Source organism: Orcinus orca, chromosome 12 (genome assembly GCF_937001465.1).
Source record: "Orcinus orca chromosome 12, mOrcOrc1.1, whole genome shotgun sequence".
NCBI classification, from domain to species: domain Eukaryota; kingdom Metazoa; phylum Chordata; class Mammalia; order Artiodactyla; family Delphinidae; genus Orcinus; species Orcinus orca.
Window position 1 is genome coordinate 67,565,411 of NC_064570.1, and position 72,089 is coordinate 67,637,499.

The following is a 72,089-nucleotide window of genomic DNA, read 5'->3' on the forward strand; positions in this document are numbered from 1 at the left end:
GAGTGAGAAAGCAGAACTCAAGATTTTCATACTAAGCCAGGACCTTACAAGAGGATTAAAGTAGATCTAGATCAGTAGCATCCCCTGGCTTCTAGTAAAGGCAAAAGCTAAAACAAATCTTCTGTGAAGGAAAGTATCTTCAGTTTAGGTCCTTAAAATTTCCTCAGATTAAGTTCTACAGAATATGAGCTCTCAATTAAAAATAAACAAACCATATGAAACAAAGTACAGTGAGTGAAAGTGAGCAGAAACAACATATAAAAGATAACCGGCCATCCAAGACTTCAGATATTAGAATTATTAGGCAACAGATGTAAAACAATTATGATTAATATGTTTAAGTAATGGAAGTGGAATAAAAAACGAGCAAAGAAAAAGGAACTGTCCAAAACACCAGGTATTACTTGGAGAACTAAATACAATGTCTAGATGAAAATTATAAATAAAAACAAATATAAATGAGCTACTTTTGATTAGACACGGCTCAAGAGAAAATGACTTAACATAAATATAGATCTGTGGCGATTACCCAGAATGCAGCACAGAGAAACAACATGCTGGAAAATATAAAAGGGAAGTTAAGAGATTTGGAGGATAGAATAAGAAGGTCTAACTTGCATCTATTTAGACTCCCAGACAGAGAGAACAGAGATCACAGAAGACAGGCAATATTTGAAGTGATAATGTTGGAGAAACTCCCAGATTTGAGGAAAGACATGAGCCCAGAAAAAGAGAAGGCATGATTGAAACAGAATAAATAAACAAACAAGTCCATACCTAGAAGCAATGTAGCGAAAGTGTAGAATAGTGTGATGGTTAATTTTATGGGTCAACTTGGCTGGGCTAAGAGATGCCCGGATAATTGGTAAAACACTACTTTTGAGGGTGTCTATGAGGATGTTTCCTGAAGAGACTAACATTTAAATTCATGAACTGAATGAAGCAGGTGGACCTCCACAATGTGGGCGGGCATTATCCAATCCACTGAGGACATTAATAGATCAAAAAGGTGGAGGAAGGGTGACTTACTCTCTCTGTTTCAGCTGGGATATGATTTTCTCCTGCCTTTGGACACTGATGCTTCTGGTTCTTGGGCCTTCAGATCTGGACCAGGATTTACATCATAGCCACCCTCACGTTCTGGTTCTCAGGCCTTTGGACTCGGACTGAATTAGACCACTGACTTTCCTAGCTCTCCAGTTTGCAGATGGCAGATCATAGGACTTCTTGGCTTCCATAATCACATGAGCCAATTCCTATAATTGTATTAGTTCTGTTATCTGGAGAACTCTGACTAATACAAATAGCAAAGAAAAATAGAAAATCTTAAAAGTCACCTTAAAAGTAATCATTTAAAAGAGAATGGCAACTAGACAAAGCATACTTCTCAACAGCAAATGGGAGCCAGTGTCAGTGTAATTTACCTTTAAAGTGAATTGTGTACTCAACTAGATTATCTTTGAAGAAAACTGTCATTCAAAAATGAAAGCAAAGTAAACATATTTCCAGACAAACAAAAACTGAGAAAGTTTTCACAAGCAGACTTTCAATAAAGGAACAGTTAACTTCTAAACTACACCTAACACTTATATAACACTTATTATGTGCCAAGTTCCTTTTATTTATTAACCAATTGATCCTCAAGATAATCCTGTGCAGTAGCCACTATCATTATCCACATTTTACAGAGATATTAAGGGCCAAGGTCATGCAGCAAGTAAATACCAATTCCAGGGCTTGAACTCAGGCATAGTACAAGTCTAAATGAAGGTGTATTTCAGGACAAAAGAAAATACTACATTATTAAAATAATAAGTAATGGACAAAGAAATCAGTAAATATATTAGTAAATATAAACTGATATTGTCCACATAAAATGATAATACCAATAATGATGCTGTCCAATCTGTGGGGTTAAAAGTCATATAAAAATTGATAAAAATTTCATGTAAAAAACTTCCAAACTCATTACGAGGCCACCATCACCCTGATACCAAACCCAGACAAAAATATCACACAAAAGAGAAAATTACTGGCCAATATCACTGGCGAAAATCCTCGACAAAATACTAGCAAACTGAATCCAATAGAACGTTAAAGGGATCATACACCATGATCAGGTGGGATTTATCTCAGGGATGCAAGGATTTTTCAGTATCTGCAAATCAATCAATGTGATAAACACAGTAACAAATTGAAGAATAAAAACCATATGATTATCTCAATAGATGCAGAAAAAGATTTTTGTAAAGTTCAACATCCATTTATAATAAAAACCTCCAGAAAGTGGGCATAGAGGGAACATATCTCAACATAATAAAGGCCATATATGACAAACCAACAGCCAACATCATACTTAACAGTCAAAAGCTGAAAGCATTTCCTCTAAGATCAGGAACAAGACAAGGATGCCCACTCTTGTCACTTTTATTCAACATAGGTTTGGAAGTCCTAGCCACAGCAATCAGAGAAAAAAAGAAATAAAAGGAATCCAATTTGGAAAGGAGAAGTAAAACTGTTTGCAGATGACATAATACTATACATAGAAAATCCTAAAGATGCCACCAGAAGATTATTAGAGCTCATCAACGAATCTGGTAAAGTTGCAGGATATAAAATTAATATACAGAAATCTGTTACATTTCTATATACTAACAACAAAATATCAGAAAGAGAAATTAAGGAAACAGTCCCATCTACCATCACATCAAAAAGCAACCTAAATGTCCATTGATAGATGAATAAAGAAAATGTGGTATATACATAAAATGCAACATTATTCAGCCTTAAAAAAGAAGGAAATCCTGCCATACGTGACAACAGATGAAACTTGAGGACATCGTGTAAGTGAAATAATCTAGCCATAGAAGGACAAATAGTGCATGATTCCACTTCGATAAAGTATCTAAAATAGTCAGACTCATGGTAGCAGAGAGTAGAATGGTAGGTGCCAAGGGCCGAGGGGAAGGGGAAATAAGGGATTGCTAATCAAGAGGTATACAGTTTCAGTTATGTAAGATGATTAAGTTCTAGAGATCTGTTGTACAACATTGTGCCTAAGTTACAATACTGTATTGTGCACTGAAAAATCTGTTAAGAGGGTAGACCTCACGTTAAGTGTTCTTAGCACAATACATTTTTTTTTTAATTGAGAAACCTTTAGGGAGAAACTGATATATCCATCATCACAGTGGAAAATTTCAACACACCTCTCTCAATTATTAACAAAACAAGCTGACAAAAAATTAGTAACGCTATGGAAAACTTGGACACCAAAATTAACAAGCTTGGTCTTTTGGACTTATATAGTACAATGTGCCCACTATTTACCACATTTACAAGTGTTGACCATGTTCTCAGCCATAGAACAAGTCTCAATAAATTTCCAAGAATTTGTGTCCTACAATCAGGTTCTCTGACCACAAACAATGCAATTAAGTTCGACATCCATAACAAAAAGATCAATTTTTAAAACTCTCCATTCTTGTATTTGGTAAGTAAACAATGTTCTAAAAATTCATAGTGCAAAAAATAAATAAAAATGTAAATTTATTTTAAAACACATAGAAATAATAGAAAATGAAAGCAACATATCAGTGCCCATGGGATACACTGAACATGTACTTTAAAGGAACTGTATAGGACTTCCCTGGTGGCGCAGTGGTTAAGAATCCACCTGCCAATGCAGGGGACACAGGTTCAAGCCCTGGTCGGGGAAGATCCCACATGCCGCGGAGCAACTAAGCCCGTGCACCACAACTACTGAGCTTGCACTCTAGAGGCCGTGAGCCACAACTACTGAGGCCATGTGCCACAACTACTGAGGCCATGTGCCACAACTACTGAAGCTCGCGTGCCTAGAGCCCGTGCTCCGCAACAAGAGAAGCTGCCGCAATGAGAGGCCAGCAAACTGCAACGAAGAGTAGCCTCTGCTTGCCACAACTAAAGAAAAACCCACGTGCAGCAATGAAGACCCAGTGCAGCCAAAAATAAATAAATAAATAATTTTTTTTTTTAAAAAAAGGAACTGTATAGCTTTAAAGTATTTATTAGAAAAAAAAAGACTGGAAAATTAAGAGATTAAGTATCCACTGTAAAGAAGTTGAAAAATGTAAATTCAAAGAAAGTAGATAGGAAGAGCTAATACAGATAAGAGCAGAAATTAATGAAATTATATAGGTAGACATAAAAATAAAGCTACGATTGCTAATAAGGAAAATCTCTACAATCTATTATTAAATAAAAAAGCATGGTGAAGAATCACATAAACAATAAGATCAAGGTGGTGTAGGAAGTAAGATTATACATTTATATGTATAAAATATCTTTAAAGATAGGAGACAACAAATGATCATTGTTTCTGGAGATTGGAACTAGGTTTGCGGCAAGGAGGAAGACTTCATTTCCATTCAACATTGAGTTGGAAATCCTAGATGGTATGGCAATAGGAGAAAGAAATAAAAGCAGAATGACTGGAAATGAAAAAAAACAAATTCACCCTTACTTGCCTATGATATGATTGTCTACATAGAAAATCCAAAAGAAGCTACAGACAAATTACTAGGCTAAATAAGAAGGTTTAGCCAAGTGACGGGATATGCAATCAATATATAAAATTCATTGCATTTCTATAAATACACAGAAAAAGTAATTTTTTGAAAAAAGAGACATTTATAGTAGCAATAAAATACCCAGGAAGAAATTTACCTAAACTAATCATTCTATGTAATTCCTTCAAGATCTCAACAAGGTACACAGAGAAAATTGACTAGCTAATTCTAAAATTTATATTGGAAAGCAAAGCATGAAGTATAGCCAAGACATTCCTGTAGAAGGATGAAATTAGAATTTCTATGTATTGAAAGACTGTAAAGAAAGTAAAAAGCCAAGCTACAAAATGGGAGAAGATAGTTGCAACACATGTAACACATACCACACGATTATCCAGAATCAATTTCTCTCTCACGCTCATTCTCTCTCTTCCACAAATCAATAAGAAAACAACAAACTACATCCTATATATACAATAAAAATAAGCAAAAGACATGGACAGGAATTTCACAAAAGGGGGAATAGATACGTGTATAAACATATGAAATATGTTCAACTTCAATGGTAATCAATAAAAGTCATATTAATATCAAAATGTATTGAAAAAGAATAGATACATGTAAAATGTATAACTGAATCACTCTGCTGTACACCTGAAACTAATACAACATTGTTAACCAACTATACTCCAATATAAAATAAAAACTTTTTAAAAAGTGCAACTACTAAATTAGAAAAAAATTTAAAATCTGACAACACCAAGTTTTGATGGTGATGTGAAGCAAGCAGAAGTATTCTACACTGAATATAGGAGAGTAAAGAGTACAGGCATTTGGGGAAAATAATTTGGTATTATAAACACAAGTCAAATATGTCCATACACTATACCCCAGCATTTCCATTCTTAGGTATATTTATCCATGAAAAACTCTTATATCTTACCTGGAGACGTGCACAAGAATGTTTATAGCAACAAGCATCCTTCAAAAGAAAACAGTTAAAATCACTGGGGTGTGTTCATACAAAGATATACTATTCAGAAGTAAAAATAAATACAACTATTAAAAAAACCAAGCTGGATAAATTTTGCCTACATAATACTGAGGGAAATATGCAATCTACAGTACCATATTTCTATAAATACTGAAAACAGTATTTTTGGTGATAAATATGTGATTTAAATTTATTTAAGAAGAAAACAAGCAAGGCATGATAATACGAATGTCAGGATGTCATTTACTCTGATGGGGGAGACGGCGTATGGGACGGGAAAGGAGTTACAAATAGACATTTTAAAAAGTAAATTGGCTCTTAAGTTGGGTAGTTATGTTCATGAGCATTTATTTTGTTAATGTTTCATCATTTACTTATGTCACATATATTCTCTTTCTGCTACCAGGAAGTGAGGCACCTGTATGAGGTCTGAACGAGAGGGGATTCTCTGAATGCGGTCCAGGAGAGAGGCGCCCTGGGCAGCTGACAGGGCTGTTTCACTCCATCAGTAGGTTCTTGTAATGGACGTGGCGGTTTCAGGCTCCCTTAGCTTCATGACAGCTGCTGGTAAGGTCACCAAACCTCCTTCCTAGGTTCTCATGCCTACCAGCTCCCTTCTGATAGTAATTTAACTTCCTGTGCTCTGAAAGAGACTGTGCTGATCAGGAGAATCACAAGTGTGCATTCTCATCATTCATTGTCATTTTAGCTTACATACATCAGTCTCTTGTGAGTTTGGCTACCATAAGGCAGCATGTCTTAGGGATCTAGATCAATTAAGGACCTAAGGACAAGCTGGTGTTCCTCATGCAGAGCTAAGGGTCAGACCACAGCCCACGGAGCCCGCATCGAGGTGCTGCCACCCTGACTATTCAGTCTCATTCCACACCATGGTTTTTTAACTCTCTCAGATGGAATCATAACATTTCCATACAATGTGAATTTTGTTCATGACTCCAAAAGAGTTTTGTCTTACATGAGATAAAAGAAATGTGTTTCATTAGGTTCCTATATAAGACATGCAATGTCTTATTTTGGGGGGAATGGGTGGATACATATTTTAATTCATTTACTTTTATTGAGCACCTGCCTAGCAAGCTCTATTGTAGGCTTTGAGGTCACAAGTTTCCTACTCACATATGACAGCTATGTTCTAGTGGAGTGTAACAAATAAAAAGGAATTGTCTCTGCACTAACAATGTGCTTTTGGGCTTCCCTGGTGGCGCAGTGGTTGAGAATCTGCCTGCCAATGCAGGGGACACGGGTTCGAGCCCTGGTCTGGGAATATCCCACATGCCGCGGAGGAACTAGGCCTGTGAGCCACAGCTACGGAGCCTGCGCATCTGGAGCCTCTGCTCCACAACAAGAGAGGCTGCAATAGTGAGAGGCCCACGCACCGCGATGAAGAGTGGCCCCTGCTCGCCGCAACTAGAGAAAGCCCTCGCACAGAAACGAAGACCCAACACAGCAAAAATAAATAAATAAATTTTTTTTTTTTTAAAAATGTGCTTTTAGGGAAATTAAAAGACAAACATGGATAAATATTTTTAGAAGTATCATTAGCATGAGATGAACTTTAAGCAGCCATAAAGGAGAAAAGTAACACAGTAAGGTTAGTAGCATTAGCATATATAATTACATGAATATCGAGGATGTATTTTTAGGTGATGTATTCCGTTTAAAGTGAAATCAGATTGTATGATATTAATCATACTTGTAAAATACACACAAATACTTATGTATAGGGTTCGAGTAACCAGTTTAGACAAATATGCTCCAAATATTAATGATCATTTCTGGGTAATCAGATTATGAATTACTTTAAATTTTATTATTCATACTTTACATTTTTTACAATAAGCATTTATTACTTTTATAATGAGAAAAAAATCTATAGCACTATTTCCAATTGAAAAGAATAACAATAGCAACAACAATTCTCTGCTCGCTTATGAAGATTTTACTACCCACCTACTTCTAGTAGTGGAGAGAATTTTCACTGATCTATGCAGCCTCTCGTCCCCTGGATGACCAGTGACACATGTTCTCTAGATACTGGGCAGGTCTCAGGGCAGTAAGCGAGCATCTTCATGTTATTACTCCTTTTCATATGCTCACGGTCACTAGGTTGGCCAGTTTGCTTTCTCCTAGAAACAGAGAGAAGCTCTTCTGCCCACAGATTGCACTGTCCCTCTGGAGAGGGCTGGGCAGAACTGTCTTGACTGGGCTGGTTCACAGGAGCTGCTGTGTAGGATTGGAGTAACTAACTTCCTGTGGGTTCAGGGGCCTGGAGGGTGAAGAAGGGATCCCAGAGCCTAAGCAAGCTCAGACGCCAAATGGGCCAGCAGGTCCCTCTTGAACCGGGGAATGTGAATGTTCCCCAGCACAGTGGGTTCCATCCCTGGCAGACACAATGCCTCTTTTTATGACAAATATTTTGTAGTATAACCTTAAGTAAAGTGAAATAGAATTTATAGATAGCATAATTTACTATACACATACTTTAAAAAAAAAAAGAACATCACACCCTAAACACAATATAAAAGGAACCAAAAGGCAAGTAATTTATAAAATAAACATATATATCATTATGTATAAACTTGGGTATAGTGGTAGCATAGTCAGATTACAAATAGAATCACTGTGAACGCACTAGTTATAAATAGAGACCAATAAAAATATGTTGGTTTAGGACTTAAAATGCCACAGTGACGCAACTTTCCAAAACGTTTAACTGTCTATTTACATCGTGGCTGTATTCCTGGAAAATTCAATGTATATTGAAAACACGACAAAGGAAAAAAAAAAAAAAACTGTGGATGAATTTATATGTACAATGTAGCCAGGCTCTGGGCCCAGGATAACAAAGATTCTTCATCGACATGAATGCCCACCAAAACATTTGTAGATTGTGTGGGACACAGGACAATTGTTCATTCGGTGAGACTGCCCTATGCACTGCAGCATGTCTAATGTCCCAGCCCCGTATTCTGCCCTCCCAATCATTGTGACAACAGAACACCCTTTCTCCTACAAATTTCCAAAGCCTCTGCAGGGCAGTACTCATCTACCATCTTTGAGCTGGCCCAAAGCTGTTGGAGAGATGGGGCCAGACTGAGTTCTCACTTCACTCTAGCTGTGCGTTTATATGGATTGATCACGTCCATATAAAAGGCTTAGGATACAGTTGACATTTTCTTTCAACATTTGAAATACACAAAACTTTCACTCCAAAATTCCATTCCTAGGACTTTGTCTTTTCATTCACTCAAGCAATTCTATATACAAACAATGGATAGAAGGATATATATCACCCTTAACAGCAAATGCCTTTGAGTGAAGAGTTGGGAGATTGGGGTATGAGGTGTGGACTTTGACTTTGTACTTTCTATCACATAATTTTTCATTTTAATGAGTATGTTTCACTTTTATGAAAACAGTAGTTTTTTGAATGCCATTTTTACTCAAAAATAATAATAAAGGCTGAGAATGAAATGATCAGCTTGAGTAGTGACCCAACCCATTGAGTACATTAGACCCAACGTATTACTGTAATGTCACTAAAAGGTGTCATCTTGACATTGTGTTGTCTTTGAATCATTTTCTTAATAAAATAAAATGAAATGTCCAACTTTACCTCAGTGTGCTCTCACTTTCAGGGTTATTGTTAGACCAGTTCGTTCCTGTGAGGTCTCTTAGAGCAGAAATGAATTAGTTAAGAGCTGCTTACACGGAATATGCCAGGAATTCTCCAAAGTCACCCTTGGGGCTGCCTGTGAAAGCTGAGGACTATTACCAGCTTCATATTAGGCAAAGTGTCAGATCACAAATTTCACAGACCATTGCAAATTTCTCATTTTCACTATTTAAGGGACTCTAAGAGATATTGATATTGTAGAGAAATCTTTCTTATTTTCTACTTTCCTCCTGTTTCTTTTTTCCTTGTTTCTTTTTCCTTTCTTATCTCTCCCACCTACCCACCCAACAGACTCCTTATTAACAAAAATGTCTATTAAAGGATTAGAGAACTAGAGAAAGGGGAAATGAAAGCCTTCCTCTAGAAGGTGACAGAGCAGTGGAGGCATGGCCTTGACATTGGGATTCTCCTCATAACAGATCATGATAGAAAACTTCAGAACTGAAGCTTTTTTAAAAATGCCATTTACTGATGGTTCATTTTACCCTTTTATATTCTTTAATAACTTTGACAGTATAAAATTGTCACATGATTTCTTTTTCTAGACTGTTGAGTTGATACATTGGATCATATCTGGCAAATTATTAACAGCTTTTAGATTAACTTCTCATATGAGATTTCTACCCTTCCAGTTGTTCTTCTGATGCCTGAAAACCACACACTACATGGAGATGAAGTTACTCTTATTTTACTCAATCCCTACTCTAGGGAGGATGTTAGTTATACTGCCTTAACACTCAGCAACCAATTTTGAGGAAAGTTATATGTGTGTATATATATATATATATATATATATATTTTTTTTTTTTTTTTTCGGTACGCGGGCCTCTCACTGTTGTGCTCTCCCGTTGCGGAGTACATGCTCCGGACGCGCAGGCTCAGCGGCCATGGCTCACGGGCCCAGCCGCTCCGCGGCATGTGGGATCTTCCCGGACTGGGGCACGAACCCGTGTCCCCTGCATCGGCAGGCGGACTCTCAACCACTGCGCCACGAGGGAAGCCCGGAAAGTTATATTTTTATAGGAGTAATAAATTGCACATTTTCCAGATTTTTAAGCATAAGGAAAGTATATCCCCTTGACTGGAAAAAGTGACCCCCAGTGGGCAACAATTTGCAGCAAGCAGTAGCGATAAGCACAGGTGGATCAGTCAATTCACCAGCATAGAGAGACATACCATCATGCCAGGGACTGAAATTCCTTTCAATGTACATAATTATCTATTACCTCTGTCCAGTATTCTTGCCTAAGAGTCTTCTACTTGGTTATTAGCACACTACATCCTCTTCTCTGGGGCTTAGATACAAAATCAATGCCTTCGCAGCTCTAAGATTCATTATTTATTATATTCTCTCGACATGAGCAGAATAATTAAAATATTCTATGTAATCTTATACAACTGAGAAATCAGTGAACCATTATATCAGATAAATTATCAATGGTAATAAAATCTTTCAGTGAATTTTTCTTAAAGCTTTTTCCAATGTGTTTCTACCTTTATTGTCTTGTTAGCCATTTTCAATGACAGTGTAAAAGAATTTAGGCAAATTAGTGGTACTCCCATCTCACAGAATAGAAAAGTGAGGTCCAGAAATGGTAAGCGATAGTCTGGGTCATTGGTGCCATACCTTTGGATTCAAATCTATATCCGCAAGATGTTCTGGTCTCAGATCTCACCTGAAATTAGAAGACAGTAGGATCCTTTCAATTCTTCAGTGCTGTTGAAACAATAAAGTCTGAGCTGTACCTGTTTGTTTAACGTGTTTTGGATTCAACGGACAAGACAACAAACCCACAGACTAATCATACACCCCATTGGCTTTTGCCAATTCTCATTTTTACTTGCAGCTGCATTTCAAGAAAAAGCTGGTGAACTGCAGGCAGTGGCTAATGGGGACCTCTCTGGGTATCGGTACATCCAGACCACCGCAGAAAGCAGATAACCGGCGGCGTCTGTTTAGAATGGGAGCAACAGCAAAGAAGTGTCAGCTGAGCCCCAAGAAACCCTCAAAAGGTGAACACTTTGTTTACGAATCAGCTGCCCGCCCTCTGGTTTGAGAATTAAAGAGCCTCCAGCCATACTCTGGTCCTCTCCAGATAGTGAATACAGATGCAGCTACAATATAACAATAGTAGTGAGAGCAAGAAAAACAGCTGTCGTTTATTGAGAGCCTAAATTCCAGGCACCAGCCTGGGAGTTTTATGTTTATTATTTCTTTTAATCCTCATAACCCAAGACAGATAGTCGTTTTTTCTTCTAAGTTCCCACCTGAAGTTGAAAGAACCATGAAGAACACTGAGAAGAGAGTTTACTCATAAGGCAGGTCAAGTGACTATTTAAGATGTACATATTTTTAGCACTATTTTTCTATTATTTGCCATATTTTGATACGATAATACTGCTGCTTGCCGTGTTTTTTTCACAAGGAAACAGACATATAATGTTTGCAGCCTTTTTAATCATAGAGTTTTTTGTTTTCTTTTTTAACATCTTTATTGGGGTATAATTGCTTTACAATGGTGTGTTCGTTTCTGCTTTACAACAAAGTGAATCAGTTATACATATACATATGTTCCCATATCTCTTCCCTCTTGCATCTCCCTCCCACCCTCCCTAATCATAGAGTTTTGATGACTATTTTGCAAGAGTTTAATCAGGGGGGAACAAAGGCTTTATGAACCTGTTTTCTCACTCCCCTTATTTGCACTATGTGCTTATTTATTATCCGTTAGAACGAACTCCTCATATGGTTTGAAATGAAAGGATGATCTATCTCCTCATTACCGATCCTCTGCTTGGTGATGAAAAACAAAACAAAACATACGGACAAAGGAAAAATGCCTTCCTGTCATTTCTCAGCCTTCCTTGCTGCTTCTCAGCTGGGACGTTCAAGAGTGGGGTTTAATGAAAGAAGGTGAGAAGGTGAAAAAAAAAAGCCCTAACGAGCATGTGTTTAGTTATATGGAAAGATCACTGAGACACGGCAGTGATTTTCTTTGTGCCTAACATAATGCAGTGTCCCCCAAGGTCAAAGAAGCCCATCATCCTTCCTTCCCCACCCCTTCATTTCCTACCCTGGCAACCAGCTCCTCCACCTACAGCATATATCATAAAGTTTAATTTCTGATGGTGGAGTGAAAAAGAATGTCATTCCCCATCACCAGCTTGTAGCTCTTGAGAAACACACAGAAGTGGCACAGGAGGGTCTTTCGGTTGCTTGCATCACTGGTTGAGCATCTCATGAGTGCACATTTCAGATCTCAAGCTTGGGATGACAGATACCCAGCCCAGTCTGCAGGCTCACTCACACTCACCCTTTACATTGGGAATGAAGAATAAATTCCCATCTCACAATGCAGAGCCACTGAAAAGCACACTGCTTTAATGCTTCAAAGGAGAGCCAATAATAACTGTCGAACTCTAAAGCAATGCGCCGAATGAGAATGAATCCTGTTGTCATAACATCATTCTGAAAATGTCTTTAATCACCGAGCGTTCCAATCCTGTGGTGTGAGCATCACACTGAAAATACAAAAACAAAACAAAAAAAAAAAAAACCCTAAAAACAAAGAAACCAACCACATGAAGCCCAAACTCAGACAGAACTCCCAAACTCTAAGAAAGAGTGATGTTTTTGCTTCCACTTCCCAAACCAGGAAACCATTACTCATCAATCCCAACAGATCACTCCTTTAGGGAGTGGGCGAGAGGTACGACAAACCAAAACAAGCAAAAAAAGAAACTGTGGAGTACGGCTCCTTTCGGATCAGCATCTATCTCAGGGAGGCAGAACATGCTTCTCTAATGTTCTATGTCCAGTATAACTATCAATACTTTGGCAGAAATTAATTGAGATCTCTTTTTCTTTGAAGTTGAAATATGCAGCCTGAACTGTGCTCTCATCCTCTACATTGCACTGAGTGAATAACCTAAATTACACAGAACGGCAGTAAATTGGCTCATCATAGCCCTGTTCTAATTTTAAAAGGATAAGAAACTAAAAAACCAGACAGCCTCACACGTAGCAATGCAGGGACTAGTGAAGCCCACTAAGGGGCTCTCAGTGTCTTTCCCCAGAAGGTCATGGGTTCAAATTCAACCTAGGTCTGTGATGACCAAGGACCATTCAATGTCTTAGGTTAAATATATGTGTGCCTTCAACATAATGTTCCCAAAAGGATGCTGACAGCTTGCATCTGTCATGCTTGCTGACTCTCTCATGAGGACAGTGGCTGGCCAACCACATGTGGAAACTAAGTCACTTCCTCCCATATAAACGTGATCCTTGCCAAATGTGAACTCCGAGGCACCAAGGAGCATCTTGCTTTCACGCTGTCTGCTGTCTGCCCATCTTCCAGCTCCAAGGGAAAAGTAGAGCCACTCTTTGACTGACAGTCTAACACCTTGATGAGCCCAGGACAGGCTTTAAATTTTAAAGACTTACAAGCATGTCCACAAGAAAGGTATTTTCTAAGCAACAGAATAACTGTCTCAGTTTCAACAAAGCATTCACTCACGGTGATAAAATGCCAGGTCACAAGTCAAATTCTGACTCCATTACTGAGCATTATCCTTGAGCTCCAAATGGAAAGTCAGTACAATTCACCAGCTGTCAGGCTCCAGCCTTCCCCTCGCCCTGAACAACAACAGACTAACAGGCTAAACAGTTATAGCTGCTGGAGTCACTACTTGATTAGATTCTTAATGAGTGTCTCTGTCCACAGGTCACTTCAGCCAGTCACTCAACAAATAGACTTCAAGTCATTTTGGATCCCAGGTTTCTGCTTGGAATTTCATAGAATTCAGAAGAGATCCCCCATCAATCAAAAGAGATTTAGGATGACTTAGAGATAATTAAGGTAATTAGATTGCTCCTCTTTAGGAGAAAGCAAAAGTCAGTGTGGGTGAGCTGAGATATGAGATTTCCATAGAATTCCTTCCATAGGTTGTAAATGGTTTCCACCCTTAGATTTTTGATGTTCAGCACCAAGGAGTAGATTGGTAAGTGGGAGAATGCCCTATAAGGGGCACCCCCAGGAGGTGTCAGTGTTGTGTATCCGAGGGATGCTAAAAACCTCGGCCAGCCCAAGAGCATAGATTGCCAGGCTACAGGGAAAGACGGCAGCACCCATGTGAAATCCTATTGCCTAAAAGCCCTCCAGGAGCCCAGCTCCCTAGCTTTTCCTGTCACCTGAAAGATGACCTCATCGTAGCCAGAAGAAGATCTGCCTAGATCCTCTCTTTTGAATACTAGTGATCATCTGAACCTATGCCACCAGGAAGTGGCAGACTTTGAAGTTATTTCTTGTCAAGTCACCGGGTCACCTGGGAAATTAGAGTCTGTAACGTCACAAGGGGGGCAAAACTTGGCGAATATTTCCTCCTGCCAAGGGTGTGAGGTGAAGGTAAAATTAACAACCATGACCCCTAAAAAGGAAAAAAAAAAAGGAACAGATGCTGAAGCGCCTCCCACCCCCCTTTTAAATCTCTAGATGGAGCTGTGTCCGCAGTGCCAGTGGGTTGAAGATGGCTTCTTCTGGCAGGAGCAGAGTCTGCCTGAGGCATCAGGTTTAATCCCACACCTACCCAACCTCCATCGACTGATGGGTCCATCAGATCTTTATTTATAACTTATTCCATCTACCTACCTAGTAGAAATTGATCATTTCAGCTGTGAACTCTATCGCAAATGGTCATTTTTCTGATGGAGAAATGAAAAATACTTTTTCTAACCTAAAGCAGTCTGGGGGGATTTTCAGAGACTTCACTGGCGCTCTGTGCCTTTCCAGGATTCGGCCTGATTTTCCCAAAAGGCGCTCAACAGCCTTCTCTCCTCCAGGACTCTGGACTCACCATCCTTGGGCTTCCTCCGCACCAATTTTCCTCCCTTCCTTGCGAGGCTGGCTTTTCCGGATTCTCACCACGTAGTCCAAATATGGGGCCCAGATATGTGTCGATTGCTGTTGGTCTCTGGGCTCGGGCAAGAGGAGAGTGAAGGTCGGTACCAGAGTGAGTGTGGGATGAAGACTGGGGCAGAATTTGCCAGATGCCCAGCGGGGTGTCATAAGATGAACCCCGAAGTGGCCACAGAGAGGAGAGTTTGGGAACTGAACCAAGGGTTTTCAGCGGGGCTCCTGGGGAAGGATTGACATGGCTCCATCCATCAGGTGGAAACCATGAAGTCCTCCCCCGACCCAACGCCAGAGAGATAAAGATGTCTAAATAACCAGGGTCGCTGCCACAGCAACACTGCCCGGGCCCCGGGGGGAGGGGGAGCGCCTTTTTTGCTGAAGCCACGGCTGGGGCTTGTTTGTAGGTTCGCAATTCACCATGATAAATGTAAAGACCAATTAAGGTTTGATCCGTGCACACAGGAGGCAGACGGCGGCTGATAGTGGAACCAATTAACGAGCATGTCCCCTAATTCCTGCCGCGGCCGCCGGGCGCACCGAGGATCCCCAGGCGCCTGAGGCGGCTGCCCCCGAGCTCCGCGCGCCCCCCGCCAGGCCCTGGAGGGGGGCGTCCTCCTCCAGCTAGAAGGTGCAAGGAGCGGGTCCCCCGGGCGGCTGGGGAGGGGGCGCGCCGGGCAGGGAGGCGCAGAGCCAGCCGCCTACGGAGCCCAACTGTTTGCAGCCGGGGCCGGGCGGGTGGGGCGCGCCCTAGTGGTCCACGCCGGGCGGGGATGGCGGGGGCTGGTGGCGGCGCCCGGCGCGAAGCCAGGTGGTGCCCGAGGGCGGAGGACAGGTGGCCGCGTGGCCGCCGCCAGGTAGCAAACGGCTCGGGGGCTGCGCGGTGCGGTCCCCAGCCTTTGCCTGCCCCCGGGCCCGGTTCGTGGCCGGCCGCCGCGGGGGGCGGCCTGGAACGGGGCGGGGGGGGGCTGGAGGCCGCACCCCCGGTCCTGGTGCGCCGGCGCCTCGGCCCCCCCTCCCCAGGTCCCCCCTTCCCTTCAGGCTCAGCCCGCTGGCCCAGACGTGACCCCCGCACAAGGTGCTGGCGCTGCCGGGGCGCGTGTGATTAATGGCCCGAGGTCGGGGACGGCACAGGCACGAGCCCCTTCTTGGCTCGGCCAGGGTGTGAGGGTATCCGGGAGGAGAGCCAGGTCATGGCGGTGGGGGCCCTGGGGACGGCGGCGGCGGCGGCGGCGGAGGAGGAGGAAGAGAAGTAGGTGACGCGGCCCGGAGAGGCTCGTCCCCTCTGGCCCCGGGGCCGGCGCCGCGGCGGATCCCCAGCGCCAGCAAAGTTTGGAGCCACGGGCGCCGCGCGCCCGTCCCTCCCCGCACAGTTCCCTCGGCGGTGTCTGTGCCGCCGCTGCTGCCAGGGCAGGACAAAGGCTCATTAACACGTGATGGGACCGCGCTTCATAAATGGGACCGGAGCGAGAGGGAGCCAGAGACAGAGCGCGAGCGGAGGGAGAGGCAGGGACCGCACGAACCGACCAGGCGACGGGCGCCCGGGCTGGCGGAAAACGGTGGGCCCGGCGGGGCGAGCGGGAGGAACCAGCGAAGAGCCCCGGGAAGGGGTGAGGCTCGCGGACGGAGGGGGCGCCAATCCCGATCTCTGTCGCGGGCGGGCGCTCGAGGCAGGGGACGCCGGCGCGCGGGCTGCGCGGACCGACCGACTTACTGACCGACCGACGGAGGCACACCCCGCTCCACCCACCCGGCCTCGCCCGCATCCCCGCGCCGGCGCCGCCTCCCTCTCGCGACTCCCTCGGCCACCCCTTCCTGCTCCACTTCTTTTCCGCCTCCGCCTCTGCTCGGCTCCCGCGGCGCCAGTGCCTTCCCCTGGCCCGGGCGGGGTGCCTCTGCTCCCGGCAGAGCTCTCCGTAGAGTCGGGGCGGGGGTCGGGGACGTTTCGTTCTAGCAGAGAAGCAGCCCTGCGCTGGGCAAGAGGTGCCGAGGGAGCTTCTCCCGCGAGGACCGGGGGATGCGAAGGGTAAGACCTGGCAGAGTTGCGTTTGTAAATACTTCTTCCGCCTCCCGCCCCCTCGGGTGCTGACCAGTGTGGTCCCCAAGTGTCCTTCGTGGAGTTCTTATTCCGTGTGAGCGAATTGTGCATCGGTGTTTACTAAGCCGTAGAGCCCCAGCCTGTTAACTGTGGTCTGTGCTACTTCTGGAGGTTTCTACCATTTACTAGTTATTGAATGTGTGTGCACCTGGCTCTCTGTATGCACTGACGTCTGTTTGTGGAAAATGTGTAATTGTGCATGTTTGAAAAACGGGCGCTTGAGTTGGTACTTGATGCTTCTAAGCCATATCATCAACTAAGTCTTCCCGGAGAAATACATCGATCTCTGCACCAAACCTGAAAACTGTCTAAAGTCAAATATTAAATGTCATATAAAGGAATGTATATCAAATAATAAACTTTTGCATATAAAAATATAGCTACAGGAAACACTCTTCTTGGAGGAAAAATGAACGAGCATTTAGCTGATATCTCAATTTGAAGTGATGGAACCTTTTAATTCAGAACTAGCTGTTAGATGAAAAAAGTTGACGTTGTGTTTTTAAGAGACATTTCTTGCCACGGCTCACAATCACAAACGGATCAGCTCCTGAATGAAAATGTGTTTTGCTATGACAGACGTGAGAAACTGTCATTTGGTCGTTTGAAAGTTTAGAAGCAACATGCATGTTTCTGATTTTAGTTTTTAATTAAACAGATGAGAAAAAAATTAGTCACCTTTTAATCATTGTGTCTCCCATGTTTTTTATTTTCCTTCAGATAAGTGCTGTTCTTGCCTTTGTTGTTGCTTTCTCGATGCATTAGCACCCTCGGGCATTTAATCCAATAAGAAATTAGGACAGATCTACTGGTTTTAAAGGTGTTGAAATATATCTCAGTGGGTCCCATAACTTCTTCTCATTTTTAAGACCAAGTTAGTATCTTTTGAACAATGGGGGAAATGGAATCTCTCTGGGGAAACTCTATCAGTGGGTGACCACTGCCATCAATCGATTTTGCAGAATATTGAGAAGCTCAGAGCAACCAACCCTTAAGGTTCCCATAGGACTTTATCTGATTTAAGGTGTTGCTTTTCTAATCCCACCCTACTGACAGGTTGCAAGAGAAGATATACTGATTGATTTTTCTCTGTCCTTTTTTTCCTGGAACTCCTTGCCCCTCCCCCGCTCTCTAACTCAGTTAAAAGCCGTGTTCTCAAAATAAAAGGCCACGTACAGTTTCTTAAGTGAGACAGATTATTTGCTGATTATCCATACTTGAACAGGATCCGCGCACCTCCAGAATTTTAAACGTTGCATACTGCAGGCGGTTTCTGTAGGTACGATAGCCGTTACCACCGTTGGGCAAGACGCTTGGACATGGTTTTTAAAAACAAATCCATTTTTAGGTTATCAAGAGAACTTACTGTAAACGAACTCTTTTTGTTCCAAAGATGTCTCCCACTCCTGGCAAGGAGCAATCTTGGCTGAGGTAGGTATCGAGTGTCTGATGGGGAAAGGTCTCATTGTGTTCCTTAGTCTCCCTGGGGGTAACATGATGCCACAGGGGGCAACTGCTCAGTTTTGACCTTTCAAAAATAAAATTACTATGCTTGCATACTCGTTGTTAGGAAGGCAAATTATATTCATGACACCCCCCCAACTTTTAATAGATAGCATCAGTACATGTGCATATAAAAAGAATGTTATGCCTAGTCCCTTAAACAAGCCCTAGGTGATATTATTTACTTTGGTGTGTGAAGTTTCACCTTCTAGTGAAAAATCTGATCTCACGTTGGAGTAGTGCTTGGCTTTGTTTGTTATCCACTGTTTTCTTTTTCTGTTACCCTTTTCCCAGTGGACCACATGCCTCTCTGTCTTGCTTGTGAGATTGTTCTTCTCTAATAAGCCTAGCTGCAGGATCAGTGTGTTCTTTTTGGCATTTCAAAATGTTAAAATAGTGAAATTGTTAAATGTTACCAAGACGAAACTGCTGGGAATGAAATTCTCCAGAAGAACCACTACATTTGTGGCCTATCACAGTCTCTTCCAAAAGAAAACTCCTTGAATCGGTTTACCTATTTTCTCAAGAAAGAAGCAGTCCCAGTGATTGTGTTGATATGTATTTAGTATGCGGTGTCAGCTTATTAATTACTAAGGCAAAGCCTGAAAAACTCACTCAAAACAATCATGTGACATTCTTCTTTGCTTTGACTGAATTAATCTGAACCACCAGGATATTTAGACAAGCTCCTAGGTTGTCTTACACATTAGTATGTGGAATTAGAATTGGAATTCTCGGCTGTATTAGAATAAACTGTTATGAAATGGAACTTATAATAGCAGTTTATAGTTCACCAGGCTTACCAAATGTTTCTTCCCAGAAAACAGTTGGCCTAATAAGGAGAGGGATTATTTCCCATAATTAGCTCTCCAGGAATGCTGCAAAAAAGAGTAATAAATCAAATTTGGAAATACCTAACAACACATGATGAGTAAAACGAGATTTGGTTATAGGGTCTTGAATTTGCTTAGGAAGATGGAGCTTGTCTGTTAGTTTGCTGACTGTTATTCTCGGGGTAATGATGTTAGCTCAGATGAGAGCTTTCATTCCTCTTTCATTCTAAAGGGATGCCATTGTCTCCACCAGTGTAAGTCTGTCTCTTTTATTTTTGTATTCATCATTTTCTAATTGAACTAACAAATGAGAGTGAAGACAGCCTTTGGGTTTAAATTATTTATAATTCTGCTTCTGACTCTGAAATGACCTGGACCTAACATTGTTGTGAAAAACTACGCCAGGACAGGTTTATATATTGCATATCTATATCTTGAGGGGCTGAAAGCTCTGCTGATTTTGCTTTTCTTGACTGAAAGTTGGTCGAGAAGTTAAAGAATAAGAGGCAATCAAAACCAATGGATGTATTTTGTGTTGGCAAAATTTTAACTTCCTATCTTCCCCCCTGAATCTCCAGCTCTTTCCTAATCCTGTGCTCATGATGATGTTAACCTTATATTATAACCACATGAATGCTGTTTTTGAGGGACTGGAGGGTTCAACACTTTGTAACTGAATTGCTGTTTAATGTTTTGATAACCATTTAATTCACCAATCTGTATATTCTTAGATTAGATTAGGTTAACTTTACAACATATTACAGATCAACTCAGATTTCTCCCAAATATTTTCTGGACTAAAAGAAATAATGTCATCCAGAGTTTACAAAATGTCAAGTTATATACTGCATCATTTAAGATGACCAGGATATATAAATACACTTTTATAAATATGTCTGAAGAAACTTTTTCAAAGACATATATCAGGACCGAAATAAAAACTGAGACATGTTGCCTTGATATATTTGAACATATGATTCAGATTTTAAATAAATACTACAAATTTGGGGAAATGTCCAGATTCAAGGCAGCTATGCAGAGGACATGGAAAACTCAAGGCAAAAGGAAGTATCCAGCTTGAATCAAAACAAGGCTGTTCTTATTTTCCAGGATAGTGGAAATCTGTTCCAGTGTCCTGTGTTCTAAAAAGCTTGCAAAGATGCTAGGATGGGCAGAACCACATTCGATGATAGTTTTCTCATAAACACCGATGGATGTGTTTAACACAGTTTTCACCAATCTTGCTGACTGGTTATTAATTTTGGAAGAAAGTTGGGAGAAGATATACAAGGTTATTACTGTGTCACAAGATGCACGTTAGTATAGGTATATTTGTTGGATATAACACATTATAATGCTATCACAACTAAGTTAAAACTATAGGAAATTTGTGAGGGGGAAAGGGGAAGGCTGTTTTAGTCGTTTTCCAGTCATTCCCTTGGTGCTGTTCAAATGGTTTGAGGTTAGATGAACTTCTATCTCAAACAGGCTTGCATGGATAATAGATATGTTTATGACATATCAGTAATCAGAGGTCAAAGCCATTACATAAAGTAATCAGTGTGATTACCTCTAGTTATTAACATAAAATATTTACTGAAAATCCTGGGTCATATTTCTTCACTGAACAGAGTGCCTTATGGAAAATAAAGTACATTTCATTATAACAGTTTTTCTAGGGCAGTTGAGATTACAAATATATTCTTGATCTAGTTTTTATGGCTATTTTCCATATATTTGAAGTACTTTCCATATAGATTATTGGTGAATAACTTTGGGATATCCTCTGAAAGTTTCATTTGGACAGGTTAATTTCATAACTTAGCGAGCATGGAATTCTGAGGTTCAGAGTTGTGTTCGTATGGGTTTTTGAGGAAAGAATTGTTTACACCCCAAACCTGAGCAAATAGGCCTGGCAGAGTCATAGCAGTTGTTTCAAAGTACCGTGAATTCTGTTTTAGCCCCACCTGGAGAAATGTTCACACCAGCACTTTAGGAAGGCTTTCAAAAGTTTTGCTTTGTTTCTTTTCTTTTCTTTTCTTATTGAACATGCCAGTTGAGACTGGTCTGATGGGAATCAGTGTTTTTTTAGCTCTTTTTTTTTTTTAACCCCCTGCGCTGTTATTGCATTATAGTCTGTATTTTTAATAAATTTATTAAAATAAATTTTGCATTTTTGAATGCAACAAGGGATTTAAGTTCCCTTTTCTCCTAACACAGATGGCAAATCATTTTTCCCTAGGAGTACGATATTTTATTATCTGATGTCTTATTTTTCCACTCACATTTGGATTCCTAATTGTTTCGAGTTTGGATTCGTTGAAGAGAAATTTGATACCTTTGGCATGATTCCTTACCACCATTATAAACTCTGAATAGCATTAAAAATTTTTTTTAACTTCAGGAGGTAAAGTGCAGCATAGTTTCCAAAATTTGACAGTGTGATATCTATTTCTTTATTCCCACTAGCAAATTCCATGCTATTGCTTTTTAAGGAAAAGCAGAAGCATTTTTCAAAGACATGCCAAGCAATCTGTTGTGGGAGTTGAATATACTGGCAAATGCTTTCACAAACTGTGTATGTCAGTAGTATATTTAAATATAATTAAAATAAAATATTATTAGGAAATAATGTTTTTCAAAGTTTATGTTGAAATGGGAGGGTTCCCCTCTTTCCTTTATCATTTCTTTATTCGTTCTGAGACCATATATTTAGAGAAGAAAATTGGAGTCAATGTGAGTTCTGTAAATTGAGTTAAAAGGAGTTTTACATTTAAATTGGTGAGAAATTCCAGTATGCTTTAAAAAAAAATTCTACTTTCACATTGGACAGTTGTACTAGGAAATTTTATAACATTGATTGCTGTTGGTCAGGTGGCTAAAAAAGATGTTTTTAATATAGTAAGTGAACCAAAACCATAGGTAGTGTGCCTTTGTCACTCTTGTTTGCTTTTAACCCCGCTATATTTAAAAATAAATCAACTTGATTTATTCTTTGTAAGAGAGCTTATTTTAATACCACTGTGATCTGTGTATTTTGGTTTATTCCAGTGTCAGTTCTTAAATGGACCATATTTTCAACTCATTTTAATGCATTGCTACCAGAATTTGTAAATGTTTTCTCTAGCTTTTGTACAAGTTGTGGTGAACAAGCGATATGCATGTGGAGAAAAAGGAAAAAATAAAAGAAAAAGAAAAAAATTAAACAACTTAACTCATAACTAAAGTAAGCAAAAGATTGTCCAAAGGAATCTGTATCTTTGTCTATGTGGGAACTTGGCTTTGGAAAATGTACAACTACTTTTGGAAATTAGATCTAAGTTCATACAAATTTTTCAAAAGGGAAACCTTTGAATGATTTTAGTCCTCGGCTAAGGAAACTAATTATGAGTAATCTATGATCCATTTTTATTGATGAAATAATTAGAGAGGGAACAGTCTGCCCAGAGTCATATATTTAAGTGCTCTGGGATACATTTCCATATATTTATAACTTGTAGGTATTTTTGAAAGATCCCTGCCAGCTATAAGCAGTGCAAATTGCATAATTACCAGGGTAACTCTGTAAGATAATTTGCAGTAGATTTGCATTACTTGGGCCTACTGCAAAATTTCCATTTTAGTTCGTCATTTTCTGGGTTCACCTCCCGTGATACATTATTTTATGGTTTTGGCAAAAGAAGAACAAATAGAAACATTTCCAGCTCAAAAAGGAAATAAGCTGGAGTGTTACTTACTTTTACTTTTTTCCTGTTCTTTTATGCTCAGTAGTCACGGGTTCCTTCACAATGGTGTTGATAGACATGGTTAGCAGTCCTATCAAACTTTACACAGACTTTGTAAATAGAATTAAGAGAAAATGGTATGCAGTTTTTAATTTATGTCTGCTTATTGGGTAAGTGCATGTTATGTCTTGAAGCCACTTTTCTTTGCTGGACAAAAGATCTAGCAAATAAGTTACCTGAAAAAGTGCAGAGAAGCTCTGGATTGTAGACTGAAAATCCTTGAGAGGTTCTTCACTCCTTACGCTCATTTTCGGGCTAGACTACAGTGTTCTACTCCAATCAAATAGAAAAAGCTTGGTTTTAAAGATCTTCTGTGGGAGACTACTTTATCATGAACAGGCTTCCTTCACCATCCATTTCAATGATCGAAAAACCTACACTCATAGAATATTCTTTCTTCCTCTCTCACCTCAATTCTTCTTAAAGGCTAGTTCTATTTTCCTCCCCCATCTAGTCTTTTTCACAGGTTTCCATCTTTAACAATGGTTCTAAAATTTTAGAGTGTCTTAGAATCTCCTGGAGGCCTTGTGAAAACACAGATGTGCCCCCACCCAGGAACAGAGTTTCTGATTCTGTCGGTCTGAGGTCGGACCTGAGACTGCATTTCTCCCAAGTTCCCAGGTGATGCTGATGCTTCTGGTTGGAGAGCATCCTTTGAGAACCACGGACCTATAAAATAACTAACTCTGTGTGCTCTTCCAAACCACATGTGACTTCTCAGACTGTTCTTTAAGGTGTACCCTGGGATGTCCAGCCTATGCTCAACTATCTTATTTCCTAGTTCTTTATCTTCACGTCACTTTTTCTGAATACTTTTAGTTCCTCAACTCTGTTCAAAATCACATAGTTGTAGCACACAAACCATGATTCAAGGTCAAACTCTTAAGTATAATAGAACTACCTCATGGTTTCAATGGCATAAAAGCTCTGTACTTGCATCCAATTTGTTACTACATTTCCAAAGCATACTTTACACCATTACTGAAACCAAGTTCTTCTAGTTCTGTTTGTACATTATACAGTTATACAATTATATATACAATTATGTATACAATTATATAATTATACAATTATAATGTACATTTGTACATTATAATTTACATCTTGAAAGCATGTTTTTCTCTTTATATCGTGTATTGTTCATACACACTGAAAATTTTTTTTATTAAGTGACTTTCAATTAAAGTAGGTGATATGTAAGTACCTAGGTTTTTAAAATCATGTTTAAATGGAATCCTGAACTTACACACAATAAAAATGTTTAAAATTACTCCAGTGAGAAAACGATAGGAAGGAAATTGAATTATGTAGAAAACGAGTGTATCCTTGATTTGTATGAGTATTTAAACAAATATTAACTTCTCTTGTGAAATATTCCATTTTAGCTTCTGTAATGATAGAAAATAATTTTCCATTCTTTTTCATCACAGAGTTATGACCTGTGTTGGTGATTTTATATTTGAAAATTGGAAAGCCAAATGTTTCATAAAATAGAAATGAGTTGAGTTTGTTATTAGAATTGATTTTGGGCTCCTGAGACCTTCCATTCCTACTCTTAGCATCTCTTGGCATAAACGTGTCATTTGTTTTCAGTATAACTACTTTCCTTTACTCATTCTTAATTACTTTCTTGAGGCACAATTCCAAATACTCACAATTAAGTTTTATCAATATATTAAATTTTCTCAATGCCTTTTTGCCTCAGAAAAGCAATTAGAAATTTTGTTTTTGTAGGCAATAGTAATAACCCTCTTTAACATATTTTCTTATTTATGTTTAAATTAAGTCAGTTGTAAAACGCATAAAATGTTGTTAGCAGGAAAAGTTGCTCAACCAAAGTAAGAACCATGTCCACTGAACAGAGTAACAAATTGATTCCTGAGGGCTTATAAAAGCCACTCCATCTAGTGGTTGAATTTTCACATAACTTCTCTTGATAAGTTGCTTTGAAGACACACACACACGCAGAAACCCATCTGGGAAAAGTCAGTGCATAACAGCATGCATTTGAGGGAAGGAAAAAGTCCATTATAATCATAATTTCATACACCGTCTTTAAAGGTCTATCAACACATATAGTTAGGATTCATTCACAGTTGTGCATCTCACAGAAATCTCCTTATATATCATTGTTATATGGCAAAATATTGAGGTTCATAGTATATACTCAGGCTGAAGAAGGATCAGAATAGAAAGTAAATACCTGATCTTTGCCCATAACTTCTACTTGCCATCAATATAATTTCTGTTTGATACTGAGATCAAAGATCCTGGGATACACAGTTGTTGATGCCTTTCATGTAACTTTTACATCTGGTTACAGCTCTTTCCAGTTGGATGTTTGTATGAGACCAAGACTCAGGTTTACTTCCCTAATGATTAACTGACTTTATGCCAAGGAAAACTATTCACAGTTAAAAGTCATTCTGCTAGGATAGCTCTGCTCTACTGCCAACATTCATTTAGTAAACAGGCATTGAGTACATACCCTGTGCCGGGCACTATGCCAGGCAGAGGACATTCAAGACCATATAATACAGGTCCCTACTCTCAAGGTTTTCATGATCTGAAGGGTTTAGACACAAGAAAGACTGCTATGGGATGACTCAGCATTGCCAATCATCTGTCCAGGGAGAAAACCTCAAAGCACATATAGGAAGGGAATTTACCCAAGCCAGTACTATTTGATGATGAAGTATCATCTGTCTATTACTTGTATTCATATCCTACTCAACTCTGTCTTCTGTGGGAGGGGAAGGGCAGATGGATGGGCTTTATTGGATGGGTTGGTTGGAATGGAGAATCATTTCCCTTGCTTCCTTGACCTGTATCCATTATCCAGGTGTGATACGTGAATAGACAATGTCTACAGTGTTTAGCACAGAGCACATGCCCAACAAAAATATGTTACACGAAGCATGTAAGGGGCCAATAACTTTATATCCATCTGCCACCTTGCTGTAGTAACACAGCTGTGTGCCATTTGGGCGCCAAGAGTGAGTCACAGGCACTCCCTTGTTGGAGCCCAAATGACGATTACATAGTTTCTTCTGCCTTGATTCCAGGCAAGTTCTTAAGAACTGACCAGAGAGTGGCATCCTCTCTCTGGGCCTTAAGAAAACCACCCTGCTCATGGTGGGAAGTGGAGTGATTTCCTTTGAGTTTGAATAGCTCCGTATGGGCAATGGATGTTTCAAGCTTTTGTCGACTTACAACAGTCATGTCTCATTCAGACCTAAAGAAGGTGCCCTCTCTGTTCCTCGCTGGTGTCGTGGAAACTATCATAACCGTCCATAATCTTTATAATTGACTACTGAAGAAAAATATATATACGTAATTTTTTAAATTAGTGTCAAAGACAAGTTAGATTTTATTTATTACTCACCAACAGCCATTGATTGCAAATAAGGTGCTAATCCAAGGCTAGGATTTATAGCTTAGAGTTAATGCTCATACTTTGTCCCTAAAGCCCATGGGACAAGGATGATTTGCAAGTGCTACGGGCAACTTTTTCTGTCAACAGAGCATTCCTTCAGATTTTAGTTGTTCATTGTGTAAAATTATTAGGTACTGTTTATTACCTCCTTTCTCAAAATTGATTCTTCCCTTTCCTTAGAAGTGGAAAGAAGACTGTCTTATTAAATGGTTCCTGGACCTCGAAGTTGAGAGCAGGGACATTGAGTTATACAGACTTGGGTTGAAGTTCTAACTCCATTCTCTCTAGTGTGAAACGCTGGGCAAAGCTGTACCTCTCTAAGCCTCAGTTTTCTCATATGTAGAATGGGAATTGTAATAGCACCTAATTCATGTAAATATTAAAAATAATACATATCCTTAGCATGATGCATGGCACATAAACATGTTTCTGATTGAAAATATTTGGGAACTGGAATTCTCTCTGTCGTACATTTAATCATCCTAGTCACCCAGTCACTGAGATTTGAGCCCGGGGAAACAAGACTCTGTTTTTAGTTGGCCTTCATGTGTCTGTTCATGGATTCAAAGAGAAGATACTTTTTGTTGAAAGATGAATGAAGAAACTGAAAAGTATGCTGCTCCATTGGACAACATGTGGCACGCTTTAAACCACTGTTGTCCTTGGCAATGAACTGTCAAGATCACCTGCCTACTGGGTTCTGCATACTGCTTTCGGCCTTTATTGATCAAACCTCGTGCAAGATAAAGACAATCTTATGGACTATTTTGTATATGGGCCAGGGCTTCTATTGAATTGAAAACTTTGCAAATTCTATTTTAAGGGAAGGCTGCTTCAATTATGCTCCTTTTACAGCTTGTATAGAAAATGTATCTCCCTTTACCCCACTCCCCCCTGCGCCAAACAAGCAAAGGCACTTGGTAGGAGGAAACATCAAAACAGCAGAGCAACATTAAATGATTCATGGAATTGGTTATAAAGGTCAGCAGATCTAAGGAATCAGTTCATCTGTATCATTAACTTGCTTTTGTGATAGGTTTTCCTCCCAGCATTTTCACCTGATAGTGAGTGCTTAATTTGATGTAGTTTAAAGGCATCATTTCTTGAACCCTGAAATTCTTTATGCTTTAAGAAGCCTATAAATGTTAAATAATTAGGCATACTTCAGGTTAAATTTGAACAGAAATATAGCCTTATAAGTGTCCTAATGTCTATCTGGTTCATAATAATTGATATTTTTAATGAAAAATGTAACACTCATATTGTTAGTAAGAATAGACCAGAGAAAAGGGTACATTTAATAACTTCTGCTCTATGTTACAAAATATAAGAAAAGCTAAGCCTTTCAGAACCAACTGAGCATTACGAGCACAATGGAATTTTCTTTTCTGTATGGGAAAGAGAGAGAACATTAACACAAGGAAGAAGAATTATGTATTTTTGCCTGAATTAGCAGGATAGTTAAGTCAATCTTTGACTTTGCTATGGAAGATGGTGCAATAAGTGACCAAACTACTTTAATAATTCAAAACTCAACTGGTTAGGTAAGCGTGAGAACAGACTCAGTTGCCCATTCAGCTGTAACAGAAGCATCATTCATCAAGTTGTGAAGTTGGCCCGTGAGATCTGCCAGTGTACATTAAGGACGTGCCTTAGAAATAATGCAGTTATAAGAGTCAACTAAAAATTTCCCTCCTGACTTATAGAAATACATTAGCAAGTTATTTTTCTTGATCAAATTAAGAGAAACCAGACTTGTTCCCAGAAATGAATGGAAAATAACAAACAAATATATCCACTGGCACCTTCTTTCTCTTGAACCATTCGCAAGGCTCTTTTATAAGGTTAACCAAGCAGAACAAGACAGAACCAACAAACTAAGGAAAACAACACGATTAAGAAAAGGCCTATGGCTCCTACGTTTGATATCCTGGACGTCTATCAATCTAGACGTGATGAGCTTGGGATTATTTCCTTAAAGCATTTACAAACTTAGAATCTAGAAAAGGAGCCTGGTCGGCTGATACAGTCTGTAACTATATTGGGAGCGCCGGTCTTCCGATGCTTCTGGAGGGTTTTCTGCCTTCCCGGACATGACATCCTGCAGGAAGCAAATACTCTCTAGTGCCTGTTCCCCCAGAGATGCTGCAAGGATTTTGACTCCAGAATCAACAGTGCCAAATATCTAAATTACTGAAGTGTCCCTCTGAAACAAAGAAGGTCTTCAGTGGGGCAATGACGTCTAAAATAGCCTGCTATTAAATTATACTGGTATAGAAAAGACTTTATTTGAAGTCTTGTTTTGAGGACCTACTCCATGTTCATCCTAATCAGAACATGGATGTTTTATACCCTTAATGGTTATAGAAACAAAGATACAGACTCTGAATAGACTTTTAAAAAAAACTCCGTACTGCTTCCAAATCCATAACAATTTCTTGATGACACCATAGCCTGCGAGTTGATGTATAAGTTTGGAGGCAGTGGATGGAGAAAAGCAGGTGTGCATAGAGAGGTGGGCAAAAAGAACAGGTGATGTTATTCTAAAAATTGAAGTTTTTTTAAAAATAATAGATTCAATATATTAAAGTATTTTTATTATTGTTACAAACGCATGATTTACAGCCTAAATCGTTAGACTATGTTCCTTATATTTTCAAAAGCAGAATTCTAGGAAAATCCCCTTTAAATGTCATTCAAGCATTCTTTTACTATAATGGTAACAAAACCCAACTGCTTCTTTAATAGGTGCATCTACACCTCTTGCTGGAAATTTCCAATTAGATTTTCCCAGTAGCAAACAAAAACAAAATTAATGGTAGCTGCATCCCCCAAAGCCTAAACTATATTACTAATGAACTCTCAAAGAAAACTCTCAATACAAAAAAATAAATAATAGTAAGGTGGAAATTACTGTAATAATCCAAATGTAAAAATAAAGGGTTACCGAAATGCAGAGCACAATTTTCTTGCCATGATTCCATTAACTGTTAAAATAGCCTGTGCACAGTGGCATTTTGACATTGCTAAGATCCTTGAACTGCATAACATCCATGTATATTTTTAACTGTATTCTTTCATTAAAAAGTTGGCTTATATTGGGTAGAAATTACTCTATATTTCATAACCACACTGCCCTGACTCAGGTTTTAACAAGCTGGTTTTTTTTTTTAATGAAAGTGCTTGGTCACATTAAAATGGGAAATTGTGATCACATATGTGGTGATCTTAATATAGAGTAAATCACAGGCACACATGTTTTGAATTATTGAAATAAGGTTTGTGATCCTTCGTCTTAACTGAAGAAGCTTTATACCTCTTCCAAATACTAAAATTTTCATCCTTGAGGACATGCCAGTAGGCAGATGTACCTAGATGGGCTGGGATAGGAAAGAGCGATTTAGTAGGAGGTAGTCTTAATTACTATTGGCAAAATGCCATAATTCGTGTTTGTAAGAAGCTGGAAGGCTAGAATATACTATAAGATGCAAAATGGCTTTATCCTAGTTACTGTTAATGCTTAAAAGATGTATAAAGTCCCAAAGCAGAAACTCTGGTTCTGAGAGACATGGGTTCAGCTACAAGCTCTTCATATTCTGGACAATTTATTTAAAATCTACTGGTCTCCACTTCCTCATCTGTGACACGGGGATTATAAATAAGCACCTGATAGAGTTGTCATGACAATTTCACGATAGAATATATGCAGAGTCTCTCAAATGCCTGGAATGTAATAGACATTCAATAAAGTTTCCTCCTCCCTCACCCACGTGTGTATCTTATACTTGCTTCATGCTTTAAGTGCCGAGACAAAAATAAAAATTGAATAAGTAGCCTATGATCTAATTAAGTCAATGAATTATCTGGAAGTATAATTAGTATATGGCAAAGAGCCATTATACTAAGTAGTGATAATGATAGTTAATATTTATTGAAGACTTAAATTTTGTGCCAGGCACTATGTTAAGTTCTTCACATGCACTATTTTTTTCATGTAATTTTCAGAACAATTCTATGATGGAGGCATCCTCCTACTCCTTCTCCTTCCCATTTTACAGACGAAATAATGAGCTTTAGAAAGAGTAACTACTTACCCAAATACAGGTCTGACACTAATCTTGGTTTGCTAACTCCTAATTCAGTGTTCTCTCCATTACTGGTGCTTGGACTGGCTGGAATCAGTGGGGGAAAGAAGGGAGATAGTAGCATCCCTGTCTTAGGTTAGGGAAATGATGTATCATAAAGGTTGAAAGCAGGGCTTTCCTGGTGGCACAGTGGTTGAGAGTCCGCCTGCCGATGCAGGGGACACGGGTTCGTGCCCCGGTCCGGGAAGATCCCACATGCCACGGAGTGGCTGGGTCCGTGAGCCACGGCCGCTGAGCCTGCGTGTTCGGAGCCTGTGCTCCGCAACGGGAGAGGCCACAACAGTGAGAGGCCCGCGTACTGAAAAAAAGAAAAAAAAAAAAGGTTTAAAACAGCTCCAAACCTGTCAATATCCAATATGGTAGCCACTAACCATATGTGGCTATTAAGCCCTTGAAATGTGGCTAGTTCCACCTATTGAAAGGATAATATTTTGGATGTATTGAGTTAAATAAAATATATTATTAAAATTAATTTCACCTTTTACCTTTTTCTTTTTACCCTCGATAATGGAAATTTTAAAATTGCCTATGTGGCTTGCATTCCATTTTTTTAAAAAAAATATTTTGAAGCTATAAATCAAGCTCATAAACTACTAAATAAAGTATGTTCCAGCCTCTTACCTTGACAAATATGCCTTCACGAGGGCCTGCAAGGCCAGGTTCAAATTTAGAATTTTTGGCCTCCTTGGAGTTAGACAGCAAAACATGATGGTGTGGGGGAGCCAGCTTTGCCCGCCCCCTTCTGCTCCCAGCCACACTGCACCACGAGGACACACGCATGCAGGCACACGCATGTGATCGGCCCAGCCTGCCCATCCTCACACCGCTTCCCCCACAAACAGCTGCCTCCGGCGGCCTCCAGGAGGACAGACCCCAGGAGCAAGCCCACGGAGTTCCTGGAATTGGAGGAGGGTGACTCTGGGAGGGCATCTCCTTGACCCCATCGTGGGGGGGACCCAGCTGGAGAGGCTCTGTGACAACGAAACTATGATACCCTCTATAAGGTACACTCTAATTTCAGGGATGTTAAAATGTGAAAAAAATGTGCATTTTTTTAAATTTAATTTTTTGTTGAAGAATAATTGACTTACAATGTTGTGTTAGTTTCTGGTGTACAGCAAAGTGTATCAGTTATATATATATAACTGATATATATATATATTTCATATTCTGTTCCATTATGGTTTATTACAGGATACTGAATATAGTTCCCTATGCTATACAGTAGGACCATGTTGTTTATCTATTTTATATGCAGTAGTTTGTATTTGCTAATCCCAAACTCCTAATTTATCCTTCCCCTACTCCCTTTCCTCTTTGGTAACTGTAAGTTTGTTTTCTATGTAAGTCTGTTTCTGTTTCGTAAATACATTCATTTGTGTCATATTTTAGATTTCACGTGTAAGTGATATCGTATGGTATTTGTCTTTTTCTGACATACTTCACTTAGTATGATAATCTCTAAGTCCATCCATATTGCTGTAAATGACATTATTTCATTCTTTTTTATGGCTGACTATTCTATTGTATATATGTGCCACATCTTCTTTACCCATTCATCTGTTGACGGACACTTAGGTGGCTTCCATGTCTTGGCTATTGCAAATAGTGCTGCTATGAACACTGGGTGCATGTATCTTTTTTCTTTTTTTAATAGATTTATTTTATTTGTTCATTTATTTATTTATTGGCTACGTTGCGTTGTCGTTGCTGTGTGTGGGCTTTCTCTAGTTGTGGCGAGCAGGGGCTACTCTTTGTTGCAGTGCAAGGGCTTCTCACTGCGGTGGCTTCTCTTGTTGGGGAGCACGGCCTGTAGGCACGGAGGCTTCAGTAGTTGTGGCACATGGGCTTCAGTAGTTGTGGCTCACGGGCTCTAGAGCGTAGGCTCACTAGTTGTGGTGCGTGGGCTTAGTTGCTCCGCAGCATGTGGGATCTTCCTGGACCAGGGCTCGAACCTGTGTCATCTGCATTGGCAGGCAGACTCTTAACCACTGTGCCACCAGGGAAGCCCCGCATGTATCTTTTTGGATTATAGTTTTCTCTGGATATATGCTCAGGAGTGGGATTGCTGGATCATACGGTAATGCTATTTTTAGTTTTCTTGAGGAACCTCCATACTGTTTTCCATAGTGGCTGCACCAACTTACATTCCCACCAACAACAACAAAAAAAATGTGCATCTTATATTGGATGTCCAGCAGCCTTCTGCATTCCATTTTTATCAGACAACACTGCTCTAGAATCAGAATATCTGAGTTCATTCTGGCTCTGCCCTTACTAGCTGTGTGAATGGCAAATTACTTTACCCCCTCTGTGCCTTTCATCAGTAAAATGGAGATAATAATGGCATCTACCTCACAGGGCTACTGTGAAAATAATTTGATATACATCAGAGGCTCAGAGGGCCAGCTGCACATAACAAGCTCTCCATATGTGCTTAAAAGGGGAAAAATCAGCAAGACTTAGTGGTCTACCTGATTATAGAGGCTGAGGAGAGGGAATCCAGGGTAAGTGTGGGGTGTGAGCTTGAGTGACTAGAGAGATTATTCACAATACTGTAAGAAATGTGAAACATGACATGGCTGCATTATTTGTAATAGTAAGAGATGATAAATAAGCTAAACCTGTGTCCATAGGCGGCATCTATGAGTATCTAACAGATACTCAAGGCAGCTGCTAAATGAGGAGGGAGGTTTTGTGTACTGGTGTGGAACTGTCTTCACATATACTTTTAGGTGGTAAAGCAAGGTGCCAAACAGTACCTATATTAGTATTTGTTAAAAAGAAAAGAAAGAAGGGATAAATGTATATATATTTGCTTGAATATGCATGGAATATCGCTGCAAGGAGTACCAAGAAACTTCTTGCCTCTAAGGAGGAAAACTGGTTGGCTGGAACATCAGAATGGGAGAGGTTAGGTTGACTCTTTGCTGTATATCCTTTTGTACGTTTTGAATTGTATGAATGGAATATAAATAATCAAAATGTCAGATAAATTAGGTTTTAATTAGGCCGTGTGAAGGGAGAATTAGTTACTTGAGAGAAGATGATTTATGGGATGGAGATCATGGACTGGGCCCCAGTAGCTGCCTGGAAATGTTGGGCTCAAACTTTGATCTTCAGGCCAAATGTCCATTGAACTAATTACCTTTCTCTCTTCTAATTTTAAGAAAAGGCAAATATATATTATTAAATCACGGTTTTCATGGATCAGTTAATAAAATTCAACTGCCACTGTATTAGGTTCATGGGAAGATTTCTAAGTGAGCCCAGCCTCCCCCATCCCCCCTACACCTGCTATCATGTTATCAGGTCAGTGAGTCACATAAGAAAAAAAAGACGCCAGTCCTGTGCTTGGAAAGCACATTCTAGTTATGGAAATAAATATGTAAACTTATGCATAAATGCTATGATGAGGTCTATAATAGAGGGGAAAACTAGGGGACTAGTTCTCCCTGGTGCAAAGGGCAGGTCAAGGAGGTAAAGATAATTTATCTCAGAAAGACAACTTGGAAATGAGTATTTCAGACAGAGGGAGGGGTAGGAGGAAAGGAGGAAGGTGTGCAAGCGTGATTCAAGGAGCAGGGAGCCATCTCCCAGGCCAGGAAGCTGTGTGTTTCGGTATGGGTGGCAGTTGAGAAGCAAAAGTAAGATTTGAGGATGTGCCAGGACCATTAACGGCTCTCACAGATTGTGGCTATCTTCTGTGTCCTACCTATTCCATGAACACTTTCCTATGTAAGTGGAGCTGTTGAGCGAATGTAAGTTTGCACAAAGAGCAAACTTGACTCAAGAGACACGGCCCAGGGGTGGGCACATGTACGACATTTTCTGGAAGAGCCGAGGATGTGAGAGAGGATATGACAGACAGATGGCTGAACAGGGAACTTGAGGACACTTGAGCGTGAACAGGTGGAGCCAGGCTGAGCTGGGGACTCAGGAGAGATTGTAATAGAGGAACCAGGAAGCGCAGGGCAACCATTGTGGCTGTTGAACTTCAGTCTTCTATTTCTGCATCCTTTATTTTTATATCCTCCACAACTAGACAACCTCCCCGGGACACCTGGCTGGGCTTTACCAGACTCTCAGTGGACACTGGGTGTCCCTGTGTGGTCTGTGCACTAGTGTTCCTGCCTCTGGCTGAGCAGTTCCCAGCCCTTGTGTGCCTTGCCCTTTGCCAGTGTGGGAGGGTGTGCAGAACCGGCTCAGAGAAGAAGCAGTTAGTTCCTGAGTGATGCCAGAAGTTAGCCGTGGACGATTCGGGGCCCTCGGTTCGGCGGTGCCTCCGAACTGTCATTGCAGGCGATGCTGACCGTGCGAAAGGGCTAGAGGACCATGCAGGAGCCAAGGGTGCCCTCCTGACTTACCTGTCACGCTGCTTTGTTCACCATCCGGTAACATATTGCCCGTATTCTCCTTCACCTCTATCTAGCCAAAGTCGGCTGGGTCATGTGGCTCATTCCGTGAGTACTTGGGCTAGGTAATCACTACACAGGCAGCTTTCATTTACAATGTCAGTTACCTCATCTAAATAGAGCATTTTTCTAGCACGAATGGATCGGGCAGCTATTTAGGATAGATACCCTGATTCAAGCTCCATGCTTATTTATTCCCATTATGATTGGGTGACTCCCTCCCCCACCTTGAATAGGAAAGGGATTTTTTTTTCTCTTTTGAAATACCTATAGTCAATCAGCCAGCTTAGGTAGGGCCCCCTGCTCTACACTAGGCATTACATTAAATGCTATGAATAAACACTAAGATAAATAAAATTCCTTCCCTCAGTGAGCTTACTACCCAGTGGGTGGGAGGGAGGGGCAAAACAGATGCAAACACGGAGAACTATTAGAATATTTGGTAAACACCATGGACACCATGGTAGAACGCTATCTGGCTATTCTAGGAGCCCCAAAGAGGGTATGATGGGAGCAGAGGAGCTACATCAAACTGGGGGAAGGAGTCGACCAGGTGGAGGAAGGGAAAGGGTGTTTGCTCAGAGGAGTGTGCAAAGCAGTGGAAGCAAAAGCACCAAGTTGAAAAGCAATGGATGTGGTGTGTTCGTGGAACCGAATTTTCTGGTATAGTGGCGAGTCCAGGAATGGCGAGAGGAGGGATGGAGAGACAGGCAGGGGCTAGACAACCCTGGGAAGGAAGCCTTTTACTGGACTTCATCCTATGGGTGTGGGGATGCAGGTAGAGAGCTTTCCTGCTCAGGGAGAACAGAATGTGGAGAGCTCTGGGCACAAGGGAGTGAGGGTCAGATCTGAAAGGCCCTCAGCTGGGCTGACACAGATGGCAGAGAGAAGAGCTGCGTGGGATGGTCTGGAGAGTATGGGCCTGAAAGGGAAGCCTCGTGAATGAACTTGAACTTGGTCTTTAGGGCACAGAGGTTGAAATAGGGGAGTGACGTAATCAGCCGCCTGTTTTATGAAGATCACGGCAGCAGCTATTTATTTGGCAAGTGATCAAAAGGGGATCAGTCCAGGGCTTCCCTGGTGGCGCAGTGGTTGAAAGTCCGCCTGCCGATGCAGGGGACGCGGGTTCGTGCCCCGGTCCGGGAAGATGCCACATGCCGTGGAGCGGCTGGGCCTGTGAGCCATGGCCACTGAGCCTGCGCGTCCAGAGCCTGTGCTCCGCAACGGGAGAGGCCACAACAGTGAGAGGCCCGCGTACCGCAAAAAAAAAAACCCCAAAACAAAAAACTGGCCACGTGGTTGGCACTCGGGTTCTGGTGAGCAGTGATGGTGGCCTGGACTTAGAGGTGGCAGAATGTGGGAACTTGGGCCACATTTAGCATGTTGTGCCTGTTCCCGATTACCAAACAGAACAAAAACCGCATCATGACACTTCAGGTATTCATCAAAAATTTTTTTCTGTGTCTCCGTGTCCTGCCTCCACCCACATTAATTCTACATACTCTTGGCACAAACATCCTTTCCTTGGGGAAGCCGCCTTCAACCCCCAGACGGCTGCTCCCACAGCATCCTATATGTCCCTGACTGTAGCTGTTACAATGCTTTCTCACACTTACAGGGTCAGCCTGTCTCCTCTGCTACACTGAACTCCATGTGGTCAGGGGCTCTTTCCGGATACTGTTCTGTTCTTAGTGCCTAGTACAGTGCCTGGCATATACTGGGTGTGCCACAATTTGTTGAATGGATGAATAAATGAATTATTAATTCAGATAGGTGGGATCTCTGTATTTTAGCAGGAGGATTCAGAACATTTTAATGGGATCCAAGCTAATGCCTATCTTTTCCCCCCTCAATACAGTGTGATATTTTTAGGAACAACAAAAAGACAATTAGTGAGTAAAATATTGGCTTTGATGATTTTTAAAATGATTGTAGATATCACTCCATACTTCTAATATTTCTTCTTTATTTATTTATACTGAGATCATTGACATTGAACACTGTCTTAGTTTCAGGTATACGACATCATGATTTGCCTCTCCCACACACCTTGAAGTGGCCCTTTTATCGTTTGTTGTGAAGTGTCATTCAGCTGGTTCTCAAGTCTTTTTCAGAAGGAATTGTTCCATTTGTAGCTGTAGATTAGGTGGGCCTCTGGGAGGAGGGGGTTCTGGATCTTTCTACACCGCCATCTTGGACTGCCCTCAGTATTTCTAACATATAAGCTAAAGAGCCCAATAGCCACATTTTAAACAAATATTTAATAATAGGAACACCAATTCTCTGGCCATTTATTTTGAAACAGAGGCAAATTGCCTTGCTGAGAATTGGAGGGCCCTGAAAATCTGGCCTCTCGTCTCAGCCATCCTTACTTCCCGTGCCATCCACCTGGAAAGGCCTGGATGATCGGGTCTTTCTCCCATCCTCCAGTGTGTGCTGGTGTCACCTCGCTGCTCATGGAAGTCGCTGTCTGGAAGCACTGTCCATTGTGACTCCTTTCCAGTGTTAAAGATCTTGTTCTTCCCGGGAGCATCAGTGCAAATTTACCCTTCGTAACATTTTTCTTGGCTGGTGTAGACATTCTAGAAGTTCACCTCAGCCATGGCTCAGTTCAAACATCTTCTCTGGGTGAGGAAACTTGCCCGATGGAGTCAGGGCTAGAACCTGGATCTTCCCATTAAGGCCACTTGCTTCCTACAGTTCCCAGCAATGTCCTCCTCCGCCTTTACACTGAACACACAGGCCACACGACTCAGTCCTTGACTCCACGCTCTGTTGTTCTTTGGTTATCTTATATGCTCAGTCTTACCTGTGTGACAAGGCATGTGACAAGGCAGTAAAGTCTTTAAGAGCAGAGATTGTGTGACATGTGGTTGCTTTCCCCACCAGCATCAGGACTCTGTGTGTGTTTGTGTGTGTGTGTGTGTGTGTGTGTGTGTGTGTGATAGTAGAAGCCAGGTGGCAGACACTCCCTAACACAGCCACACCCAAGACACATTGCTTTCACTTGACCACCAGACCCTGGAGGTCCACGCGGGCCTCACACAGCAACTCAAGTCCAGAGAGCTTAAATAATGAAAGAAATGGATGTGCTGGGTGTGTGCCCTACCTCACCAACTTTTGACAGCTTTTCTTGTTTTTTTCCTTCCTTTTTAAATCTTAATTGTGTTTTTATTTTTATTATGGTATATTTTTCTGTACATTGATCAAATGCGTGGCTTTATTTTATTTATTTATTTTTTCGCTGCTCTGTGTGGCTTGCAGAATCTTAGTTCCGTGACCAGGGATCTGAACCCACGCCCTCGGTAGTGAAAGTGTGGAGTCCTAACCACTGGACCACCAGGGAATTCCCTGGGAAACTTTTCTTTAACTGAAGGATCGACACATTTTGTTGACAGAATCGGACAAGGATTTTACCTATGTTCAGAGACAGGAATGAAATAACACAAGGGGACATATTTGGGATGTTTACCATCGTTTTTTTGGGGGGCGGGGGGCGAGTTGTTCGTGTGTTTTCATTCTCCCTGTTCTCTCCCCATTCAGCTTATCTGTTTTCCCTCCCATCAGGGTTTCCTGCTGCGGGGCTCTTTCTCCGTCACTGTGACTGTGGCCTAATCGAAGACAGAGGGGATGAAGTCCATCCTCGATGGCCTTGCAGATACCACCTTCCGAACGATCACCACAGACCTCCTCTACGTGGGTGCCAATGACATTCAGTACGAAGACATCAAAGGCGACATGGCATCCAAATTAGGTTACTTCCCGCAGAAATTTCCTTTAACTTCCTTCAGGGGAAGTCCCTTCCAAGAAAAGATGACTGCGGGAGAGCACCCCCAGTTAGTCCCAGCAGACCAGGTGAACCTCACCGAGTTTTACAACAAGTCTCTGTCCTCCTACAAGGAGAACGACGAGAACATTCAGTGCGGGGAGAACTTTATGGACATGGAGTGCTTCATGATTCTGAACCCCAGCCAGCAGCTAGCCATCGCCGTGCTGTCCCTCACGCTGGGCACCTTCACGGTCCTGGAGAACCTGCTGGTGCTCTGCGTCATCCTCCACTCCCGCAGCCTCCGCTGCCGGCCTTCTTACCACTTCATCGGCAGCCTGGCCGTGGCAGACCTCCTGGGGAGCGTCATCTTCGTCTACAGCTTCGTCGACTTCCACGTGTTCCACCGCAAAGACAGCCCCAACGTGTTTCTGTTCAAACTGGGTGGGGTCACAGCCTCATTCACGGCCTCCGTCGGCAGCCTGTTCCTCACGGCCATCGACAGGTACATATCTATTCACAGACCCCTGGCCTATAAGAGGATCGTCACCCGGCCCAAGGCCGTGGTGGCGTTTTGCCTGATGTGGACCATCGCGATTGTGATCGCCGTGCTGCCTCTCCTGGGCTGGAACTGCAAGAAACTGCAATCCGTGTGCTCAGACATTTTCCCTCTCATCGACGAGACCTACCTGATGTTCTGGATTGGGGTCACCAGCGTGCTGCTGCTCTTCATCGTGTACGCCTACATGTACATTCTCTGGAAGGCGCACAGCCACGCCGTCCGCATGATCCAGCGCGGTACCCAGAAGAGCATCATCATCCACACGTCCGAGGACGGCAAGGTGCAGGTGACCCGGCCGGACCAAGCCCGCATGGACATCAGGCTGGCCAAGACCCTGGTCCTGATTCTGGTGGTTTTGATCATCTGCTGGGGCCCCCTGCTCGCAATCATGGTGTACGACGTCTTTGGGAAGATGAACAAGCTCATTAAGACAGTGTTTGCCTTCTGCAGCATGCTCTGTCTGCTGAATTCCACCGTGAACCCCATCATCTACGCTCTGCGGAGCAAGGACCTGAGACATGCGTTCCGGAGCATGTTCCCCTCGTGCGAAGGCACCGCGCAGCCTCTCGATAACAGCATGGGGGACTCGGACTGCCTGCACAAACACGCCAACAATGCAGCCAGCGTCCACAGGGCCGCGGAGAGCTGCATCAAGAGCACGGTCAAGATCGCCAAGGTGACCATGTCTGTGTCCACGGACACGTCTGCCGAGGCTCTGTGAGCCAGACGCGTCCCTGGCAGCACAGGAAAAGAAATTCTCTCTCTCTCTCTCTCTTTTTTTTAAAAGCTCAAAAATCCAGAAGAGTCTGTCGTCTCATCGGTTATATTTTTTTAAGTTGACCGCGCTCAGTGAAAAGGTGATTGTCACCGTGATCAGTTTTCAGTTCTCTAACGTTTGCATAGTGTAGGTCCTCAAACTCAGTTCTCCGGGGGTTTACGGTGAAGAAAGGCTGTTGTTTAAGGGACGGGAAGGTCCTTCAAAGTCTCAATGAAATAGGAGAGAACCTTTGGCTACACAATTGGAAGCCCAAATACCCATAGAAAAAGGCCATCAAATGAGTAATGCCTTTGTAATCACAACTTTCATTATAATGTGAAATGTACTTGTCCGGAAGTAATCAGAGATGTCCATTTTTACAACAGTTATAGTACTAAAGTAAAGCTATTTTGTAAAATGTAGTGTGTCCTGTGAGATGTGTATCAGTGTTTACCATGTGTTATTTATATTTGTCTAGTCCAGCAAAACTGCAAGGTGGGCTTCTACAAGAACAATGGCACATAAGCAGTGGATATATGCCAATGAGACCACTTTTTAAAACATTACTGCCCATGATGTAACTTTAGAAACCTTAATATTTTTTTCAAATATCTCTATTTAAATTTGACATTGAAATAACCATAAAGGTTTATTTTTCTGTTAATCCAACAAGAAGAATTTGAAGACTGTCCAAAGTCTTGAGCAGAATTCGTTGACACTTAAAAATTTCTTAGTCCAGCATTTTCATACGAGGACGTGTGTTATCTTCTGGACTATAGCTGTTCTGTTGGGTGATGGATTACAATCAGAACAGAAGAGAGACTGCATGTTGACTTTGGCTGACACCTCCGACTTTCTTTAGACTTTAGCTCTTACTGGACCTCTTAAGACAGCATGTGTCAATCTTAATGTATGTTGTTATCACTGTGCAATTGCTGTTTTCTTGAAGAGTATTGCATCCTTATATTCCAGGTTTAAGTAGATTTCATGCCTGGGTGGCCAAACAACAGTCTTCATTTTTTCTTAATTGAAAAGAAGTAGTGTCTGGATCAGTAAAATTATACTGTGTGTGAGTGTGAATATAAATGTGTGTGTGTGTATGTGTGTGTGTGTGTGTGTGTGTGTTTCTATCCTGTAACTGTTCTAGTAATGTCCTAAAGTGAGAAAACTGTGACCACGTGTAAGCTGTTCCCCTTGCTGCACTCTTGCACATGAATTCAGTTTCTAAAATTGAGTTCTTCCGGAAATCTAGTTGATAAAAATACTGACCATAAGCCTTCAGAACCCTCTCCCTTTGAAATTGGGTCAAGTAGTACTAAACTGACCTTTAGGTATTTCACAAGACCAGCGTTTAGCAAGGAGTCATCTATAATGAGCCTTCAGGTCAAGGTCTGTGTTTACAGTGTTCATGTCGGGAAATGGGAGTGTTTTGGTTTCTGAGCACCTAATACTGATCAAGTCCACGGAGATGTAAGTCATTATAAGGGAAGTAGCTCTAAAATAAAACCCTCCAGTGGTAACATATTTTAGTTGTGTGTGTAGGCAGCGTGATCCCAGTTTAAGTAGCACTATACTTTGCTCACTGCAGTGGGACTACCAGATCCGGCTTATGTGGTAAGAAGACCTATCAGACGGTGGGTGAGACAGAAGAGGGCAGTGAGGACCTGACACACTCGTGATTGAGGCCTGGATGTCATACGGCTGCTTCTGCGCTTCGTGCAGATGCCCTTGGTGACAGCCCAGCGCCCAGCTTTGTCTGTGTAGGTTTGGGCTCTTTAAAGAACAGGCCTCTCCTCTGTTCCTGATTAACAAGAGGTGCTAAAGCATAAATATGAGCATGGCTTGCTTTCTTCTTACGCCCCGTTTCATACTCCTTAATGGTGCCACGGGTGCTCTGAATTAGGCCCTTTCCCAGTAAGCACTGATAATGCTTAAGAAGCCACCTGACTCTGACAAATTTTACTTACAAACTATCTTCTCCCTAAACAGATAAAGCATGGCTTTTGCAGGACCAGGAGGCCTGCATAGCCTGATGTAAAGCAGAGAGCTAGCATTTATCTGGTGATTGCTAGCTATGTGGTACCCAAGCAGCCTGATGGAACAATGTCCTTTCTTGCAGTGTAAGGCTGAATGTGGCTTGTGGGCCAAGCTGAGATGCCTTTAATTGTCTGTACGGCTCGAACCTGCCTGCTGGTTCCCTCACTTTACCTCTCTGTGATATGCAGATGATATGCTCAGTGTGCTAGAGGATTAATAAGATCTCTTTAGAAGAAGAAAAGATTATTTATGAAAAAACTCACCAGGGTCTAGTTTCCATTGAAGAATTGCCACTCTTTTGTTCTAAATTACCCTGAAGATTAATCCACACATCTCAGAGCTCACTAGGCAATACCAACGCTCTTCTCACAGCTATGAAGACCTGGTGAAGAGGAAATTCTTGTTATTGGTAGAAAAATTCCAGGATTCATTTTTGAAACTGTATTTGTGTGTATGCAATGTAGATTTTATAGTGTGTTGTGCTTATAAGATCTCAGTCATATATAATAAATTAAGGGACAACGGGGCTGACAGCACTAAACTTGGTGCTTATTGATATTCTAAGAAATATCTGTGAAATATCATCATGTATGTGTTACACCACCTTCATTTTAAAACATTTAAATGAGTTTGATTCACTCTGATACTTTTAATATCATTTCCTAACCCAAGTGACTCAAATGTTCTCCCCAATGAATATACTCATTAGCATTATTATTCAATAGTGTCATTCATTAATTAGTCCCTTAATGAGACCCACTGATTGACATATAATTTAGATTGCAGTAAGCTTTATAAGGTCTACCTGCAGAGTTATCTGCTCTCCTCTGAGGCTGACATATGTGTCCTGATCTTGCATTTCACCATCCTATATGTCTTTAGATAGGGCCAAATGCCAACCTGCTCAATTTCTTCAGAGTAATGATGAGCCTTTCAATCCCAGACTAACAGTTTTCTTTAGAAAAGAAGGGCTGTCTCCAAGAACCCCTAATTTTCCACTCCGTATGAAATAAATGTAAAAGAAACACAGATCTGGAAGAAGCTACAGACATAGGCCTACACTTGAGATGATTCCCAAGCCTCCCATCACTTTGAGTCAGGTCTATGTGGCATTAAGTGTCATGGAATTTTGGCCGTCTAAACCCACACTGCAGGAGACAAGCCCAACCTCCAGATGAGAATTTTGGCCCTTGATGAGTGGCATTCTAGTTACTGTCCTCTTGATCGATTTCTGCCATCCCATGTCTGTAAAAGAGACCACCAATATCATGAGCAAAATTAGATGTCTCGTGTTCTAACTGTATATTTGTATGATATTTTAAAATCTCCTAAATGCTGGGCAACGGCTATTAACAATTGTCTTGCACTGGCCTTCTGATGAAATGTTAACAATGCCTATTGTAATATAGACAAAACATTTTATCTACTGGTTTGGGCTGAATGTATGTAAATAGGTTTTTAAAAAGTCAGATGTTTAAGCAGTGGCCTACAAATCAGTAATTTTCAGATAGGAGAGTTTCCTTACATTGCCGTGGCATCCTAAAAGCTATCTTCACGTAAACTTAGTGTACCAGGCCTGCTGAGGATCCAGAGTGCTCAAGAAAGGAAACCTTTCCTTGTAATAATATGAATTAAGATACCAGATGATCTGGATTCTTATTTCCAATGTTTCAAGTGGAAAACAAAGCTCTTTATTGTCTGTAAATCAAACATGATTACTTTTCCTCTTAGAAGAATATTGTATTGTTAGATGTTTGTTGAGCTGGTGACATCCTTGCAACCGCTGCAATATCTTTGTTAGTAATAAAACTTTGTACACAAGTACTAGTAAGATTGTTATTCAATGTAGCTTCAGTCATTAGATTACTATAGTGAAGTAGTACTAATGTAATATTTACAATGTATTAAGCCCACGCTATATTTTAGTTCAATGATGTAGTTAAATTGTTATTTATTCAAAGAGAAAACATCCCATCATGTCTATTGTCCGAAGTTACCTGGAATCAAATAAAAATTCTAGATTATCACAAAGAACATACAGTGTTTTTGAATTCTGCCTTATTTCACAGTCTGATGTTAAAACACTTGGGGTTTAAATTCTAAAAGATTGATTTGTTCCCCAAAAGCAATGAAGACTTTATTTGAGAAATGGGTATAGACTGGATTAATATATTAATTTTTAACATAGGAAAAACATGCAAAAAACCATCATTTACATAATAAAGGACAAAAGCCTGCCATACCTTCTATGTCATTATTTAATTAAAGCATTTAATGATTTTGAAGTAAATTAAAGCAAATGTACTATTCTCAATGTATAAATTAAGTTGGAACATAGCAGACAGTAAAATATATAAATTTAAAGAATTTATAACATACGTTTGGAACCATGTGAAAAAGATAATTACTTTTCACCTTAACTTATAAAAACATAAATTTTTATCTGAACAATAAGAGAAAATATTTTGAAATTGTTATAATGAAGTATCAATAAAAAAGCATTACAATTAAGTTTACACATTATTACTGTCTGAAATAAAGTATGTTCGTAGTCAATTTTGAAAGAAGACTAAATTTTTCAAATGATGAATTGACAAATATTTGAAAATAGATTATCTTTATTTTTTAATAGCTATAATTAAAACTCTTCATTCTTCTTTTATTAAACATTGTAGTTAACTGCATGAGATAAATGCTTCTAACAAAGAGCAAATGACGTGTTCTTAATTCTTAAATTTTAAGAATTTTAATTCTTAAAATTTAAATTCTTAAATTTTTGAAGGGAATAAGATACTTGTTTCAATATCTTCACAAACATCTTGAAACTCAAAACTGATACCAATCAGTAATACATGTTGCCATCTATATTGAAATATACATTAAGAATGATGTAGAAACAGAAAACCAATTGAGGTATGCAAGAAGCGCCTCAGTATGCCCCCAGATGGTTCCAACTGGAAAAATTTCACCATCCTCTTTAGAATATTCTATGGTAAGTGTTTCTCCTGGATTGAAGGTGATAACATGTGAAGTTCTTGGTACAGTCTTGGAATATAGAAGGTGAGCAATACACATTATCTTTGTTCTTCAACTCCTTGTCCCTGGAATGCTGGTAAGGGAAATTTGGAGTGTACATATCTGATTAGTTTAGGAGGTGATGAAATGTGCAGCATGGGTGAGTCTCTGAACATCTCAAAAATATAGGTTGGGTTACTTCTGAACTACTTCACAAGTTTCTGGGTAAGGCTGAGTAATGAATATAGAGGATTATAAGATATATAGTTCCCTGTGACATACCCAAAGGGAAAGAGAGTGACAGGAAGGAATGACAAATGGGATGAGTAATTAAAGTATACAGTTGCAGTCTTGGATTAAGAACCAAATGGAATTCTGGGACTCCCCAGTGCTAACTGCAGCACCTTATTCATTGCTTTGAACATGGATGCGCAAATATTTGTAGAACAATGGAATAATTTTTCTTTTAACTCTAAGAAATTAGATGACAAATGCAGCACTTCAGTTGTTTATTTTAATAATAACAATAACAGAATTGTTCCCATCTTTGGGTAAGCCTGATCCATTTGAAAATGTTTAAATGTTTACTACCTAGCACACAATCTTTTTGGCTAACATCAGAATCATGACAGATGTCAAAGATACCCAGCTTTGACTGACAGAGGCAGCTATTGTGCTGGTGAGAACACTGGAGAAGAAATTATTAGACCCAGGATGTAGTTCTGGATCAGTCACTTTCTAGCTATTTGGCCTTGGACAAGCTACAACTCTGACTTGCTTTTCTCATCAGTAAAAATGCCAGTTCTGAAAATGTCAGTAGCATCAGATGATGTAAAGTGTTTTGAAGAGCTTTGAAAACTATGAAGGGCTACACCAATGTAAGTATTGGAATTAACCCGTGTTCAAATAATTCATTTTATCGTATTCAGCCAATGTCTATACCAGTCCTTTAGCTCAGGGGTCCCCAACCCCCAGGCAGCAGACCGCTATTGGTCCGCGGCCTGTTAGCAACCGGGCCGCACAGCAGGAGGTGAGTGGAGGGTGGGCGAGCGAGCCAAGGTTCATCTGCTGCTCTCCATCGCCCCCATCATTGCATTACCGCCTAAAGCATCACCCCCTGCCACTGTCCATGGAAAAATTGTCTTGCACGAAACTGGTCCCTGGTGCCAAAAAGGTCGGGGATTGCTGCTTTAGTTAATAATCAGGAATAAAGAAGCTATATTCTGTTGTGCTTATGAGTGACAGGCATCGTACCAGCACTTTATATGGGCACTATATATATATACACACACACACACACACACACACACACACACGTATATCTGTGTGTGTGTATAGATGTGTATGTGTATACATACATATATATATATCTCCTTAGCAGCGCTATCATGTAGGTGTCATTACCTTCATATTATAGGTGAGACAAAAGCTCAGTCAGGTAAAGACCACATAGCTAAGCTTAGAACCCAGGCCTTCTTGATTCCAAAGCCCATATTAATTTTATTAAACCACAGTGCCTCCACTCATTCATCCATTATTTATTTAAAGCCATATATTCCACAAGTATGTATCAAAAACTTCCCCTGCACTAGGAAATGCAAAGATGGAAACTTACCTTTTCTTACCAGAATGCCTGCTACAGATAACACCCAAAGTTCTTGTGTTTTACAGCACATTTCCACATATGTAGGTATGGATCTTGCCCAAGTTTACATGGATAGTTAGTAGTGAGTTGCATCTCTGGAGCTCAAACCCGGGTCCTTGGGCTCCCAGCTCGGGATCTTTCCCCCTGACAACATTGCAGTGTTACATGGGATGTGCTGAGGTGCACGGTTCTAACCAGGTACCTGCGTTTTCCCTCCTTCATTCTCCAGACAGCAGCAATTTGAAACCTTATCAAACCCATTCTGGATGTCAAAATAAATTAAATCCGTGTTCTTCATCACCTGCCTAGTATAAATTATCACTCACCTTGGGTAGCTGAAACAGTGGCTGAGAAGTTTGATTTATTTTATCCCCTGAGCTGGGTGCTACAAATATATTCCTGATCTCACTTAGAGTAACTATTTTTCCACCTCTTTGGCCACTTCCTACCACAAAGTTTTCATTTTAATTCTCTTAATTAAAAAAAAACACGTGCTTTATTTTTAACTTGTATATAGAACAAGGCATCTAGGAAATAATACTCTACTAGTCAATGAAATATAATTTGTTAGAATCGTAAAATACAATATAGCAAGTATTTACTGAGAACCTGTGTTGTACTTAGCATTAACAATAATGGTTAGCGTTATCTCATTGATTTGGAGATGCAACATCTCATTTAAACCTCTCAACCAGCCTGTGAAGTATCATTATCCCCATTTGGCAGACAGTAAACTGCCCAAGGTCACACAGCCAGTAAGTGGTAGAGTTGAGATTTGCTCTTAGCCCCTACATTACTGAGTTGATAGCCTTAAGCCAGGCTCTATTTAGCAAACTGTACTGTGCATTTATTTTGTTCAATTCAAGCAATATTTATTGAGTATCTACCATGGCAAGTCCTCAGATTACTTAAGATCTAATGAAAGAAGGTGAACACTTAAACAGATAATCTCAGTGCAATGCAACAAATGCTAAAATAGACGAGGCCATGGGAAACCAGAAAGGGCACAAGAAACTGACTTAAGAAGAAGTAATACCTGAGCAGAACATTGAAGACCAAGAGGGAGCTAGCCAGGAAAAAAAGAAAAGGGAAAAAATAGAGATAAAATATGTTATAGGGAGAAAAATAAGGGTAGGGTGGGAGAGACAGGTGAGAGATTTAAGAGAACGTGATATGTCCAGAGAATGACACATAGACTGATGTGACTGGGATGTGGTACCCATAGGAGAGTAATGAGGATGAGAGCCAAGGGCCAGACCACCAAGGGCCACAGATGCTAAGGAGATTTCATCGTTCTTTGTGCACCTCACTGTGATTTACAGAGACCTGAGCAGATTCATAATCTTAGTCAAAAAAGATCAGAATTTAGGTAGCTTTTCCCCTAGTTCTGCTGGTTCAAAGAGATTTTTTACAAAGCATTGCATATATATGTAAAAGTATGACTTCCTGCTTGGCCCAGTAGAGCACCCAGGGCTGGGGGTGGGGGGTGGGGGCTCTGTATCCTGTTTCCTCATTAGCCAGCCACATATTTTCCCTCCTGATGACATTACTGTCACTGCTAGAAAGAGCATTATTCACTAGGAACTGGGGGACATCAATTAGCTCCCCAAACAGAGCGGTCATCAGTCACAAAGTGTTCCTGGTCGTTAGTCACCTGGGCTGGGGCAAACCCTCTGATCTCAGGATGACAGGGACGATATTGAACTCCAGCCCTTGGGGCCTCCAACCCTGTGCCCTATTGCCCTCTTTGTAAATAAGATTATTGCTGCTACTGTGTGGTTTGCCCAAAGAGATACAGAAATCCTTCGGGGAACAAATAAATAAGGACTAAGGGGGAGAATCTTTTAAAACTGTCCAAAGCAACCCAACCTTACACCTGATGCAAATATAATTATTTCATTCATATCGAATAACACAGACTGTTTTTCAATTAGGAGTTTGAGTTTATAGAAGGAAGGAAAAAAACCGAAAACATCTTTGAGTTATGCTGTGGGGAGGGGAATAAAGCTTTAAAATATCCTGCCATCAATCCTTTTCCAGCTTAATTGCATACTTCACAATTTTTGTCAAGATTCACTCTACCAGTGTTCACAAAATCTACTCAAAGAAATGTTGCATCTTTTTTGGGGGGTGGGGGGAACTTGCCATACATTTTCTGATAGCTTTTATTTACTTGCACTTATAAAACTAACAGCAATTTTTCCGGTTTGTGCCTCATTCAAATCTTTGATTATTCTAGAAAGGGACAGAGACCTTTTAGCAGTTCAATTCAGCCTCTGATTGCTTGTCTTGTTAAATCCCTCTCTTTCTAACATGGGTGGCTCCGAACAATTTGTCTTACTTCGTCATCCGATGCAAATATTTTCAAGTATTAATCCTTTCCCACTGGTTGAGGAATTAGAGATAGAAAGCCTTAGAAAATGCCCTCCATTTCCTAACAAAGGGGAAAACCTTATGGATTGCTGCATTATTCACTGACAGTAGATAAATCCAAATATCCCTTTGAATGACCCAGAATAGGACACACTTACTACAAAACGCCACTGTCTCCCAAGGACAGCCTCTAGGAAGAGACGAGCAAGATGGAGCACGTTGCTGCTACAGCAAATATGAATCAACACAGATCTTGGCACAAGTTTTCCCTTCTTGAGGCCCCTCCGAGAAGATGGGAGCATGTTTGCTTCCTCTAGAGCCCCCGTCCCAAGCCTGCTGGGTTGAACTCCTCCGCTCTCACAGCCATTGCCATGTCTACATGGAAAGAGGACGGCTGAGTTCACATGTGAGAGAAGGACAGCTGGACAGTGTTTCTTTAGCAGAAATTCTGGTATGTCCCAAAGCATGAGTGTTCTTTGTTCTAATCACATTATGTCCAAGTGGAGGGAAACAGGAAAAGAAATATTGATTCTGAGAAACTGATTATGAAAGTAAATTCTTTAACAAGGTGGCCTCGGGAGATGTCTGCAATAGAACAGGAAGCTTCTTGAGACTTTATTTGCCTACTAACAGACCACTTTTGATAGTGTGAAGCTAGAAACAAGCAACACTACGGTTAAAATGCGGTGGCCACCAATGAAATCGGCTTCCATGGCTCTCCTGATGGAGAGCCTGGCCTTCTTAAAGTTGAAGGACAACCAAAAGCACTTCCAGGGCTGCTTCTAAGGATGACTAAGCATGTAACCAATGTATGACCTCTCATCTTAGTTGCAAAGATGGGAATGTATACCAATGCCTGGGAACAGTCGTGAACCAAGGGACTTGGCAACAAGGCTTAATGCCATTATTCTCATTGCTGTCATCTCTGACAGTAAATGGAACAAACCAGTCTAAAGAGCAAGCTCTTTCCTTTGTGTCCAGGGCTAGAATATTCAGATGATAGGCGGTGGGCCAAGAGAAACGAAAACTCTGGGGAAAATCAGCTTTACTCTACCTTAAACTCTTACAAATTTTTTGGCTTATTTTTCATGGTGCTATATGTTTGGGTTGGAACTCTGAAGCCATTTGCACAAAGGACAGCAAAGACAGCAATTATCTGGAAAATGGGAGCTAAAACCACTAGTTTTTTTCTGTAGCTAGGAGAGTAAAAATGAGGCATAAAGAGCAGAAAAGAGTATGTAATTTATGAAGGAAAATGAGCTTATATAACTATTTGGGCCTAATGAAAATTCCCTAGGTAAGTGATTAAAGTATTTGCAAAGATATTAGATTTAGAAACTTAAAAACAAACAGGTCTTTCTTATCCAAATATATGTAAACACAATAACCAACAGATTTAACATTACATAAAGCGGAAGCTTCTAAATCTGGCTGTATAAACTTGTCCATTTGCTTTTCTCCCATAGGCAGAGAATGAGTGTTCAAAAATTGTAGGAACCTAACCAGGTGTGGCCCATTAAAAGCCTTATGTCAAATTTATGATAGGCTCATCTCACCTTTGAACGTGGAAACAGCCACACAGCTTCTCATGTTCCTGCAAGAGGATGAGTTCATTCATCTATCAGGTAGTCAGTGAAAAGCATCTTGGCAGATTTAGCTATACAGGTGTTTTAAGACAAGTTGATAGATTCAAGTTCATAAAAAAGACAAATGGGGAGGGAATTATTTCCTCACAAAAATACTTTGCAACTGCAAAAGAGCTCATAGCAGGGTGTGCCTTGAGTTGTCAACTCCTCTGCTGGATTTCAAATGTAACTAAATGTTCATAAACCCCATTTTTTAAAAAGATTATTTTTTTTTGAAGTATAGTTGATTTACAATGCTGTGTTAATTTCTGCTGTACAGAAAAGTGATTCAGTTATACATATATATATTCTTTTTCATATTCTTTTCCATTATGGTTTATCACAGAATATTGAATATAGTTCCCTGTGCTATACAGTAGGACCTTGTTGTTTATCCATTCTATATATGATAGTTTGCATCTGCTAATCCCAAACTCCCAATCCCTCCCTCCCCTACCCCTCCTCCTTGGCAACCACAGGTCTGTTCTCTATGTCTCTCAGTCTGTTTCTGTTTCGTAGATAAGTTCATTTGTGTGATATTTTAGATTCCACATATAAGTGATACCATATGGTAATTGTCCTTCTCTTTCTGACTTACTTCACTTAGTATAATAATCTCCAGGCCCATCCACGTTGCTGCAAATGGCATTATTTCATTTTTTTATGGCTGAGTAGTATTCCACTGTATAGATGCACCACATCTTCTTTATCCATTCATCTGTCGATGGACATTTAGGTTGTTTCCATGTCTTGGCTATTGTGAATAGTGCTGCTATGAACATAGGGGAATATGTATCTTTTTTAATTATAGTTTTGTCCAGATATATGTCCAGTTCTGGATTGCTGGATCATACGGCAACTCTAGTTTTAGTTTTTTGAGGAACCTCCATACTGTTTTCCATAGCAGCTGCACCAATTTACATTCTCACCAACAGTGTAAGATGGTTCCCTTTCCTCCACACCTCTCCAGCATTTGTTATTTGTAGATATTTTAATGATGGCTGTTCTGACTGGTGTGAGGTGATACCTCATTGCAGTTTTGCATAAATCCATTTTTAATAACTTTTCAGAAGTAGCAATATTATTCAAAGGGAAATGTTCCTATAGTTTAAAACTTTTCACCCTTCCAACCCTCTAATCCTACGCAAGTGTTTCTTGCATCCTTCTGTATTCTGTAACACGGAATAGTTTGCATGGATAGATATAATAAACTGAATATGTTCAATTCCTCAGGGCATAAGACCCCTCTGCAAACTTGAAATTGTGTTAGGAATGTAGGCAAACCTCGGCTCTTCACAATTATAGTGAATGGAATCAAGTGAATAATGAAATCCATAAATAATCCCTGGCTGTCCAGATCCTTGAGAGCCAAATATGAAACATTCTGTAAAGATTTTTCCACTGGTGCTAACAAGTGGGGGAGGAGGCTGATTAAAGCCTGGCGCCTTCTCTCGCTGACCTCTGTCTGCTGACAGAAGTAACAGTCAGGCAAATGGTCAGAGAGAGGACAGCACGAGGTCTGGGGGCGGAGACACTCGGCAGACCACATAATTAGCTCCAAAGTAACAGAGAGAAGACCATAAACAAGGCAGGGGCAAGCCAGAGGGGATTTTACCTCCATTTAACAGTGATTTTGTCCATGTCCAGTGGATGCTGAGGCTGAGTGCTTGGCCTTGGACCTCTCCCAAGCCTCTCCAGAAAGGCCATCACCATCAGGCAGCCCCCTGTCTCCCTGGCTCCCCAAAGCTGCAAAGACTCAGTGAAACCACTGTGCTGTCCTGGAAAGGAGGGCAGGCCCATGTTCAAGCCTGACTTAGTAGCTGAGTTTGAGCTTGGCTGTACTTCTTTCCTGCCCCATAGATGAGGCCCCAATACTTGTCTTCCTGGCTGCTTTGCAGAACCAGTGGGCTAGAACTGTGATTAAATGGGATCGTTTCTGTGGCTACATGTTAAGTCTGTCAAATGCTCTATTCATGTAAGATTTTTTTTCGGGAGGGTTTAGAAAATGAGACGGCATTGCAAGTCATGTCAAAGGGACTGGGTGTCTTCCCACAAGCTTCCAATAGGGTCCAATCCTTTTGTTCTGTCTCACCTTCTCTACCTACTTCCAAGAGCTCTGACAGCCTGAAGGGGAGTGTGGTGTTTGTAGCCAGCACTGCAAAGAAAAGGGGAAAACCTCTGCTATGTAGCTGAACTGCTGGGAGAATTCTTTTTAAAATATGATTCTGTCTTCTATGATCAAATTCAATGCCACCTAGCCAGAGCCTCCCGGGTGATGCAGTAGCAGTCAATCTCCGTGCACAGAATTCACATATAAAGTCAAACTCTTTGCAATAGATATTATTTTCTCCCAAAGATCATATACATGCAAAAAACTGTAGACACTGAAAATAAATAAAATAGATGATTCCCAGTGGTCTTAGGGTTATACTTGAAACTTCTCCATGTAATTGATAACACTATTTCAGTATTGATTTGAGATACAATTTGGGGAATCAATTTTGGGAATACAGATTGAAAAACTTAGCTTGTCCATTTGGCTTTCAAAAACAGGATTGTACCATGATTCCTAGCTGTCAACTATCCCATTATGTTGTTTTAGAGTAATTGCTTATTGCTACATTGTTCTCGATTTTTTAGCCAGGCTAAAGCCCTGTGCAAAGATCAAATTGTTTTACTCTGTTCCTTAATGATAGTAGACAGAATCTGATTATTTGTTGATTTATATGTTATTCATTCAACAAACACCTGTGCAAATCTATTGCCTACACTGGGGAAACAACTCAAAGCCCCTTGGAGGTTACATGGTTCTGTGATAATTTATAGTAAGTAAGTGATCCCCTGTACTCAGAGGTCTACAATTCCTTGGATTTTGAATATCTATTAGGTTTGAGCCAACATTCACTTCTCCCTCCAAAAATGACTCTTTACCAAGTCCCATGAGATATGAAGTCATTTGTAAAGATGTTAGGATAGAGAAGTCTAGGCGACATGAGACTTCCTGCTAAGAAACGGTATTGATTCTCTGCATTTTATACCGTACGGGACTAGTTTGCAAGGCAGCAAAAGGTGGAGGATGTTGACTCCCCAGATGAGATGAAGGGATTGAGTGGCTGCTAGGAGAAGAGAAGCTGCGATTTCTCCAATTAGAAATGAATTCAGATTAACAAGATCCTTTATTAGACTGCAAATGTCCTCATGACATATTGAACTCATCATCATTTATACCTTAGTGTAAATATTCTAAAATAATAGCTTCAACTATATGTATTTGTTAATAATCACTTTTACTTCACTTACCCTGGGCTGGGTGGGCTAAATGATAATAATAATTTACCATCCTAAATGATAATAGTAAATGATGGGCTATGATACTATACTGTAAAGCCTATGTTTTCAATAATATATGTCTACCATGTAGATTCTGATCTATTGTCAATTTCCCCGTCGGATCAGGCATGGACACTTCTGGTAATTCTCCTGGGCATGTCTTGATCTCATTTGTACGAAGGCCAGTAGGCTGCTTTCACCACCTCCATCTAATAATGCCTTTTAAGCTTCCAGAGTTGCATCAATGAAATAAGTGTTTATTCTGCACTGGGAATTTCAGTTTCTAAATAAACATTGTAGTAGGTCATTGTTTCTGAATAAGATGTTTGAAAGATGATTTTGATAGGCTGCAACGAGAGACGTTCTGTATCTTTCTAAAGTTAATAATAATGCTATTGTTTATATATATGACATTTTCTTCTTTGAGAAAAGTGTTTTCCAATAATTTATTAGTTTCACTCAACTGAAAGCATTTGCCCTTTGAGCTCCATGGTTCTTACTGTAGGCATGTTCTTCTATTTCCCAGTAATAACTGGTGTTATGTCAGAATCTTTCTGTTTTAATTGATATAATTCTTTGACCCAAGGAAGCTAGAAGCCATGTACAAACACACTGCTTTTTAAAAGCCCATCAAGCAATGGCCATTACCTGCCATTTACACATGTAGACACTGCAATTTACAAATGTTTATAGGAGAATCACTGGAGAATTCCCTCCCTTTAAAGTCATGTGCAAATACATGGTAGATCTGGGAATTAAAGTGTCCTAGCCATATTAATGTCTTTTTAAAAAGATACAGAGATGGTGAGATGGGGAACGTGAGTGGAGACTAGAGGGGAGAGAAATAGTCTAATGGAATTCTTCCAGATTAAACCAGTACATTGAAAATTCCCTCAATCTCACTGCATGCCTATCTGAACTTGCAGGATAATTGAGGTTAAGTGCAAATTTTAGAGAACAAAGGCTCCTCCACCTGTGACAGTTTATTCTGCAAAAGGCTGGTACGTCCTTTTGTCCACAAATCCAGAGACTCAGAGGCAGTTAAATTTATGGAAGTTTAGCTGATTAAGAATAGAGGTTCTGGAATCAGAGTGCCTGGGTTCAAACCTTGGGCAAATACCAAGTGGGACCGTGGACCTATGGAATCCTCCATTTCCACTGACACTTTGTCATGTCATCAGAAGCACTTTTGATTTGGTTCTAAAACAAACCCTAGGGGCTTCCCTGGTGGCGCAGTGGTTGAGAGTCCGCCTGCCGATGCAGGGGACGCGGGTTCGTGCCCCGGTCCGGGAAGATCCCACATGCCGCAGAGCGGCTGGGCTCGTGAGCCATGGCCGCTGAGCCTGCGCGTCCGGAGCCTGTGCTCCGCAACGGGAGAGGCCACAACAGTGGGAGGCCCGCGTACCACAAACAAAAATAAAAAATAAAACAAACCGCAGGCACACTACATTTGAATCTTAGGGATCCCATATTCATTCCAATATTCTGGTCACACACACAAAAGGTTTTCCATCTGTCAATCACTTTCTTGTTCTTTATCTAAAGAAAAGGTCAATGTCTCCACTTGGGAATGTACTTTAGGACCACATATAAATGCTGCCAAACAGACAGCCCCACCCCCACCCGTTGGCTTTGAAATGACCCAGAGCCCGATCCGCCCCTCCACCTCTGCCCACCCATCAAAACGCCTAGAGTCCCCAGTGCAGAACACTAAGAGAGGCCTTCTTATAGGTTACTGAGCATTTTCTTCCATTCTAGGGATGTAGAGTGTATAAAAGCACTACACTCAGTGAAGGTATACATCTTCCTTTCTCCTTCTGCATCCTTCTCCCAACCCACTGCTCATAACCAAACTTTGCCTTCAGTGACCCTACCGTTATAGGAGATGGATGTAGTCTTAGCATCCAAATGCATTCCTTCTCATCCTTTGTAGATAGGGATTATGCCTAGTTAAATCAGCACTATTAATGCTACTCTACAGGCACAGCATGTCTTGACCTGGTTACCCAATGACCATAGATAACAAGATGTTGACTTCCCTGGTGGTCCAGTGGTTAAGACTCTGGGCTCCCAATGCAGGGGGCAGGGGTTCAATCCCTGGTTGGGGAACTAAGATCCCGCGTGCCATGCAGCATGGCCAAAAGAAAAAAAAATAAGCTAATGTGATAACAAGATGTCTATAGGAAAACTTCCTCCAAATGCTGAACACCTTACAAACCAACCTGAGGGATGAAAATTTCCTCTAGACTAAAAAGATGCTGTGTTTATGTGTTTAGCCTCAAAGGTGCTGTGTTTATCTGGAACTGTTGCTTAAATTTCCAGTGAGGTCAGCAGCCTGACTTGCCTTTGAGGTGGACGGTCCCAGTCATGGATGAAGAACAAGCCACCACTCTGTCTCTCAACAGCTGTGACATAGAACTGTCCATTTGCTCCAGCCTGACCTGGACCTGGGGGAACCCTGGGCAGGTGAATCATTCGGCCTTCCTTGGAATCAACTTTCATTACATATTTCTTCAACATATATTCAAGATAAAGGTTGAGCATCACTTATGGGAGGAGGGTCAGACAGGAAGGCCACAGGTAGTATTGTCCTAATTTGTATTCCCAGTCACAAACTAAAAGCCCTGCAATTAACTGAATCTACCTTCTTTAGAAGGTACTTTATGACCGACCACTTAAGTGTTTCAAGTAGCTTACAAGAGGCCAGATAGTGGGATGAATTCTCGGCAGTCAGCCCTTGTGTATGGCTGGCCCTCACTCCTGGTCTTGGGTAGGGACCCTCTCCTTGCTCCTTTGGATGACTGTGGAGCCCTCTGCCGGGGACAACAGGCTCGTATTCTATTTCCCTGAGGGTAGTAAAGAGGCGAAATCAAAGAGACTGTAATTAGCTATTGATTTCTTTCTTACCAAAATTCTATTTAAAAAACAAGGTCTTTTAAACTTAAATCAGTCCTCAGAACAACCCATGAAAAACTGAAAGCACAAGAAGAGTACCCAGAATTTTCAATGGCTCCATTCCAGGTGCTGTTAGGCTGTTTCCAACTACAATAAAGAGCTCCTGCCGTGAAATTTAAAGAAAGAAAAGCCTAGGGCAGTGATTCTCAAACTTTAGCTTGCGTCAGAATCAGAGTATTTGTTCAAACACAGATTGATGGGCTCTGTTCACAGTTTTCGGTTCAGCAAGTCTGGGATAGAATCTGAGAAATGGCGTTTATAACACGTTCCCAGGAGATGCCTCGCAACACTATGCATTTTCTCTGCCTCCTTTTCCTATTTTAATATTCTCTGCCTCCTTTTGATATTTGTCCTCCCTTTTAGAATGTAAGTTTCTCGAGGGAAGGAACTGAGTCTGTCTTGTTCATTACAATAACCCTAGTTCCTTACACAGGGTCTCAAGTATTTGTTGACTGAATAAATACCATGATATTTATGACTTTGCTGTTTGCATCCATCTTTCTCAAAATCCTCCCTGTCTTAATAAGAATGGTAGTTATAATAACAAGGGCCAGTGTTCATTAAAACGTACTAGAGGGCTTCCCTGGTGGCGCAGTGGTTGAGAGTCTGCCTGCCGATGCAGGGGACGCGGGTTTGTGCCCCGGTCCGGGAAGATCCCACATGCCGCGGAGCGGCTGGGCCCGTGAGCCATGGCCGCTGGGCCTGCGCGTCCGGAGCCTGTGCTCTGCAACGGGAGAGGCCGCAACTGTGAGAGGCCCGCGTACCGCAAAAATAAATAAATAAATAAATAAATAAATAAATACTAGAAACTGTGCCAGGTGTTGACACACATAATCTCATTTAATGATCACAACAATCTTCTGAAGATTTCGTATTGTTCTTCTCTATTTTACAGTTGAAGAAACTGAGCTATAGAGAGATTAAGTAATTTGAGACAGGTTATATTACTAGTAAATTTCAGACCCAAGATTTAACCACGAAGTCTGACTCCCGGTTCCTAACTGTAGTACGACTGTACTTTCCTTCTACCTCTCTGTAAAAATCACTATTGCTATTCACGACCTACCCTTGTCTACTTCTCTACCTTTTCCTTCACCTCACACCCAGTGGCCCAGACTTACCGTGTTGTTTTACCATGCACCTTCTACTTTTAATGGCTTTCCCTCTTTATGGGTCTGGAAAATACCCACCCATATTTCAGGCCTCAATTCAAGGATCTACAAAGGCTTTTCTGACTGCCCTCCACCCAACCACAGTAGATAGACTTGCTCACTCCCTCATTTAAGCCTCCTTGTGGCCTATTCATCTGTAATATTTTATTGCTTTTTTTGCACTATTGTGGTCTGTCCTAGAATATGAGTGCCTCAAGGTCAAGGACTGCATCTTAACTGGTTTTGGTATCTTCAGAACTCAATATAGACCTTCATAGTGGGCATTAATAAATATTACATAAAAGTTCCTTATTCTCATAATATTTATCATTATTGTATAATATAAAAACATCTATTTCTGATACATAACCTCTCATCATACTCATATGTATCCTTTTTAGCATTCAAACATTTTAATCTCTATTGTTTTCATTTCCAGAAGTTCTATGCAATTCTTTCAAAAACTACATAGTCTCAAATTTATTATGTTCAAACTTGGGTAGCTAGTTTTCATTTGTTTTCATGCCTTCCTTGACTCTCCTTCACAATGATTCATTTCCTCATGCCGGTTTGCAATTTTTTAATTTGTGAGCTCATCTTCTGCAGGGCCTGTTTTTCCCAGGAGGTCTTGATCGCTCTGAATGTGGGAGAAAAGAATAAAGCATTTCTGAGTCCTTTCAGACGTGTTGTCACCAGGGCTTTCAAGTCATTCAGTAGTCCAGAATCAGCTTCTGATGCTAACGTCATGGTTTAAGTTGTCTGCACCAGCCTAGTAGAATGAATGCAGACCACATCTACGTTTCACACAACTCACATGTGGCTTTACATTTCTCATAAGCAGCTCTTTCCCTTTTACCCCCAAAGCCTTGGACAAATAATAAGCTTGATTTCTGTTTTTCTGAGCTGGTAGGAAAGGTTTTTCTAGATCTCTTTCAACAAACAAGGCAGCTTTTAAGACTCCAGGCTCTATGTGTGGAGTTCTTTTTCAGCACCCCCCCGCCCCAGACCTCACAAAGAACCAAAGCCATGTCTTGGGTCCCCAACCTCTGGAATCTAGAGACGTATCTGATCTGAAACCCACTTGGACAAGTGGTGTCAGCTGCTACTTACTGCTCTGGTTTTGGTTTCTCTCAATTTCTGCCACAGCATTTCCATTTCATTTTTTGAGCTTAGCTCTGTACTGAATAATTGGTGGAAAAATATTTTTCCAGCACTTGAACTTGCATTCTTGCCTTCTTGATCTACCGTTTTATTGAAAGTCCCGGTTTAGATTTTTAGAACACATTCATATGCTTTCTCATGTGATCCACGAATAACTCTTAAGAAAGACTAGCCAGGTGGTAGGCCCTCTTACACTAGGCAACTCTGTAGATTGAAATAGTGTAAGAGACTTACCTAAGTGCTCACGAGGAATAAGGTGCCTTGCCAGTTTGAAAAACTCAAGGCATCTAGTTTTAACCTGATGCTGTTCAAACTGAGACCCAAAAATTCAATCAATACCCAGTGAGGGCAAAGGTGGCCTTTTGGTAGGTGGTCCTAAAAATCCACCAACTTGCTTTTTCATGGGCTCTAGACCTTGGTTTATTCCCCTGGAACTCACCTTGCTCCACACCTCTCTCCTGCATCTTCGTCGTTTCTCCTGAGTATTTTGATGAATATCTACCATTCTCAAATACACTAAGTGATCTTTGCCACCCAGCTATGTTCTGAGCTGTCTCTCAAACCTCATGAATTTACCCAAAGCCTTCTATGACCACAGGAATCACTCTCCCTTACTCAATCACAGTGGGGAGGTTCACTTTCACCCTGTATTTTTCTGCATCAACTTCATCCTTTTGCACTCACACATCATTGCTCCATCCAGTGAAGAAGGAAATTAGGAAGATAGGTCACATTTAATCTGCAAAAGAATGATTTTAAGACCTGTGGGTCTACTGAAGAATTACATGCCCATCATAGAAATCATGCACCTTTTCCTTCTTTGTTGACAGTATTATTATACTCTAGGCTTCCAAGGGGTGAAAACAGTCTTCAAATGCAGCGTGCTCTGAGGTGCCTGGGTCCCATGAAAAAATAACAAAGCCCACATATGGAAGACAGTCAGATTGTCCACTTGGAATTGGCCCCTTCCAATACAAATAGCTCAGGGGCCGGAGGTACCCTAAAAAAGCAGGAGTGAGGATCGGTACCTTAAATCAGAGAATTCACTTTGGCTCACCTCCCTCCCTCTCCTTCATGTCTTTTCTCTAACTGAATTCTCTTGGTTCCTTAAATGTTTGGTTTTGCAGCTTGGTTTTTTTTTGTTGTTGTTTGTTTTGTTTTGTTTCATTTAGACTTGTTTAGGTTAGTGACTTGCTTCCAGCTGTTTTCCTTGGTCCTGACTACCATCCCTTTGGGAACACATTCTAGAAATTTCTCACCATCTTGAAAACCTCAAGTGACAATACGAAACATTCTGTTAGCTGGACCATAAAGGGCTTCAACCCCATGTTCCACACAAGACGGGAGATCAAACCCTTTTGATCTTTGAGCACCAATGAAATACCAACAGAACAGGTAGTGCAAATGTATACGTAAATCCTATACCAAACATTTTATTACATATTCTGAATCAACTAAGAGCAAATGTCAGATCTGCACACTAGACAGAGAAATTTTGCCACCTCAAAAACCTCCTAAAGCCAATAAAAAGTCCTACTAGCTTCAAATTTCATTACAAGCACAGGAAAAAGAAAATATTTACGAATGGAAATCAGAAGGATAAGCATTCCTGAGTATTTGCTTCAAAGCGTCTTGTTGATCAGTCAGCCTTCACTGTCTCCTTACATTAGGTCAGTGTATGCAAGGGAAATCTATGTAGAAGCACTTGTTTTCCTGAAATTACTCATTGCTAGTAAAAGATGTTTTTGCCAAAATTTGATGTTTAAGGTTCTCCTCTTGTTGAAGATGACGGTTGTCACAGCATGATTGCCAGCAACAAGGGACAGTTCATGCAAATAGTTTCATAGGACCATGGCTGAGATGTTTTTCATTAGTGTCACAGTGTGTTGGGTTAAATACATCCTCCTAGCATGTTATACCTTTACTGCCCCTTCACAGGCTGCTGTGCCAAAAAGAACGAAAGTGTCACCCAGGTGGAATCTGAAGAAATGTTAGGATAGGAAGCTATTTTTTTTTTTACCTTATTATCATCATTATTATCTTTACCAGCGCAAAGCACTCAAAAAGCTTAGATGAAGCAACTGACAATTCAACTGTTAACAATACACAGTGTTCGGGGGCAAAGGTGACCTAGATGTCCCTGTTGTCGTCATCTCCCCGATGATCTCACGTACGTATTTCCTTCAGACGGAAGGTGTTAAGGAAACCAGTTTGGGGCATAAGGTTGTTTTTCTTCTCCTTTGACTCCTATCCAGAGTGATTTCCTTCTGATCATTGGACTCCTTTTGGGGCTCTCTGGCTGTGGTCAGTTAATGCAAGTACCACAGAACCTGATACTTGAGTGGAGAGGGAGTTGGAGGTTGCAGAATATGACAGTCTCATCTAGCAGAAGGCTATTAGGTGCATCTACTGGGGGCCGTGAAGGATATGGCTGCTCCTGAAATCAAATGCTTTCTCTGGGATTTAACATTGCTTTATTCTGAGATGCTGCAGGGCTTCTGTGGTATTGGGCTTTGTTTGAAAATTCAAAGGATTGTCCAATGGCAAGCTTGGCTGAGCTAAAAAAAATAATCAATTAAAACCCCAAGTGCTTGAGACAGTCTCTGAAAGCAAGTCACAAATGTCCCTGGTTTGCATCTGGAAAAAAAAAAAAAAAAGAAGAGAGATTGAATGTTACTTTAGTATCAAGGACAGCTATCACCTTAATGGGGTGAATTCTTTCCACAAAGAAGCTAGAAGCAATGGAAAATGCTAAGGTCTAGCATTGTGTTAGCAGGTTAAACTGAATAATGTGGTCGAAATATTTTATTGTGTAATTGGTTTGATTTTATTGCTTTTTATGGGCTGCAGAGATGTGGTGAGAAAGAAGCTGCCTTTCATCAAGTACTGTAGTCCTATCAGTTTTGTTAGTATTTCCACCCCTTGGACCCACTGATTTCCCAGAGAGGTTTTTCCCAAGTGTCACATGTTTTGTTCTTACTTATGCATTGGAGAGATCATCCTCATCTTGCTGTCTCATTTACCACTGCACCAGATTTACCAATATCTGGAAATAACATTACCCACCCAGCACAGTCATATTTCTGTGCTCTGCTCTGGATGTGAATGGTCAGAAATATTCTTCCTGGTAAATTTCTTCAGGAAATAAACATGGAATATGTCACCTTTGCCCAGAGGTTAAAGAGAGGGATACCTTTGAATCAAGCCCTGCTGCCGCCATAAGAGGTAAGGATGCTCTGATACCCTGGAAGGATGACAGCCTTTGCTTGGAGCAGGAAATGTGGCCCCAGGGCTCCAGAAAGCAGGGCCTCACAGCACACTCTGCACAGTCCAGTTCTGTTTCCTCCCAAGGCAGAGAGAAAAGCCAACAACAATAATAATTGCTGACATTTATTGAGTGCTTAGGCATGGTAAGTGCTTTATGTATATTAACCCATCTAATCCTCACAACATCCTGTCTCTAGATGAAGCAACCAAGGCATAGAGAAGTTTAGACATGTGTCTAAGGCTACAGAGCTGGCAACAGCAGAACGAGAATTGGTTCCAAGCAGTATGCTTCATGTTCCCGACTCTTCAAATCTGATCGAATCTGCATTGAATGTCATCATCCCTGATGCAGAACACACAGCTGCTTAAAAGAAAGAGGGTCGTAAATTGAGCTGGTATTTTGAAGACACACACCAAGTCCTAGATCCTGTGACAAACAGCCGTGCCTTAAAAAAAAAAAAAAAAAAAGGATAAAAATCCTAATCCCTAAGAGCAGCTGTCTGACAGAGCAAGTCAGGTGCGATAAAATAATATTGTCATGACTGATGGTGGTGGTGGTGGTGTGTGTGTGTATGTGTGTGTGTGTGTGTGTGTTTAAAAGAGAAAGGCGTGGTCCAGTTCCTGTCAGATTTGTTTTCCAGTAGAGTCCTGGCCTTTCCTCCACAATGGGCCCTGAAGTAGCAGATGACAGTTGACATTTCAATCAGTTTGATACTCACGGGACACCTCCCCTGCCTTCTCTCCCTTCATTTGCATACTTGTTTGCATATATCTTCATAAGGGATGGACACGTGCCTCTTCCTTAGACCCAGTTATTGTTTTGATTCCTGTTGATTCTCTTACCATCCTTTAGCCCCTTTCTTTCAAAGCACTTGTGTCCTTCTTGTCACCTCAGCCCACCTCTTGCTGGTTGTTGCTTCTAGAGAGCATTCCAATCACTATCAGAAAATCTTTTTCTGAATACTTGAGCCCAGACTTCAGGTCCTGAGGTGTCTAGGTACCAGGTTCAGTGTCTCTGCCATTGAGGTACTGAGTTGCATCAGCCCCAATCACCTGATGAGGATGAGTCGCCTGAAGGTGGAAGAGGATGAGACAAAGTTCAGGTGAGGAGTCCTAGGAAGAGAAAAACTGAGGTCTCAGACTGGGGAGAAGAATGTGTTGGAGTCATAGTCACCAAATGACCTAGGACACTCAGAGGAGATTCTCTCAGTGGAGGTGATCGGGGTGATGGAAAGTTCCTGCTGGTGAGAGAATTCCCAATGTGTTCTCTTCCTTGATAACAGTACACCCCAAAGGGCCAGTCTGACCTCTTTGACTTCACAAGGGGTCCCAGGACCTGTAAAAAGAAGGAGGAAGCCAATACTACTGAGGAAGCAGGACTGACTTCATAATTGTGGTGCCTGGTACAAAATGAAAATGCAGGTCCCTTGTTACAAAGTTATTAAGAATTTCAAGATGGTGATGACAAAGCATGAACTACAGCAAGGGGCCCTTCTAGGTACAGGACCCTGCACAACTTCACAACTCACACGCCCATGAAGATGGCCCTACTGGGGGATTCCTATGAAAGAAGACAGGGTCTCTTTCTGCTGGAGAGCTGTTTATTTCACAATTAATAATTGAGGTTTGGCCAGTGGGCCCAGTAAAGGTGAAGACGTGATGATGATAGAAATGCTGTTGGAGAACTTGAGGAAAAATATAATTTTTACAAGCAACTGTCAGGCACACACAAAAAATCTGCGATAAAGTCATTTGAGCAGTTAATAATCTCGCCAGCTGCAGAAAGCTATCATCTCTGTCTGCGTGTGTATTTGGAGATAACTCCAAATTGAAAGGTCGTACCCTTGAGGCCACTGAGTTAAATTCAAAGGTAGTGGAAAAAAGTGAAAAGAAGAAAGGCATAATTTTGAGAGAGTAGATGAAAAAGAAGGAGTTGCTTGAGAGGTGAAATGAGACAGTGTGCATGTATCTGTATCATGTGCATGTGGGTTTTGTGGGAGAGGAAGGAAGAGAACGGAGAAATGTGAAAAATGCAGATGTATAAGCAAATGGAAAATTAGTGTAGGTTAAGGAATCAAAACAAACATTTCATTACAGATCACATTCTTAGGAAGAAAAATGGCTGATCAGTTGAGGGCATGGGTGGGGGTGGGCTAGAACTCTGATTAATCAGTTTGGAAACCTTAAATTAGTAACTAATGAAAAACAAATTTGCTTTTTTCTCTCCTCATTAATTTGTATTATTTGAAGGAAATTACATTGACAGTAAACAGCAAAGAACCGAACATTTTGTTAAAACCAGAGATACAACTGTATCATTAAATAAATACACAGCGGTCCCTCTCCAATTAGTTACTGTTTATAAAGTGCAATGAGATTCCTGGATGAAGAGTGCTATGAAATTATATTCTATTACAGCACTGATTATTAATAAAATGACCACAAATGAAAAGGGTATACATCCTCCACAGGAATGCATGTAAGAGAAAACTACCATGTAAAGAAAAAAAAAAAAAAAAGATACAGATGATTGTTTCCTGCTGCAAAGGGTCTGAAAATCTCCTCCGGGAGAAAGACAAATGCATAGGCTAGTTCTGCAGGATGCATCTCTCTGGAGTGTGTTCTGGGGTCAGTGAGGGCCAAAAGGGGTCAGAGAGAACTGGTTAACAGCTGTTCTTCACGTTGGAATTTTTCTACCTCTTGCCCAGCCTGTGAATGAAACTGACAGGAATTCTAATAAGTGCACCAGGAGGACGGGAAGTCTTGTCAGTGACTCTGAGCTGCTGATAATTTGGGGAGGCTCAAAAGGGAAACTCCTGGGAGCTTCCCTTCCCTGGTGGCGCAGTGGTTGAGAGTCCGCCTGCCAATGCAGGGGTCACGGGTTCGTGCCCCGGTCCGGGAAGATCCCACATGCCGCCGAGCGGCTGGGCCCGTGAGCCATGGCCGCCGAGCCTGCGTGTCCGTAGCCTGTGCTTCGCAACCGGAGAGGCCGCAGCGGTGAGAGGCCCGTGTACCACAAAATACAACAACAACAAAAGGGAAACTCCTGTAGATTCCTGGAATCTGGGCTTTGAAAGACCTTGGAAAGAATCTGGTGCTTGGAAAGACCCTGTGTCTTCCTGGAACAGGCTCTAAGAGTAGATCTCCAAAAATCCAGCAAAAAGAGGAGCTAGAGGAGTGGGGTGCAGAAAAGAGACCCAGGCAGATGCAAGGGGCCCCAGGAGTAAGTGGACACAAAGGCATTTTTGCCTTTGGAGAAAGGTATGGTTTGGCGATTGGGGTGTGTATGTGTGTGTGTGGGGGGGACGGGGGCGGGAATCTTGGCAGGAACTTGCCTTCCTTGGAAACTTGGCATAAGGAGGACATGAGAGGAGATTTGGCCTATTTGTTTCATTTAAAAAAATAGAAATAAAGAAATAAAAAGCATAAAGTTGAATGTGGGGATGGGCAACTTGGAGTATTTGTAGAGCAGAGTTTAGCAGTTGTCAGCAACGGAGACAAGGAATCAATAATCAGGAAAACAGGTGAAATGGTTTTATACCAATAGCTTCAGGGTCGCAAGGCAACTTAAAGTTATTGGCTCACACGGTTGTCCCCCTGACCCTTTCGCTTTGCATTTCGGTAAATGGCTCCCCTTTGGCTGGCCTGAGCCCATGCTGTTTTTGTACCGGGAAGCATGGTCGCAGTGATCAAGAACTGTTTCTTTGTGGATTAACGCTGGCGGGGCTCTAAACTAGGCAGTCGGACACTGATGGGGCTTTAATCCACAGCAGGTGGCTGAGTGAGCAGGCAGTGGTTTTCAGGGCTTGGCACCTCACACTGGGCTGGCCTTTGGGTGTTCTCTGGGTATCAAGAAACAGAAACGTTGCGACACCATAGATGGACCTAGAGATGATCATACTAAGTGAACTAAGTCAGGCAGAGAAAGACAGATACCATATGATGTCACTTATTTATGTGGAATCTAAAATGGGACACAAAGGAACTTATTTAAGGAAACACAAACATATTCACAGACATAGAAAACAAACTTATGGTTAGCAAAGGGGAAAGGGGGTGGGGAGGGATAAATTAGGAGTTTGGAATTAGCAGATACAAATTACTATATATAAAATAGATAAACAATAAGGTCCTACTGTAGAGCACAGGGAACTATATTCAATATCCTGTAATAAACCATATGGGAAAGAATATGAAAAAGAATATATATATATATATATATATATATATATATGCATAATAGACCCCTGAAACTAACACATGGTAAAACAACTATACTTCAATTAAAAATAAATAAATAACAGTAATTAAACAGAAGTGTATTCCTGGTGCAATCTGATGCTCAGACTGACAATGTAAAGGAGAGGCTATAAAAATGTGGTCGGAAGGGGCAATTAGCAAGGTACAAAGGGTGGTGAAAAGGCAACTAACCGTGGGGATGGGCAGTACAACTGGCTTACCTTTTAGGTGCTGTGTACTCTGAGATTCCATAAGGCACAATTTCCTGGGGAATAGTGAGAAAAAATATGTGTGAGAAAAATCAAAGAAAACTCCAAAATTTAGGGCTCCCCTGGTGGTGCAGTGATTAAGAATCTGCCTGCCAATGCAGGGGACATGGGTTCAAGCCCTGGTCTGGGAAGATCCCACATGACGCGGAACGACTAAGCCAGTGTGCCACAACTACTGAACCTGCCTGCTACAACTACTGAAGCCCACGTACCTAGAGCCCATGCTCCACAGCAAGAGAAGCCACCGCAATGAGAAGCCCATGCACCGCAATGAAAAGTAGCCCCCGTTCGCCGCAAGTAGAGAGAGCCTGCACCCAGCAACGAAGACCAATGCAGCCAAAAATAAATAATTTTTTTTAAAAAAAGAAGAAAAATCCAAAATTTAAAATAGCTAATACTTAATTTACATGTTCTCTAAACCAGGTACTGGGCTAAGAACTTTATATGATTTTCTTCTAGAATTCTTACTACAATCCCATGGGAGTGGCTCTCCAATAAGAGAGATATGTACTAACCTCTCCTTTTTACAGATTATAAAACTTGTGCTAAAAGAAAGTTACTCACTCACTCCAGGATGTAAAGCTGGACCAAAAAAACCTGAATCTGTCCAACTCTGTGGTCTTCACTCCCACCACAATGTTGCACTGTCTCCTCCAAGTAGGACTGGAAAAGGAATTGAAGGGTCATGTAAGTTAAAAGGTCCAGGGTGAAAAGGATTTGGAAATGAATGTTCTCAGTCCCTGAGAGTTTCAGAAAAGATTGCAGATAGGAGATAGAGTAAGATGTTATTCATTAGTAAGAAAGGATCCCATAATTGTTCAAAACAAACTCACAGGGAAAATATTTTCCAACTCAATTTCTGTTCCCCCACTTAGTGGCAATAACCAGCTTTGTTGATTACACCATTACTGAATGTTAAAGAGTATAACTGAGTAGAGTTGTTGCCTCACATCTTGCATGGGTGGCCATTGATGGAAATGGGTACAGTCCTCCCCATGAGATCATAGAGCGCCATCTTTAGAAAACCAAATGCAACTCAGAGTCTGCTTTCCTGGCAGCATGAAACATGCATGAAGGATGTTCATCACTTTTTATTCTTTGTCCTTTTATGCTTTGAAATGGAGCAGAAGAGTATGCTAAAAACTTGACAAAGTGCCTAAAGCAGAGAGGCCTTAAGCAGTGTTAGTTTCCCTACTCTGCCTTCCCTCAGTCATCAAGGAGTGTCCAATATTTTTTATAGCACTCCCATCAGTTAAAAAAGAGAGAGAGAATGAAAACTATGAGGACATGCCACTATAGTGGATACTGTGGTGCACCCCTTAGCTCTCCTCCCCAGGGCTGATGCACAAACTCCCCACTGCTGGTTTTCACAGCTGCATCCTTCCCTGAATTGCCCTCAACTGAAGGGAACTGCCTCCTTTGAGGTATTCCCTCCTCCCAGGAGGGTGGCCATGGCTAATGACTGGCCAATGTGGAAGTGGGAAGGCCCAGCCCCCTTACCTGAATTCAGGAAAACTCTGAAGGACCTTCCCAGCTCCAGAGCTCACAGTAGTATCTGCTGAGACCTCAGGTGCAAATACATTGCAGGTTACCTTTTCCCTCTACTGGATCTGAAACTAAGCAGGACCCTGTGCAGCCTTTCTGTATACAAAAGCCCTTCCATGCCCCTCGTTTCTTGTTTATAGAAAAAAACTTTAGTCTCCTGGGCCTTCCCCGAGCTCCAAAGAGCAGGTACAGGCAGTTACTAATTAGGGAAGTGTGGGACTGCAAAAACAGAAAAAGCAGTTAAACAAGTAAGACAATAGTGCAGCCATAAAACAGAGTCCTACATGGAAGCAACCTAAGTGTCCATTGACAGATGAATGGATAAAGAAGATGTGGCACATATATACAATGGAATATTACTCAGCCATAAAAAGAAACAAAATTGATTTACTTGTAGTGAGGTGGATGGACCTAGAGACTGTCATACAGAGTGAAGTAAGTCAGAAAGAGAAAAATAAATACCATATGCTAACATATGGAATCTAAAAAAAAAAAAAAAATGTTTCTGAAGAACCTAGGGGCAGGACAGGAATAAAGACGCAGATGTGGAGAATGGACTTGAGGACACAGGGAGGGGGAAGGGTAAGCTGGGACGAAGTGAGAGTGGCATGGACTTATATATACTACCAAGTATAAAACAGCTAGCTAGTGGGAAGCAGCTGCATAGCACAGGGAGATCAGCTCAGTGCTTTGTGACCACCTAGAGGGGTGGGATAGGGAGGGTGGGGGGGAGGGAGATGCAAGAGGGAGGAGATATGGAGATATATGTATATGTATAGCTGATTCACTTTGTTATTAAGCAGAAACTAACACACCATTGTAAAGCAATTATATCCCAATAAAGATGTTAAAAAAAATAAAAAACAGAGTCCTAGTTCCTCCTCAAGGGATATATTTGAGTTGTTCTTTAGGAACTAAGACCCCACCAACCCATCTACCCACCCAGGTGGAGAATGGTGACTACATGCTGAGCACAAGCAGTAGACCTCAGGCTGCTTGGAACCAGAGGGTTGAGGATTGAGATTCCCCAAACAGTACCCTGTTACCTCACCACCAGTCAATCAGAAGAAAGTCATGCTCTCTGCAGCCCTCACCCCCAAATATTGCCTTTAAAAATGCTCTCCTTGAGGTGGGAGATAGATGGGCCCCAGGCTGCGCAGCTGGAGTTCATCCCCTAGGGACAGATACTCCAAAATAGCAGGAGAGATGAGAAGCTAAGCCCTGCCCAGATAAGAGATAAAAGACCACATATTCCTCATTCTTGAAGTCAAGGTGACCTTCCCAATAGACATGCACAGAAAGGCTCCTTGAAGGTCAAAAAGGGAGGGGGCCTCACCTCATAGTAAGTGAATCCATCACTAGAATCCATCTTGGCTAAGAGATGCGTGTGCACATATAGGAGGACCCTAAGATATACCAAATACAGACTCAGAACCAGGCAAAGCAAATGATTGGCCAAAGGAAACCTGGAAAAAATGTCCCATAAAAGTGATTCAAAGTACCACGAGGGTGTGACTCTCTCTCTGAGTCCACCCGTGTGTCTATCCACATGTACTATTTGTCTCCTAATAAACACTTTATTTGCTTCACTACTTTCCATCTCTATGTGGAAATTCATTTCTACACAGCTGACAGGCCAGGACCTTGTCACTGGCCACTGGTCCATGGTGGCCTAGTGGCTAGGATTCAGCATTCTCACTGATGCAGCCTGACTTCGATCTCTGGCCAGGAACCAAAATCCTTCTTCAAGCCATTGCAGGCTGAAGCTCCCCTAGATCACCCTGAAAACACTTCTCTGACAACCATTGGAGAGTTCAGGTCTTTTGAGTTTGAGCTGCCCACACTCCTTGCTGGGTCCCCCACAATAACACTGACTTTCCTGCACCACAACCTGATTTTAGTAATTTGGCTTTGCTGTGCAGCAGGCGACAGGACCCAAGTTCAGTTCGGTGACAGATCCTGCCTCCTTTCTTTCTGGCAGGTGTATCACCCATGACCACTCCCAATTAACCTCTGAATGCAACTTTCTACCTCCAAGTCTGTTTCGAGTGAATCCAGTCAAGGACAACCCTCAGGTGTATTTAATAATGAATACTGTATTCAAATGTTGACTATATGGATACTGTTAAGTATTATTTCACTGCAAAACATTCACAAAATAGAAATGTAAAATAAATGTAAGTTGAAGTTCTAATATTTTCTTTCTAAACCTCGATGAACTGTCTTGTGCAACCTCTCCCCCTATCCTTACACATGTTACTGAACCAAGCTTGGGTTTACCCCCGCCCCCCCACCCCAGCCCCAATGTGCAGCAAAGCCAATCTACTGACACCAGGTTGTGAAGAAAAGTATGGCATTTATTGCAGGCATCAAGTAAGGAACACAGGCAGGCTCAAAAGACCTGAACTCCCCATGGCTTTCAGGGAAAGGTTTTTAAAGACAGTGTGAAGGAGAGGGTTGTGAGGTGTGTGATCAGCTCATGCTCAATTCCCTGATTGGCTGATGGTGATGTAACAGGGTGATATCACAGAGATCAACATTATCAATCCTCAGGCTCCAGCCAGTCTGGGGGTTATGTGTTCCTGGGGGTCGTAGTACCTGCAAAACAACTTAGGAATGTGCATTTCACTTACCTTTACCTTTGAAACAGAACCGGGGGTCCTTGTGACTGATTTATTGTTTAAGTTATGGCTACTCTCTCCTGCTTGACTGTCCTATCTTTGTTTCTGCATTCTTTACTTCCCCAAACATTGACTACTAGGGCCTGTTCTTTGATCTACATGGAAGGCCCAGGAGGTCACAGTGTATTTCCATAGCCTTTTTTTCCAGTCAACAATAAGCAGGAACGCAGAGGGGTCTGTCACCGGGAAGACCCCAACATGGACGTGCTTGGTTTTGTACACACACACACACACACACACACGCACACACACACAGAAGAGACTATTCTTATTCAATAAATAAGTTTTATCTTAAGTGTCATGGAGAATGTAAATATGATCTTACAGTGTAGTTGGGAAGAAAAAC

The 72,089-nt window shown here is 41.3% G+C and overlaps 1 protein-coding gene across 2 annotated transcripts; it reads left to right on the plus strand.

The window, feature by feature from the left end:
• Nucleotides 1-16,630: 16,630 nt before the first annotated feature.
• Nucleotides 16,631-44,518, plus strand: CNR1 (cannabinoid receptor 1). Of its 2 annotated transcripts, none has more exons than XM_033418834.2 (2): nt 16,631-16,760; nt 38,933-44,518. In XM_033418834.2, exon 2 carries the CDS (start codon nt 38,996-38,998, stop codon nt 40,412-40,414), a length of 1,419 nt encoding a protein of 472 aa, XP_033274725.1. In that variant the 5' UTR covers nt 16,631-16,760; nt 38,933-38,995; the 3' UTR covers nt 40,415-44,518. The 2 variants fall into 2 exon arrangements, with proteins under 2 accessions (XP_033274725.1, XP_033274724.1); XM_033418833.2 differs by lacking the exon at nt 16,631-16,760 and adding an exon at nt 17,039-17,176.
• Nucleotides 44,519-72,089: the final 27,571 nt, after the last annotated feature.

What these genes read in the sequence shown, in the direction of transcription:
- CNR1 (XM_033418834.2), top strand. Translation starts at nt 38,996, where the DNA reads ATGAAGTCCATCCTCGATGGCCTTGCAGATACCACCTTCCGAACGATC.